The sequence below is a fragment of the Schistosoma haematobium genome, chromosome 2 (genome assembly GCF_000699445.3).
Source record: "Schistosoma haematobium chromosome 2, whole genome shotgun sequence".
Lineage (NCBI taxonomy): Eukaryota > Metazoa > Platyhelminthes > Trematoda > Strigeidida > Schistosomatidae > Schistosoma > Schistosoma haematobium.
Window position 1 is genome coordinate 3594394 of NC_067197.1, and position 72089 is coordinate 3666482.

General features: G+C 37.5%; 1 protein-coding gene across 1 annotated transcript; it reads left to right on the forward strand.

Annotated features, from left to right (window-relative positions):
• The first annotated feature begins 13911 nt into the window (after positions 1-13911).
• MS3_00006052 (uncharacterized protein) lies at positions 13912-52531 on the forward strand. The gene is made up of 11 exons (XM_051214151.1): positions 13912-14552; positions 16375-16841; positions 25234-25372; positions 28505-28650; positions 30524-30647; positions 32380-32495; positions 37182-37521; positions 40776-41008; positions 47585-47699; positions 50482-50775; positions 51511-52531. The coding sequence occupies exons 1-11, from the start codon at positions 14478-14480 to the stop codon at positions 51586-51588; spliced, it is 2127 nt and encodes a 708-aa protein (XP_051067286.1). The 5' UTR covers positions 13912-14477; the 3' UTR covers positions 51589-52531.
• Positions 52532-72089: the final 19558 nt, after the last annotated feature.

Here is a 72089-nt window from a genome sequence, read left to right on the forward strand (position 1 = left end):
GAAAATGCTAAATTGGCCAAACGACCCAACAAGCGTTAGTATGCCACAGATTTTCAGCGCTTGACAACGCTTTTATCTGCAACACATTGGTAATTGAACGATTTCAACCCAGTCAATTCAAAATTCAGGAATGAGTTAGTTCGCACTTAGATTTGGAAGCTCATCCTTATGTTGAGAAGCGTTTGATCCAAGCTGGTTTGTGGTTGCAAGGGGTGCGAAGCGAGAAGCACCCACTCACAATCTGATGCAGACGTGTGACTCGTAGCCTTGAGCTAGAGTGTGTCCAGGTAAAACCGTGAGATTATTACCAGCGTCAAGCCGTTGGAGCGCTACTTATCTTAGAGATCCATTCATCGCGTCCAGTTCACTGCTGAATTTCCAAGTTCGGCCTACTATAACCAACTCAAGTATTAAGTAAATCTATCAGACATTTAATACTGTGGCATTGGAAATACAAAGGCGATAAGAGTTCCTCTTACAGTACTAAACAAAGAGTCTCAATAAAGCTTTCAAGTCTTATCAATCTCCAGTTATCAAACATATTAAGAGCAGTTGGCGCAAAAATCTTTCGATCAAACTCACCCAAGACTGTATTCTCTTGTTATTTGATTTGAACTACTGTTATTACTAATGCTGCTTTTCATAGTATCCGCTCAAGCTTTTTATTAGTTTACTCGTTTTATTACTCCTATGCCTCCTCAGGTAGACAAATTTTCAAAATTCTATACTCATATTCTCATGGACCTATCACATATTTCATCATCAGTTTATGCAATAATTCGCATACATTTATTATCTCTCAACAATAAAAACAGCTTGAACGCTGCGGATAGAAGGTTGTGGATTTAAAACTCGATGGCAAATTACCGAAAATACATATTTCCTTATGTTATTTGTCGAATGAATCAAAATAAGAATATGAGATTCAAATCAAGGTATCCTGATGTTTCAAACTGCGAAGCAACATCGAAGGCTGTCTTCAGAGGCTTCAAACTTCACCGTTTCATGTTTCTAAGACACACAACGAAGAAATCATCTTCCACACTATTATTAATAATAAGACAACGTACCACTTACGTCGAGACGTTTTTCTTCGAATTTTATTAATTTTACTTGTGAATATATAGTCGTATAAAAATTGTTTTTACTTTCTCCAGAGGCTTTATGATTACTATATGGCTACATTTTGAAATAAGTGGTCACATACCTAATAATGAATTAACGAACGCGTTTACACCCAACTGTGACACGTGAAATCATCAGTCACCGAAAGACAAAGAAGACCTGAGACCACACACACAACGTTAATCGAGAACTTCACACCAAGAGAGAGAACATGGATGGAAGCCATCAGTCGTTCATTCGAAAATTAAAATTTGCGGGTTACGTACAGAAAGGGAGGCTAGTTTACAAAATGATCTTATGAGTCATCTTGTAGGTTCAGTGCACGTATGGCTTGCTCTTCTTCTTCCAAAGTATTTATTCTTGGTCGCCCTGCAATAGGAAGAAAACGGAATCTATTAACAACACCATAAATGATGATTTCAACCCCGTTACACAACCGTTTTCAAAACACGCACCAAAACAACGATATCTAACAAACATAACTAACGCAGTCTGCAATAATTGAACTCCAAACTCCATCCTCTTTTAAGCCTTACCCCACTAGCTCAGTGTTCCGATCATCAGAGTGCCTTGATTTCACATTTTTGTAGTTACCGGTCGCGCTGATCATTTCACATAAGCAATAACATAGAAATATGACTGAATTTGTGGAGCCTATTTTATTATATATAATTCGAGATCCCACAAGCGTTCAAACGGTTGTAGATGAAATTAAAGATGGGTTTTCTTGATGAGTTTATTATTAATTCACTCATAACTCTATGCAAGGACCCAGGTATGTAAAACAAAAAGGAATGGTTTAAATGGTTCAAATGGTTGTGGACGGAATAGAATAAGATTCCGCTTAACGGTCCTCCGTCTCTAGTAGCAGTGTATCACCAATACCTCATGGCAGGAATCTAAGTACATTAAAGATAATAGACGAAAAAAGAAATTGGTAAGGCATAATAAGATTTTATCTTTAGCCCTTAAGAATAGGTCGAGTTTCCTCTTAAAGGACTCCTGGGAAGTCGCTTACAGTAGTTCAGTAGGCAGCGAATTCCAGCATTTGAAAACTCTTAAGGAGTAGAGGTTGTGTCTACAATCCGTTCTGCTCTATTGTGTCTCCAGTTTCTGGGTGATACCCCTTCATAGCCTAATATAAAGTGAAGTTAACCCTGATCTTAAAATGTCGATTTTTCAGATATGAAATGAACCAATCAATTAGAAGAGGGCTGATACCCAATCGTTCTATCTTATTGATTAAACATATATGGTTGACCCTATCGAAAGTTTCTGAGAAATCAAGGTAAATGATATCAACCTTCCCCTTGCGATCGAGGATGCTTGTCCATCTGTACACCGCAGTCAGCAGGTTGGTTATACAAGAGTAGCCCTTCCTGAAATCATGCTGTCGGGGTGAGAAGAAACTTACGGACATCAAATAGCCATATCTAACATCGCATATCAGGGACTCCACGATTTTTAAAGGTATAGAGAGAATAGCCACCGGTCCATAACTTGAAGTTTCGCTGCGTCAACCTCCTTTGAAAATTAATGTCATGTGAGCCAGCTCCCGAATTTCCGGTAGTTTGCCTCCGCTTAGCTAGTTTGAGAACATCGCGCTAAGCGGTGTTGCCAGGAACGAAGATACTTCCCTCAGTATAGCAGAATGAACCATATCTGGACCAGGAGAAGTGTCTTTTCATAGGTGCTGTAGTTTCCGAAACACCAAGTTAGCACTCAGATTCACTTCGGAAAGTCCTGTGCAGTTGCATATGAAGCTGTCATCAGTATAGTTGATGTGTGTCGGTAAAATTTTCTGTATCAAGTTGTAGAATCGGTATTAATCTTGGTTGTTGCAAACTACTAAGCATTCAGCCATAATTCTGCATAATCTGCTCACCTTGATTTCTGTTTCATTCGATTCCTTCTTCTTCTTGTTCTTTACTACAAACCAATACTTATCAATCATTACTGTCAATTATTATTGTTCAGCCCAAAGGTTAGAGGCGTCGCTGTCGTTATTGTTTGGGCCATTAGGGCCTATCAGTTGGGAAACTCCAGTTTTGGCTTGACCACGAGAAGATGCATAACGGTACAAGCTTATCGGATTGGAGACACATTTATCCATAAGCTTTATCTGGTACTGAAGTCTATCTTCTCTTATAGCCTTCGTGCATACGTTCTTAATATGGTTGTATTGCCTGTATCTGACAGTTTCTCCAACGAATTGCCGACTTCACATTTTCGTATAATTACAAGTCCTCAGTGAGGTTGAAGGACCGAGCTTCACTTGAGTTTTCACCTCCAATATACGTATGTTCCGCGAAATTGACTCTAGGGAGGTTGAATCAAGATATGGGTGAATCCGAGACGCGTAGAGCGGAATAATCCTTCCAGCATATGACTATCATACTCGATATCAGCAGTAGGCTTCCTATAGATGACCCCGACTAGGCACATCAAAGTAGTAAACAATCTTGCTGAGCACCATACAGATTCATCAAGATTGTTAAACTCATGGTTGTGAACTTGGTATACCTCCAGGCAGGATCGTATGTATACGGCTAATCCACCTCTAATTCCTGTTTTTCTGTCGTTGCGAAACAAAGACATCCTAGGTATTTCTAGCTCCTGGTCCGTAAACTGAGAAAATATCCAAGTTTCAGCTCGGACGAAAAGAGAGACAGTGATTTGTGTATCGCAATACTGTTTTCAATACTATATTTTATAACTACACATAATCATATACTTTCAGCTTCTTTCTGAATCACTTTCATTTATATTGTTCTATATTTACTCATACCTTCTTTACAATTGTTTTCTTCAACATATTAGAATGCTCTTGCTTGATAGGTATCTTAATAAAAGAGGATCAGACTAAGTAGTCATACATTAACTACTCCTCCATGAACATTGTCTGCTGTGCTTCCCGTTCTTTCTTTTTCCTACACCCTTTTTCAGCCTCCTTGAGATATGCCACAGAAAACAGATATGGAACGAGTGAATTCGTCCTGCACTATCAATAATGCGTCGGATGTTACAGAAAGTATATGAGGTTGTGGATCCTAGAAACACCCAACTCCCCATGAACTTATTCTCGACCATCAGTTGCACATCGTAACGTAACCTCCATAAAGCGCGCCAACTGTTATATTGACAATACTGGTCTTACTAATATCATATACATTCTAATGTGAGAAGTGTCATCCCCCATAATTCTATGATCAATGTGCCTTAAAAAATGTCAACATAACCGAGCAACCCACTACATGAAGACCTTATCTTCCGTAACAAATTGACCTTGTCCGTAAAATGGTATGCCTCATGTGAGAGAGTTATCTGAGAATAAGTTATTAGTATTATTACCAACAGTAGCAATCTTCTGTGGGAGAGAACAAGTTAACTTCCATCTGAAGGGGAAAATGGGAAAAGATATTGAAAGTGCATAGGACATACATTACGGAAATCACCAAACCAAAACAATGGTTTTATTCTATTTACGTTTTCTGTGGTAAGGCAGACTACACAAAAGTATTCGTTGAAGATTCTGAAATGTTGCGCAGTTATTTATTATTCCTAAGTAAATTTGTCGACTTTTCTCTGCATTAGCATCTCTAGGCGCACATCATATTTTTCAGCATCCTTTCGTTCATGCTGTCTGTCTCGCCTGGTGAATGAAACTGTTGTGTTATAAAGGAACTACTTGATATATACTTATATACATCTGGATAGTTGAACTTTCTGACTCCTTGCATCAAAAGTAGTGACCTGCTTATCAGTTCTGTCCTTAATAATTTCTACTACTTCATGTAGTGACGGAACTCAGACCTAAAAGGTCATGAAGATGGCACAGGTATTCAGTGTTTGACAACGCTTCTACCAGTAACACCTTCTATTATAATTCGTTCCCACCCAGAGAAATCAAAAGACAGAATCGAGGAGATCGGAAGACTGTATTTGGCGATGACCAATATATCGGAATTCTCTGATCTAATCTGGCTGGTGATTGCGGTAGATGTTGAGCACGGCGTTACCACAAGTGATCTGGTACGGATGCCTGACCGAGCGCCTTCAGCTAGATGAGTCCACTAAAACATGTGGTCTGCATCCAATGTCAAAAACTTACAGAGCTATTTATTTTAGGGATTTATTTACCACTACAGATCACTCACTCCCTAGTGGGTTAGTGATGACCCTAAGACGTGGCCAGCCAGAAGTTTAAACCCAACGAGTTTGTCGTTGGTAAACACTCTTCTGATAGCTTGCTAGGATTAACAGCGTCTGGTCGTCTTTCCTTACTATATGGGACCGAGGTACAACATAGTAAAAAAAGAAATTGTACAAAGAAAATTTCAGCTCCTCATAAACGTCATCGTTCTTTTCCAGCCGTCCTGGAAAAGAAAAAAGAAAATGCAAGTGCATGTCGAAATACACTCGTATGTTCGTAAAAACACAATGTCGGAGAAAAAATTGGAATGTAAACTAATTTACATGTAATATCGTTAAAAAAAATTATAATGTTTTTTTGTTTTTTTTAAATGAAAATAAAAATGTATCAGCATATTAAAATTGTTTTTTTTAAAATATTATATATCGTAAAAAGAAAGATCGAGATAATATTAAATGTCTAGTAGTGTCTTACGTGCAATAGTCCTTTAAATGATCTGAAAATCTAACGCAGTATTCTAATAGTCCTCTGATTAATGCTCACAAGTATTATCATAAGGTTATACTGATTAGCTCTCATGACATACTAGCTCAAGCGATAATAATAGCTGGTCGCCTATATTAAGTAATTAGCTTTGATGATTCGTTAACAAGCTATAATAACATTTACATGCTTCGTCAACATAGTCTTGTTTAAACATCAAGCTCTAGCAAATATGACCTGTAAATAGTGTAAATATACATTGACTAACAAAGCAATCAAGGACTAAATACTTATCTGGATCTAATTCTCAGTGTTCCTTCACTTAACACCTCATCCTGTTCTAAACTATGCACTATCCTGTAATATCTTTTCTTCCGACCACTGCCTGCCTAATTTCATATTTTCCAGTTCCGCTGCCAAACAAGGATGACGCTACAAAAACATACGGTCAGTTTCAGCTATAAGTTTTCTGCAATCATGAGGTCATTTTTAGATGGGTCGTTCAATGGTGACCACACAATAATCTGGATTCATTCGATTGCTCTGATCCAAGCGAGTGGCAAAAACGTCAACAGCATCAAGCACCCTGGGATTAATTGCCATACTGCATGTTTTATTCTGGATGCTTTTGGATCATTACTACTCCTCACGAATGGCGTTATATATGTCGTCCACTGAATAATCTAATTTTCAAAAATAACACAGGCGAGTTCAACTATTTTACTTAATGATTTTTTTTACTTAACATGTATTTGTTTTCCAGTTGATTTTTCCTTATATTTGTAAGTGTCCCTAGGCTAAATGCAGTAACTTCTTATGGAATGTTTATAACGCGTCATATTCCTGCCTGAAGTTTCATAAGCAGTCTTAACTTTAAAATTATTTTTCTGGTCGTTATTTTTAAATTGTCAGCCTGCTTGTTAACCTGGCCCGTACATACGTTACACTATATCTTCATGTCTTCTAAATTTAGAAATCATCTGGATCGCCTTTAACATTTATCAATTAACCAATCATAGTCGTTGTTGCTAATCGTATTTGGGTTTATGGATTAGCCTAAAATGCGAACATAGTTTAGATAATAAGATTGAAAATTTAGGTACTATCAACCGCACTAGTAAAATAACTAAATCACTAGGTAGCTGTGGGCTAAACAAACGTTTAAAATCAAAACTCCACAGCCTACTAGAATTAACACTAAACGAATCTTTCTGAATTGAAATTTATAATTAAATTAGGCGTCTCGGATTCTTTAACGTTACAAATTTCTGATAATTTCGAATCACCTAAAGCAACAATACCTATTTTTCCACTGACTAATCCTCAATCAACACTATAACTAGTTAAACGTAATAGTTTCAGGATATCGTCATAAAGCATTGTCATGACTTGACAGTCACATAATATGATTGATAAAATTAATAAAACTATTAACAAAATCGGTCAGCAAATTGACTTATAATTATCACTAGTGTTGTTTTATCTTTTATCTTCATTCACTACAGATGATTACAGTATGTTTCTCTATCAGTTGCTCATTCAGTAAATATCTCAAAACCTTGTCAGTCTTATTGGTGGTTCAGCGACACAATCATGCAAGCAAATAATCAGTATAAGCAGTCGAGCAAATCTCCCGCAAACTGAAAATATCAATGTCGAATTTACCTCAACACTGACTAAGGTTCAGGCCATTACCATAGACATGAGTTGGGAGTGTACTCCCCTTGGTTACAACTTATGTTCTCCCTGATAATCACATGAGCATCACTCACGGTTAACCTTGTAAAAACTTATTTAGCCAAATACATCTTGCAGCATCATATCACTTAGTAATATGATACATAGGCTTGACTGATGTCAATAACTTATAACCACTATATCTCAATTAGATCGTATTCCGCCTTATAATAAACTGCATACTTGCAACTAACTTGTATGCCCAATCAGCCGGCAAGTATAAATATAAATAAATAGTCTGCCGCAGATCAGAACATTGAGTCTAGAGCATGTCTCTTACGAATACACTCATGTTTAACGATTTGTTCCTAGCTATCTGTCCAAAATTCGTACAATTATCACTAACGTATTTAAATTTTGTTTTGATAACCATTCATGTGTATTAGTAGTATTACTAAATTCTATCACGGTCAAGTAAAAATGAGGTTGAGAAAATCTCCCCGTAACAGAAGCTGCCGCCTTCTTTTTGATTTATCTTTCAGCTTATCATTACCCGGGGGATTCTTCCTAGTCTTGGTAACCTTCGGCGCACGACGATCCCATCCAATTCGGTATCGAACCAACATCACGTTGATTCTGGTGGGAGAGTAGTGTAGTGGCATTGGACAATAACCGCACAATCCACAAAGCTGAACACGAGACTACTCAGAAAATAGATATTCAATATTTAACGCGGAGAAATACCTAACAATGGAGAAGGCGCGAACAATGAATTGAATGGTCTGGAGTTGATCGAGTGGCATGGCTCGGCCATGCAGACGTGGTCTCTGCTGAATGTTACCTTATATCTTCTATTCATATTAAATATATTGTTCCTTCCCTAGCCAAACCTTGTTCTACATCATGTATTGGTAATTGATACGATATAGTGAGTTGTTGTAGTCGATGGTGTGACTTCCACGTAAGATCTTATAGATTAGGCAGTTATATCACGACAAATCTACAATTTTGGTATTAGGTCTATTAGTAGAGCAGTACTAATATCATAGTAGACCATATTTCTACAGATCCATGTTTATTGAAGAGGACGAGGGATCCACGAATTCTCCTGGAAGTCGAAGTATCGCTCCATAAACGAGTTGAGCCGCAGTGTATCCAATGTCATCTTTCACTGCATTGCGGATACCTACTAAGACGAGTGGAAGAGCGTCGGTCCACTGTGAAACGTTTGCAGCTGATAAGGAAGCTTTTAGTTGTCGGTGAAAACGTTCTACCAACCCGTTTGATTGTGGGTGGTAGGCGGTCGTTCGGAATCGAGTGCTTCCTAATAGTGTGGTCAGACGACGGAAAATTTCAGATTCAAACTGACGTCCGCAGTCTGTAGTGATGGTTGAAAGGCAGCCGAAGTTTGCTATCCATCGTTCGACGAAGGTGCGGGCCACTGTTTCAGCAGTGATGTCCTTGATAGGTACTGCTTCTGGCCATCGAGTGAAATGGTCTACGCAGGTTAAGAGGTAAGAGTATCCATTTGAATCTGGTAAAGGTCCTACCAAATCTAGATGAACATGGTCGAAACGAGCATCGGGAGTTTTAAATGAGCCTAAGGGACATTTATTGTGTCTGATAACCTTAGATTTTCGGCAGCTTTCACAGGAGCGTGCCCACTCCCTCACGTCTTTATTCATACCAGGCCAGCAAAACCGTTCTGCTATGAGATTGATGGTTGCACGAACACCTGGATGAGAAAGTTTGTGCAATGTGTTGAAGAAATTGCGTCGATAATGTTTCGGCACGATTGGGCGATCCCTACCAGTAGATGTGTCACACAGTGAGGTTTCCTTACCTGTTCCCATTTGTTTGATGCGTAGTTTAAGGGTTGTGGACGATAACTCGTGCTGAAGATCAGTGTCTTCTTTTTGAAGCTCGGCGAGTTTAAGAAGGTCGATTCCTTGGAAACTGTTCAAGGAAGTTATGCGAGATAAGGCGTCTGCAACTACATCGTTTGCTCCAGAGATGTGTTGAATATCTGAAGTAAACTGCGAAATGTAGTCCAGTTGTCGAGACTCACGGGGAGAGTTCTTGTCAGAAGGAGAGCTTAGAGAGAAGGTGAGAGGTTTATGTTCGGTAAAAAGGGTGAAGTCACGGCCTTCGATGTAGTGTTGAAAATGCCGTACAGCACAACACATAGCTAGGAGTTCCCTACCGAATGTGCTGTACCTTGATTCAGTGTCCAGCAACCGTCTAGAGAAAAATGCTAATGGTTGCCACGAGTTGTTAACCCATTGTTGTAAGACTCCTCCGATTGCTGAATCGGATGCGTCTACTGTAATGCAAATGGGTGCTTCAGTGTCCTGATGTGCAAGCATTGTTGCCTTAGCGATAGGTTCCTGAACTGTGGAGAATGCTTTTCGTGCGATGTCGTCCAAATTAATGGATTTCGTCTTTCCACAAAGTTAGTCGGTAAGATGTTTCATAAGTAATGCGCATTTCGGAATGGAGCGTCTATAGAAACTTACCAGGCCGTTAAATGTTCGTAATTGCTTGACGTTGGTCGGTTCTGGGTAATCCAGAATGGCCGCCACTTTGGACCTAAGGGGTCGAATGCCTTGAGTATCGATAGTGTGTCCTAGGAAATCTAATGAATCGGTCCCGATTTGGCATTTTTGAACGTTTACAAAAATGCCATGTTTTTGTAGTCGTTCGAAAACAAGATCCAGATGCTTGAGATGTGATTCTCTGTCCGGACCTGCGATTAGACAGTCATCGACATACGCATGTACGAAATTGAGACCTCAAAAAACGTCGTCTATGAATCTTTGGAAGGCTTGAGCAGCGTTTCTTAGACCGAAAGGCATTCGCGAAAATTCATAGAGTCCGAAAGGAGTAGTTATGGCGGTTTTCGGTATGTCGTCAGTGGCCATGGGAATTTGGTTATACGCTTTAAACAAGTCGATTTTCGAAAAACAGTTATACCCTTCAAGGTAGCTGTCAAATCGTGAATGTGAGGCAACGCGTAACGATCGGGAATGTTTTTCGTATTCAATCGCCGATAATCACCAGTTGGACGCCAATCGTTGCTGTCCTTTTTTTCAGCTTTATTCAGTATTATATTTTTGGTACAATATAGAATTCTCAGCGTAAAGCATTTCAACAAGTTTCCGTTTCTTTCTTCTTGGTCGGTCCTGGCTATAAATATTGAGTGATCGCCAGTTAGATGTTAGCAGTTCACTAAATGAACATCTGAATAATGTGCATTCTATTCGCTGTATATTGCAGGCAGCCACATTGTCTTTTATTGGGTTTTTTGTAACTTTGATAACGGAAGGTTGTTAACTTTTCAGAAAGGCAGCAGAATAGGTTATGCGATTAATAAACATAGTGGTATATTAAAACAAACAAAAATAGATAACTTGTTGAAATATCTAGATGACAGGAACAGGCAGCCCAGATAATCAAGCAGGCCGCGCTTGTCAAGATTTTTAGGGACCATGTGCAACGTAGATGCATATGGGCTGTTTGACGGCCGTATGATTCCTAAGTCTATCATGTTGTCGAACTCGTTTTTCGCTAACCTTAGCTTTTCAGGGGCTAGTCGTCGTGATTTAGAGAATACAGGTGGTCCTGTAGTCGTGATGTGATGTGTAACATTGCTGGTTACACACGGTAGTTTCGATTGCGTTTGTTGTATCCCAGGGTACTTATCGAGTAGTGGCTGATAAAGTGGGTCTATCATATGCTTAATTGTGACTGGGGATAATCTGCAACCAGAAAAGGAAATTACGCAAACGGATAAACTGGTGTTTCCGTCTACTAGCCTCCATTTGCGTGTGTCGATGATCAGATTATGGCGTTGTAGAAGGTCCATACCAATGATTGGCATAGATACATCTGCAACAACGAAGATCCAGCGAATGGGTTTGCGTAAACCCACGTTAAGGTAAACGTATCTTTTGCCATACGTAGCGATAGGTTTTCCGTTTGCCGCCTGTACGTTTAGAGCCGATTCGTTAAGCCGGTCGTTGGGATTTGCTAGGAGAACGCTAACTTCCGCACCAGTGTTAACTAGGTAGCGAACTCTCGTTGTCACATCTGTGACGTATAACAGACGGCTATGTTCGCCGGCTATGGTTGCCGTTAACGCGTGCCGGCTTGGAAGTTTCCCGAACTGTTTTTCGAGTCAGTCGTTTTCGTGTTGGGAAAATTGCGGCGTTTTCTGCAAATTCTGGAAAACTTCACATACTGGTTATGATACCAGCACCAGTCGGGGTTATCTGTCTCTCGTGGTCTAGAGACAGATCGCTTATTTAAAGTGCTTCTACGTGAAGGGTGTGATCGCTTACGGTCGTTACAAGAATTAAGATAACGTGTAGGTGTATGGAACAACTCGGTTATGTCATTCTGAGTCGTGTTAGGCTTTTCTTTGACTGAAAAAACCTCGGTAGTAGAAGATTTCGTAGTTTCTAAAATGCGGTCGTCAGATTCAGCCAGCTCGTCTAAAGCGTTGTTGTGGAACGAGACAAGCACAGCTTGCACCTGTTGGGGAAGTTTAGACAAGAAAAGTTGTTTGAATAGGCTCTCGTCGAAAGTTCTAGGGCCTATAACCCCTCTCATCCTTTGCAACATGTCTGTCGCTGAACCGTGTTGCAGGTCTATGTTATTAAAGAGTTGATCTAACCTTTGTCGATCGGTTGGGTCTCCTCGTTTAAAGATAGAACGTTTTAGGGTTACCTAAGGTTCAGAAACATCACTAGTAAACATACTAGGTGTTGCGTACCTGTTGAATTCCCGCGGAAGTGCCTTGACTACTGCGAGGAATTGTGCACGTGTGTCGTTCACGCCGTGCTCGTGGAATTCGGCTTCTGCGTAACAGAACCCGGCTTTGATATTGTCGGGTCAGAAAGGCATGAGGTGGGACGAGGTTGGGGACATGGTTTTAATCTAAAATACTTTTGGAGTCTGTTCGGTCATAGAGGAATATTAGGTACAAGAATACGAGGGACTAATATATAAATATCTTAAAACACGAGGAAAAAATATCACGATGTATAAAAAATTAAAAAATAAGGTGATAGTATATATAAATCCCAAAAAGGAACGGACTCACAGTAGCAATTAGGTGTACCAGATCACGTCGGTCTCACCAGCGAAGACGGCACAGGTATTCAGTGTTTGACAACGCTTCTACCAGTAACACCTTCTATTATAATTCGTTCCCACCCAGAGAAATCAAAAGACAGAATCGAGGAGATCGGAAGACTGTATTTGGCGATTACCAATATATCGGAATACTCTTATCTAATCTGGCTAGCGATTGCGATAGATGTTGAGCACGGCGTTCACACACGTGATCTGGTACGGATGCCTGACCGAGCGCCTTCAGCTAGATGAGTCCACTAAAACATGTGGTCTGCATCCAATGTCGAAAACTTACAGTGCTATTTATTTTATGGATTTATTTATCTCTACAGTCACATGTCAAGAAAAGTTCTCACGGTCTTGACTCACTGTTAGTCCTTGTAGTTTACGCTGGTCGTCCAGTGTGTACTGATGCACCATGAACATGAATAGAAACCTCATGTCCTTCATTAATTTACAGTTGACTTGAACATGGTGAGTATGGATTGCCTGAAAATGATAACAAAATTTTTCACTCTTTGGAACTCATTCAGAACACTGTCGAATTCAGTCCAGCTTCTGAAACTCTTGTTTAGTATTATACGTTGATGCGCTCTGCTTACATCGGCTGAAATATCTCTTGAACATGAAGCACTACAAACAGAACTGGACAACTTTAAAAAAAGTTATTCATTGCAATACTTTAATAACTGAAGAAAGTATTGCTAACATTTGAAACTGAGCCGTTATTTGACACTTCGTCTTAATTCTCGCGTAAAACAGAGATTCATGTAACCTTTTCGTATTCAGAACTCTTAAGTTATTCTTAATATGCTGTATTCATGACCCTATCTACTTTTAGACAAAGACGGTGAAGGTTAGCTGAACAATCGGTATACCAGATCAAGTGACGAAATAAAACTCGAGTAAACGTGTACACTACAAATGAGAGAAAGCCTAGTTAGTGTTTTTCGCAGTGATTTTGAATAGTTGAAACTCTACTCTATCCCATCGCGGATTAAGGGGAGATATAAGTTTGATGTACAGAATACTGGTAAATGATTTTCGACCTAACTTATTCTCTCTTTTTCTCTCCATTAGATCGAGACATCTCAGAGGACATAGCAGGCGGGTAGAAAGGCCAAGAACGAACAAAATACCCGTGGCGTACAGGTTTTCACACCAAGTCATCAATACTTGAAATCTGTTATCTAAAACATTGATGTCCGCACCTTCAATTGACACATTCAAATGAAGACTGGACATTCGTAACAGCATACTAAAAGGAAGAATAACATAGGCCGCAGGCCTTCTGTCCTTACTACACAAATTTGAATTCGAATTATTTGAATGGGCGTCTCATATTTTAGCGTTCAAGGTCGTTGGAACAAAACCGCGAGGGTTTTTAGTGAACTTGACAATACTGACATACTGATATAACGTACTTAGTATGCGTATCCTACAAAAATATTTTACCCAAAGAAGTCATATTAACTTATCTACTTCCTTCAAATAGATCTCAAAATTGTCTCAACTTGTGAATCGAATAAATAACATCATATCATTGAAGATTGGTCCCACATCATTCATCATCACGATGGCATCGCCTTCGTTACTTGGAGGATGGACTTTATCACACATGGTGCGCCTGAACTCAATCCAAATCTAGAAATGTCTTGATCTGACCGCTTCTGAATTGTCGATGTGACGCATCAATCATCTTGCGACAGTTTGACCTTCAAGTGCTCGCAACCTTCGTCAGCGAACGATATCCCTGAAGCGTTGCCTAGGAGCGTTGCCCCATTTTACTGTCCTCCAACTATGTCGAAACTATTCGATTTTCGTAGTTTAGTATCGGAACTGCGAGCCGCTGAAGGTCGTTAGTCGGGTCTTCGTCCACTGGCTTCGAGGGAAGTACAGGTGAATGCATCACACAACATACCTTGCTAGAAGTCAATTCCGGAATACGAGACTTCTCTTTCATGTCTATACCCAAAAGGTTAGTATTGCGGTGCTATGATTTATGGAGGAATCAGTGAAATGCACTGACTATGTTTACAGCAGGAAAAATGGCTTAGACCTACAAAAAACACTCAAATCACTCATGTCCTACTTCATGGAAGCCTTTATGAAGTAGGAACACTTGGGAGATTAATCTCCCGTTTGGGGGAATCCACAAACTCCAATGGCCTTTCCTTAAGTTTTGAGGGGAAATTGAGGGAAAACCCAAAATATTAGGGAAGTTCCCCAGAATGTTCTATAACGGCTTCCCCAAAACGGGTCGGGTTTTTCTAAAAATTGGGAAATTGTGAAATGTCCTCTATCTACGAATAATCGATAACACTGCTCGAGAAACTGTACTACCAGGTTCTGTCTATCTTAGGCGTAGTAGGATTAAACCGAAAATAGATTAACAGGTTGATTTTGTCACAAAAGCAAATCCCCGCACATTACTTATAGGGAGTTATGACTTCCAAATCTTGGGAGAAAATTTGTCTGTCTTAGGGAAATTTAGGTAAAGCCGTTATAGACAATTTTGGGGAAATGACACAAAACCCCTAAGAATTTTACCAAGTCGTGAGAAATTCCCCAAAAACTGAGGGAAAACCTCAAAATCAGCAGGTTGGGTACAGCAAAAATATCACTAAGATTAGATAACATTCAGTGAGAATTCGGATGGGTTAGGAAGTTAGATGCCTTTTTCTAGTCCTGAAGATGGGGACCCTGGTCCGATTTTATTTCGAATGCGTTGATAGATGATGCTTCCACCACATCATAAACTGATTTCTACCGGCTGATGGTTTGATGGTAAAGTTTGAACTCAAGTGACTAGTATTAAGTCCCGGGATCACTAATTTTTTAGATTATTGTAAATTTTGATCGACAAGAAACATGATGCCACGTCTGATATAGAATTATTGTTGATTAGTTTGAAGACCGTGATTACCACCTCTAACGGAATGAATAAGTTTAGTTTGTCCAGTCTCATCATAGACCATGTTCGAGGTTTCAGGAATCTGTTCAGCTACTGCTTCTTGAAACCTTCCCAGGAGCTCACTATCTCTTTCAGACAGGTTAACTTTTCGTCTTGAATGGCTGATAAATTATGTCCTAATTTTGCAATAAGACTCACTTGTTGTTTTGAAGTATTCATAAAGATACCAAATGGCAGTCCGTTTTAGGTTTCAATATTCCATAGTAGTTGGTTTTATATCGATAGCTTGATAGGTAATCCACTGGATCTTCAAATATTGGATCCGTGGTTTTAAATTTATCCGTACCTACTCATAAAGGTCGTCGAATAGTATTACCAGTTCTAACACAGAAATTGTGACTCAAAGCGGAGTATATGAATGTTTACTAGGTTTATTGGGCTCAATTGGTGTTTACATTCGGTTCCATACTGCACTAATTAATCAGAGGAAGCACGTCAATTGCATCAAACCATATTACTATTCTATGGGTTATGGTCCTGCGATCTAATTAACTGACATTTGTCCGGAAATATCGTTTTTTCTAATTGGGTCTGGACATCTTTGCAGTATCGTGATTTATTACATGACAAACCGTTGTCTCTTAATGGTGGACAGTTACTACAGCTTCGCTTTATATCTACTCGTGTTCCTGTTAGCTTTTTTATCACTTTGTTGTTCCGTATATTCATCTCACCTTGATACACAACGTGATAAATTAGACTGGGACACATTCATATAAACTTCTTTGTTATGTGTTTTATTCATTTTTTTTGCATCACGAAATAAATATTATTATGCATTTTTATGAAAGCAAATATTCTGTTAATATTCTATATGGTGTTTTAGAAGTTAGTGGAACAATGTTTTAACATAACGTATCTTGGTGCCTTTTCAAATACTGTTAATAAAGAAACTCATATGCTATTTAATACATGTTCCTTTTCCGAGAGATCATCGTGGTCAAAACATTGTCCACAGTTCGATAATATCCAATTGAAATGTCTACCGATCGACAATGGATCCAATAGTATACGATCTGTACCAAATGCTTGTTTCACACGTGTCAGTCCAACCAGAATAGACAATCCCCGCGTAGTTTTATTTTCTCTTGATGCACTTAGTTTGCTAAATATTCGTCATGAAGTTAACCATCTTGATGAACAAAACTGTATAGAGAAAACAGGAGAAACAAATCATCTAGTTGAGTACTTGTCAGGAAACAAATTATGGCCTGGTAGTGATCCCACAGCTCATTGTTATTGCGGGTATCAATTTGGTAGTTTTGCCGGTCAACTTGGAGATGGTGCAGCAATGTATGTAAGCCTTTTTCGAATTTTTATTTTGCTAAGCGTATTTAACTGTGTGTAATATTTAACGATAAAAAGTAACACTTTGGAATTTCTTATAATCACTCATTATGCTACTTCACTATACTAGTTGGTTAGGGTAAGCGACTCGGTTAATATAATTAAAAGCGTTAGATTATTAGAAACAATTTAAAGGACGTTCCAGTGTTCTCATCGTAAATAGATTCAGATCACTATTGACCTCTCAGTCATTCAGTTAGTTACAACGCAGGACCAGGCATATACATCAACACCCGAACTAATGATAGGGAGTGAAGTAGTGGAGCGTGTAAACCGCTTCACTTATCTTGGGAGTCTAATCAGATTGTGCGGTCTGATGTTTGACGAAATTTCAGCACGGATACAGGAGTCTTGTCTAGTTTTTGCCGGCTTGTGTCATTTATGGCGTAGGCGAGATATCCGCCTATCAACCAAAAGCACGGGTTTACTGTGCACCAGATCGTTCCGTCCCACTTTATGGCAATGAAACATGGCCGGTAAGAGTAGAGGACATTGGTAGGTTACTGGCATTCGATCATAGGAGTCTTCGAAGCGTTGCTTGTATACCCTGGGACCACCGAGTAAGTAATGCAGTTGTAAGAAACGGGTGCTAGGTAAGAATCGCAAATCGATTGATAAAGTAGTGAAACTTCATCAGTTGAGATGTCTGTGACATATGTTATGTATGCCCAACCACCTACTGCCCCGGCGTGCGATGTTTTATGGTGTAGGATTAGGTTGGGAGAAAGCTACGGGCGACTAGACCAAAACATGGCACAAATCCATGAAATCACTGACAAGTGGACTGAGCCATGTTGGTAGGTGTAGACTAACTGGTTGGGATCCGGGAGATGATAGCAGCCGACGGTTGGAGACCTTGAGTGGCATGGCTCAAAATCGTTTGTAATGGCGCAGGTGCATCCACTCTTTGTGTTCTCCCAAATTCTAATCTTCTGAATTGTTTATTTTCTTTTTTTCTCCTTCCAAATTTATTTCACTGGATTATACCCTTTGAATAACATCTTCAAACCCTAATGTTTCCGATTACTACTTATACTCCTACTACCTCTACCACTACGGGATTTGAATCGACAACTGCATCACTGTGCTAATGTAGTATGGCAACTTGAACTGATGTACGTACGTACAAATTCTCTGCCAGGGAAGTCCTACTCACTGCCTTCTCGTGGCGAGGGAGTTGTTCACGAAAATGAGAGGACGAAAAGCGAATGTCCGGCGCTTTAACCGGATCCCAAACCAATGGTGCACATGGGCTTCAGTATCCTACGGGAACAAATGGCGTATAAACCAATTTTTGGTCACCGGCTACCATGGGAATACATCTCCTCACCATGCTCCACTGCCTTGTGGATTAGACCTTTAGGTCGAAGGCTCGGGGGGTGGCCCCCTAAGAAGACCACCTGCTTCGGTCTGGGCACCCGGTTGGTATCACAGCCCGCACACACACAAATATGGTGTGGCGCATATATATTTGGTGAACTCTTTTACCAATATTTATGTGTTGAAATAAATACAATAAATTTCATACACATAGTTCCCTTTATTATCTTAAATAGAGCAAGAACAAAGATTGGTGCAGAATAATATGAATTCATTTTATTTCGTTAGGTTCTCATCAGCTGCTTACAACCTAAAATATTTCAAATTCAACATTATTACATATATTGACATGTAAATACATAAGAGTGTGATGAAAAATCAATACATGTGTATGATGATGTAGCAAGCAAAGATTCAGATAGAGTTAATGAGCTCATAAAATGTTTGATTCGAATAAATAAATAAAGTTAGAGAGGGAAAGTTCTGGAACATTGAAATAGTGATTAGAACTCATGAAAATAGATTAATGGTAATAAAGAAAATATGAATTGAAATCAATCAGTTATGTATGATGTAATTTATATTTCAGAAAGAGTTGCAATAATGACGCAATAAATAAATAAATAGGAGCAAATGAATAGAAAGAATGGGGGTTATTGTTACCAGGGTAAAGAAAGATTTATTACTGTCTCTTTTTGTATACATAGATCTGGTTTTAAACGTTTGATTGCTAACGCTTCAGCGAATTTCAAAAGGTTCGAGTTTGATTGTTTGTTAATCACCTTGAAGGACTTCAGTATATCAACTCCATGTCCTGTATCAAGGAGATGTCTTGCGATAGCATTGTTGAATGCGTTCAATCCATTTAACCTTAAACTTTTCGGAATATGTTCTTTGAATCGGACGTAGGCTCTCCTTTCTGTTCTACCAATGTAACTGCTTTGGCAGGTACATGTAAATTTGTATACACAGTTGGTGGTAATATGAAAGGGATACCTGTCGACCTTCAATTGTGTCAAAGAACATGTTGTTTTGGACAGGACAATCAATTTCGCTGCAGGATAAGTTCTCGTCAGTGCAGTTTTAAGTCTCATATTGATTGATCCTGTGATGTCGTCACCTTTGAATTGAAGTTGAATAAAAATAGGCTTTTTATTTGCTGTAATTTCTTTCGGTTTTTCATCTTCACATTTGCTACATCATCATACACATGTATTGATCCTTCATCACACTCTTATGTATTTACATGTCAATATATGTAATAATGTTGAATTTGAAATATTTTAGGTTGTAAGCAGCTGATGAGAACCTAACGAAATAAAATGAATTCATATTATTCTGCACCAATCTTTGTTCTTGCTCTATTTAAGATAATGAAGGGAACTATGTGTATGAAATAATAATAATATTGTTGTGTGAATATAATATGTAATAAGGGGGCTGTTATCAAGGTAATTACGGTCAACAAATTGGGAATGATGGATATGAAGATTAAGATATAGATAATGACAAATAATGATAATAAGGAAAATAAATAAAAATGAAGGAAGGAAGGGGTAAGAGGTTTATAATATTCAGTCTAGGTATTTGGTGATCCAGTCGTAGGCCAGGGTAAACATAGAGGCTGGATATATTTTCTGGATGCATAAATTAGGTCTTCTGGAGTGGATCCAGATGGCTTCGGCTGTGTAAAGCAGCCGTAATCTAGCTCCTTGAAGTAGATATTTTGGAACTTGATATAAAACAGAGGAAGCTTCCTCTATTTTAATATGATGTTCACTATCTACCAAGTGAGAAAGAATGGTGCCGTTAATCGATTTGGTGACTCCTTTTCCCAACTATGCTGGTACATGTTCACGAACACGCAAGGATGAAGCCCTCTGAGTACGGCCTATGTAACTAGCTCCACAGGAGCAGTTGAATTGGTATACACACATGGAGGAGCCCATCTTCGGTAACTTATCCTTGACTAGTTGTGTGAGTACTGGTTTAGTCGAGAAAGTTATGTGTAACTTGGCAGCATGAAACGTCCTCTCGACAGATCTTTTGAGTCGACGTGTTAGAATATCACCCGCTATGTCGCCTTTAAAGTCAAGTTTTAGATATAAGGTCTTTTTACTGACCGTGTCACAATGTCTTCTCTTTTAATACTTTGTACGAGGTATTTTTGACGAAATTATCCGGATAGCCATTATTACGTAATGTGCTCTTTAGTATAACTATTTCTTCCTCCACACTGTCTTCAGAGCATAATACCTTGATTCTGTGGTTGAGACACTTAACCAAATTTATTGAAATTAAGATAACTACCATTCCATGTGTCTTTCTTATAAACTGAACGTTGAACCCAACCATCTTTTCTATTTTTCATCGCGATATCAAGGAAATAGAACTTGTTTTCTTTTTCATGTTCCATACTGAAATGGATATTCGGATGTGCTTTGTTGAAAAACTCTAGCAGATTTATTGAATGTTGTTTATTATTACATACAATGAAGGTATCATCAACATACCTCGAATAATACGTCATTTCATCAATCGCTCGTTTGAGTTTGGTTCTTTCGAGGTTAGCCATGAAAATATCTGCTAGGACAGGACCTAACGGATTTCCCATCGCTACACCACCGGTTTGTTTGTATTTGATATCGTTGAACTGGAACTGAACATCTTTTATACAAATGAGTAATAGTCGTTTGAATTCTGGTACTGGTAGAGGTAGGATGTCAGAATGTTGACAAATTATGTCTATGGTTTCAAGAAGTGGTATTTTTGTAAACAATGAGGTTACATCAAAAGAAACCATAAACTTACCAGCAATATTAATGTGATTCATGCTGTCAGCAAATACAAATGAATCCTTTAGTGTATAGGTGGCTAATCGTTGACGCACTGGTTCTAACTTATATGCTAACCATCGTGCAACTTTGTAGTATGGTGAATTGATCATTGACAAAATAGGTCTAAGAGGATAACCTTGTTTATGTATTTTCGGTAATCCATACATGTGGGGCAAACGAGACCCACGAGGTCGTAGATTATTGTAAGTAGGGTTCAACGTTCAGTTTATAAGAAAGACACATGGAATGGTAGTTATCTTAATTTCAATAGCTTTTGTCCAATGAGTTACAAAAAGGCACTGGTCAAAACACTGTTTCACAGAACAGAAAGAATTTGTACTTCCGATACACTCGAAGAGGAAGTTATGAATGTTAAAAAATGTTTAAAAAATAACGGATACCCACTGAAATTTATTGAAAAATACGGCAAATGTGAAGATAAAAAACCGAAAGAAATTACAGCAAATAAAAAGCCTATTTTTATTCAACTTCAATTCAAAGGTGACGACATCACAGGATCAATCAATATGAGACTTAAAACTGCACTGACGAGAACTTATCCTGCAGCGAAATTGATTGTCCTGTCCAAAACAACACGTTTTTTGACACAATCAAAGGTCGACAGGTATCACTTTCATATTACCACCAACTGTGTATACAAATTTACATGTACCTGCCAAAGCAGTTACATTGGTAGAACAGAAAGGAGAGCCTATGTCCGATTCAAAGAACATATTCCGAAAAGTTTAAGGTTAAGTGGATTGAAAGCATTCAACAGTGCTATCGCAAGACACCTCATTGATACAGGACATGGAGTTGATATACTGAAGTCCTTCAAGGTGATTAACAAACAATCAAACTCCAACCTTTTGAAATTCGCTGAAGCGTTAGCAAACGTTTAAAACCAAGATCTATGTATACAAAAAAAGACAGTAATAAATCTTTCTTTACCCTGGTAACAATAACCCCCATTCTTTCTATTCATTTGCTCCTATTTATTTATTTATTGCGTCATTATTGCAACTCTTTCTGAAATATAAATTACATCATACATAACTGATTGATTTCAATTCATATTTTCTTTATTACCATTAATCTATTTTCATGAGTTCTAATCACTATTTCAATGTTCCAGAACTTTCCCTCTCTAACTTTATTTATTTATTCGAATCAAACATTTTATGAGCTCATTAACTCTATCTGAATCTTTGCTTGCTACATCATCATACACATGTATTGATCCTTCATCACACTCTTATGTATTTATATGTCAATATCTGTAATAATGTTGAATTTCAAATAATTTAGATTGTAAGCAGCTGATGAGAACCTAACGAAATAAAATGAATTCATATTATTCTGCACCAATCTTTGTTCTTGCTCTATTTAAAATAAAATAAGACTTATTGACAGGCACATATGTGTATCGGTCCAAATTTCCACACCTCATTAGCGCAAAAAGATGAACGTCAAGTCCGTAGAAGTAGTTACCTCAGTGGTAGTAATATATAAAATATTGTGTATAAGGATATAATACAGAATGAAAGAATTAGATCGTAGGAAGAAAGCTATAAAGTCATTTTAATCTCAGAGTTTAAGGTAAGATAAGGAGGGCATACAATAACGCCATTGTTATTGATTCTGAAACATATCACCCAGAATCCCCAACAATTGGTTACAACAGTCGCGCGCACTCCAACCAAGTAATATGTACGTAATATTACAAAACAAATTCACTTGTACGTTTCCAACTCATCTGACAGGCTATTCTGCATGTAACTGGTCTAATGTAAGATCGAGTTGTCTATGCATTACTTGAATGGCCTAGTGATGACTAATTTCGTTCCCCAGTCCGTTCTCAGCTCCATATGTGTATATGCTCACAGGATTGTTGACCTCTTCATTTAGGGTGGAAATAGATACCTAATTTAATGATTCAGCTGATGCGTTATACCGTTTAATGATGCGTACCTCAATAGCTTAGATGGCACTCAAAGTTTAAGTTATAACGTTTTTCCCAATGTTACATTTTCTTTACATTCCGAGTTATTTGGGAAAAATATACGCCAACATCTGTATAGTATTCCAAATTGCAATCAAAACAGCCGATACTTACCAAAGAATACTCAATATTCCCATATTTTTGTGATGCAGATAACAATGTTTACGGTCACATTGAAAGCAGTAGTCTATGCCGAAAGATTCTGTGAATAGCTAGATTATAGAAATATAGGTAACTTACTGTTAGCGGGACATAGATTAGATTAAAAAATGCTCAATGCACGATTGCGTTGGTGCACGCTGATTGGCTAATTCTGATCCAATCAGCGCTGGTCGATACTTGGAGAACACTAGAATCTTCTCGTGTAAAAAACTGAATATACTAACGTTTTTCCTACTGTGCTTCTTACTTCCATCTAACCTTGTTATTTGGAATATAATCTCTTTCCTATTCAATCGCATTCTGATTTGGGGATTGTCGAGTGAATTGGTGGTTAAGAATACTAAGCAATAGGAATAGCTGGGTTGTAATAAGCGAGCATTATAGCACTTACACTCTCATGCTTTCACATCCTTCAACTCAAGATTAAAATTATTGTTCACAATTTTGTTCTGTATAGCGTATTTGGGATGTTTCGGATTCTCCATTATGTATCTTACAGACTGAACTCTGGTAGTCAGTTGTTGAAGGCCTATCTGAATTGGCTTTACAACTGTTTCGTTCCAACATGCAACTCATCATCAACGTGCAACCATAACACCAACTGCGTTCAGACTCACGACGTTTATACCTCGTTACAAGCTTTCATATTACCAATTTACCGTCCAAAGACTCACATTTCCAACTTCAGTCAATTCATGATATTTTACAACGATTGTTTGGTTCCGCTGACCACACTATTTTTGGGCCTAAGATTCATTATTCTTTAAAATGTTGAACTCAAGACTCGTCATTTTATGCTGAACACGTATTATTATGAAGGTTGACAAATATTTAGTTTGAAATATTCCCATATTGTAAATTTAGAACAACATATATAAGCGAACAATATTGTTTTCGATTAGATCCTCATCAGGCTTTACTCTAATATACAGTAATATTTATATGCATATACGAAATTATTAAACCAATCAAGGTAGTTTATAAGTCAATGATAACAATGGAAAAGATTACATAATAAGTAAAATGTGAGAATTACAAATTGATGGTGTGACAACAGGTGCATTAGTTTTTGATAAGCAATAATAATAATGGTTCAAATCAATGTTACATAATCTGAAATAGGTCAATGATTAGGAGAAAATATAGAAACTGAGATAACAATTATAAAATTATAAGATGACGTAATAAGAAATGTTCAGATAATTGGACCATGAAACGTATAGTTGAGAGAAAATAAAATGGTAGGAGGGTGTGAAGAAAAATAATAAACGAAGAGAAAGTTAGAAAAGGAATAAATAAATAAATAAATTCATTTATTACTTAAGGCCAAGGGAGAGATAATGGAGTTACAAATTTCTTCTGGACACAAAGACTTGGCTTGTTGGCTCGGATTCCTATTCATGGTCCAATTATCTGAACATTTCTTATTACGTCATCTTATAATTTTATAATTGTTATCTCAGTTTCTATATTTTTCTAATCATTGACCTATTTCAGATTATGTAACATTGATTTGAACCATTATTATTATTGCTTATCAAAAACTAATGCACCTGTTGTCACACCATCAATTTGTAATTCTCACATTTTACTTATTATGTAATCTTTTCCATTGTTATCATTGACTTATAAACTACCTTGATTGGTTTAATAATTTCGTATATGCATATAAATATTACTGTATATTAGAGTAAAGCCTGATGAGGATCTAATCGAAAACAATATTGTTCGCTTATATATGTTGTTCTAAATATTTAGTTGTTAAAATGAAATCATAGTACGATCATTGTTCATTTGTTTGTAGTAAATATTTTCGTTTTACCAATAATTACAGAGATTTGTTTGTCTATGTTCTGAAAGTCGCCGCTGGTGAAATAAAGTCGTCTCACCTTTCAATTTAGTTGTGTTATTTATATATATATATATATATATATATATATATATATATATCAGAAATGAAAACTTTGATCTTGTTATTGTATATTACTCAGTCACTGGAGTTATTTGTTTCTTCTAGTTCACTTGGTGAAGTGATCAATAAACAAGGTGAACGTTGGGAATTACAATTGAAAGGCTCAGGTTTAACTCCATTTTCTCGGCAAGGTGATGGAAGAAAAGTATTACGTTCCAGTTTACGAGAGTTTCTATGCTCTGAGGTGAGGTTAGATTATAGAAATATCTATACAACAATTTATCAAAATATAGTATATTTTCATATGGGAAATGATACAATTTACATTGTAATATGAAAAAATGCTGAGATAATGATATCAATAACATTGGCTAAGTGAATAGAGGATATCGTTTAAAACGAGCAAATGAGATTGGGGGAGTAAAAAACATTCGACAACGTTAACACTAAATTTAAAAGATAATGAGAAAAGTAAATGGAACTGCACTACTGCAACCGATTTCGGGTGGCGTGTCACCCGACGTTTCTAGTGAGATTGTGTTTATTATGATGGTCCTCAACAAAGAACCGCATACCGTTTAATCGGTTTAGACCATTACCCAGTAACTTCATGGACTAATAAAATATCGTATTCTGATAGCCCTTGGCCCTTTTTAACCTACTCTTTTACTAGTCACCATTGGAGTAAGCGGTCTCTTGGCGTCCATAACATCTCAATTGAAGATGATTCACTGACACATCAATTATTTTTATCATGTTCACGTATTACTCAATACCTAACCTCAAGATTGCTCACTTGGTGATTCCATTGTATGTGGGCATTACTTTGAATTCTCCTCTAATTGGATACTAGCAACCTATCCATATCTCCGGTCTAAAAAACGACTGTTTTTCTACAAAGTCGAAGTAATAGCGGGCAAATCACTCAACACTTCATTTTTATCATGTGATAAATCTGACATAGATCTTTCCTCTATTTAACCGAACAATAGTAATGAAGTGAATCACTTAATTTTGAGTATGAAATAATCTTTGTACACAATCTTTTTTCAATTAATTCTATTTCAGTTAATATCACCACACCACTTGTTGCTGTTAAAATGTAATAACACTAGTCATTTGTAATTTTAAAATTATGGAGATATATAACCTAACAGAAGTAATTTTGTCTTAATTCATTTACAAAGTACTCAGCTTTGAAACCACACTTTTATTCAGAAATTAATAACACTACTTGATTGCTCGAACAGAAATAGACTGAGAAAAAAATTCGAATCTGCGACTTGGTTGAAGCTTTTTGTATGTGTTCCTTCGAACCAAATACTTTGATTGAAACAGAACAAGGCTAAAGTATACTGAAGAACAACCTTGAGATTTCGACCCGTTTCAGTCAATTAAAAGATTGAGAACTTAAATAGATTACTGAATCGCATTAACACTTCAGGGTAACTAGTTTGTTGTTTAGTGCAAAATTACAAGGTACTTTCGTAGAATATGAAAACCATACGTTAAATCCATCAGTTGCTTATCTTTGAATTGTCTCTTGCAAGCTTCATGGTTCCTTCATTCCTCTTGTTATCTTGATTGCTTTCAGTTTCCTTCTCTCTTCTCTTCATTTTAATCTTCTCAACCTTCTGCTCGCAGACATGCTACTTACGACTGGTGTTACATATCACTTATATCTGAGAACGTAAGTAGCATACACTACAAAAGTGTATTATACCAACAACCTTAAATGAATTAAAAAACAATGTTTAGTTATAAAGTAGTCTGTAGCAAAAACAAATTAAGATAGATCAGCAGCTTCAACGTGGTCGATGAATAAAAAGTGGCTAAGGCTGGGAATTAGGAGTCCGGGTACGGTCTGTTGTAACTAGGATTAAGGTTTTCATCACGGATCGATATCATATAAAATGCTTTATACAAATAAAAACGAATAGTAATAGATTTCGTCCAAAGATTTCAGAAGTGTTATCTGAAGTGTGATTGCTTCATCCATCTCAGCGAATGAATTTTAACTAAATCCAACGTTTCGCCTGGCAATCTGGTCCAAGCTTTTTCAAGGAAAATATAATCAAACAACACAAAATTACAAATATATTCTTCTTTTTAATGTCTCAAATTAACTCGGCACCCAAATATTGTGAAACTATTCGTTCAAATTTAGACGAAAGTTCTTATTTAGCTCTAATTTAGTTGTGGGCTATCCGATAAAAGTATAGCATCAAGATGAGCATACAACAACCAAAACAAAATTTTGCCTAGTTTTTAGACCAATCAGAAAATAGTTCTTGTATATGGATAATTTATGGGGAGAAGTAATAATATTACAAAGTGTGAACAGAATTTCCATCGTCATCAAACCTATTTATGTCTTCTACAGGTTAATCTGTTTGAAAATCGAGAAAATATCATTATAGAAATTTATACTTATATATGGATTCTTCATCTTCTCGAACCCTTAAAATGGTCTCTAATAGATTTTTACGAGTTTACACATTATTCCTAGTTGGAGTTTAAGTTTAAGGTTTTCATCATTAACTGACACCAGTATAACTCAACTAAATCTGTTTTTTTCATATTTTGAATAAAGCCAAAACCTAAATTGAGGCAGAGTAATACAGATTTATTCTATTTCATGGTTTCTCTTCGAATGTTTACAATTGTATTTTTATTAAAACGTAACGTTGATTGATGGTATAGTATGAAGTGATAAACGTTGGTGATGAAAAAGCTGCACTTCATCATCTCAAACTCTTTATAGCATTCTCGAAAATATGGACATATACTTTTCTCTGTTTTTCTTGTGTATGTGCTTTGGACCGTACATGTGAGTCAGTAAATAGAGTTGGAGGTAGTGTGAACAGAAAACTTTTCTATTTTTTTCTGTTATAAGAGGCAGTTCTTTTCACTTAAGGTGAACAGCCTTTATTCTGGATAAGCAATTTTCATTTCAGCACTTTGTCTGTAATTGTTTAGTTCAATAGTCGTCTTGTTTCAAACTAAGACACAGCAAGCACATTTTCTTTTCAATTTTATGATGCTGAACACATTCATTGATCTTAACATGTTCATCAGGAAATTTCTGTGGGGACGCATTTTCGCGTAGACAAACTTTAATGACTATAAACTCAATTTTTTGCAAGGTCATTCGTTAATATGCTTTGGCGTTATGTGACAATATTTTAGCATTCAATAGCACTGATTGTTTGAAAAGCTGACCAATTATCGTATTCCAATTTGAACCTGACCAAAGAATCCAGTAGCCTGTATCCGATCGTGCTAACATTATATGCTTTATTAGTAATAGCGTATTGTTGATTGTTATTTCCTTATAGTTTTCATATCATGCCTTACTTAATCTCATCGTTTTTAGGCAATGTATTATTTAGGCATTCCAACTACTCGAGCTGCATCAATTATCACATCTGACACTCTGGTTGAACGTGACATGTTTTATACAGGTGATAATATCACTGAAAAAGCCAGTATAACTAGCAGAGTAGCTAAGACATTCATCAGGTAATTATTATTTTTTGTATACGATTATCAATTACAAGAGTTTGTATTTCATAGCTTAAAAAACCCCAAGCAGCATTAAAAAATCTGATGTATTCGAGCAAACGGATTTTGTAAATAATTTCATTATCATTAGGCTATACAGTTATAAAGCCTTAATTGTTGCATTAGAATGACCGAAATGAGATATAAATAATGTCAAATCAGTGAACATCGTGTAATTCGCCTATTCATTTATGTCTTATTGTGGCGATTATAATACAATACGCAGGAAACATAATCGGTGCAAAATTAAGAAGAGACAAATACTGATAACAATCTGAAGCCAATTCATTACTGTATCGAAGTTTTTGTTCATAAACACTCAGTTTTAAAGAGTTACATGCAGCCGGAGATATCTTACGAAATCAATTGTCTAGATCCTTAAAGGAGAAATTCTACTCTAATGAGCTACGAATTGTATTTTCCAAGAGATGTCTAATATAAGGATTCGCCAAGGATAAACTACCGCTTAGGGTGACCTCAATATGTATCTATCATCTACTTGCTCTTGTGGAACTTTTTATTATTGGCCTCACAACGCGTGATCATTCCAAATACGCCTATCCGTGCACTACTCAGCATGGTTATTAAAAGGTGAAGGGAAATCAGTCAATAGCTCGATTGTTGAGCACCTGGTCAAATCTGGTCATCTATTTTCACCAGAATCTCCATTCAAAGTCGAAAGGGTTTACACATAGCGGAGGCCTGATCTTTAGCTTCAAAAGTGGTTTAATCCTATCTCTTGGTTTACTGTGGCATAAATCCCCCTTCTTACTTCGTTAGTCGTTTCTTGGCACATGCTTGTTTTCTCTTCTCTATCTTCCTTATGATCGTCAGTTAGAGAATCTTTCATATCTTATTTCTATATACTATTTATTTACATTATTAGTTAGTACCTAATAGATCGAAGTGAAATGGGTTAGAAGTGGAAGATATTTGACAACTTGAAGTATATTAATATGTTGTGACCATAGAGTAGTATTTCATTGTAAATTGTCTGGAAAATTGAATATAGAAGAGGAGTTATGTAATAACCTGACAGTTGATTAAAAATTGTTAAAATAAAGATCATCCATTCGATGAATATAAAAAATAGAATAGTTATTTGTTTTAATAATAGGTGATTAATGATTATGAAGAGATAATAAATAAGTAATAGCGACAGATTACTAAGCACAGTAAACACAGTGAGGGTTAAGACCAAAGCAAAATGAGGTATTGAACTTGATGTTTCTGCACATAGAGAATAGGCTGGAGTCCATGGATTTCTAAAACCTTTGCGGTACATAAGTTCCTGACTTGTACTCGGAATAAAACCCTTTTATTTGACACCACGGATGACTTTGAAGAAGGATTCTGATGGAGCAATCTGACCAGTATCAACGCGATGTTCAAGAATTGGACTGTTAACTGACCTTGGTAGTCGTTTTAATAACCAAGCAGTATAATGTTCAGAGAAACTTTTTGGAAGATCGTTACTCTGTTTTTTATCATAACGATTACTAAAATTGTTTAATAATCCAATGCTTGAACATATCTTAGACACTTCTTTCATCTTACATGTTTACTAACTATCAGTTCAACTCATCAGTTTGATAAAATTTCCGTAATTACATGGTCAAATGTGTTTTTTGCATTTTTTTTTATTCACTCTGCTGAATTTGATTGTGTAATTCACCTAATTCTGTTGTGACAAGTTATATATATATATATATATATATATATATATATATATATATATATATATATATATATATATATATATATATATATATATATATATATATATATATATATAGTTTTCACTATATTTTTGTTGTTGTTTCTTTCATAGGTTTGGATCTTTTGAAATATCTAAGTCCCCAGATCCAATTACTGGACGTTTCGGACCAAGCGTTGGTAATTTGACAATTGTATCACAACTTACTAATTATGTAATACAGCAATTTTATCCTCATGTAAGTAATTCTGTTCCCTAATATTAACTGTTTCAGAAATGAATCTTCCTAATGATATTTTAAAGTTATAATGGTATAGTTTATATGTAGTTGTTTTCTGTTCCATCAAAATGACTATAATAATGTAATGTTATTGTTATCGCTTCACCTCAAGTGGAACGGAAAAGGTAAACCTGCTTTTGAAAATAGAAGGGATGATAGACTGAGCAAGTCCAAACAGGTCACATATTTCTCCAAAGTCAAATGAACATATGATGTCGGGAGGATAAGTTTTAACCGAGAAATGTAAGCGTAGTCAGGTTTTCTGCGAGCTAGTCGATTTCGGGGCTAGTCATTAATGCATACACACAATTATTTTTCTGTTGGATGGTTTGTGAAACACTTTTGAGTTTAAAGTTAGTAGTCTTTATTAAGTCTTGAGAACTTACTAGGACACAACGGCTATCGAATATTTCATAATTTGCATCACAAACTGACATTAGTTACACAACAATCAAAGACCAGCAAAAACCTGATATGGGACTCCTCAGCATTACGGACAGCAGATCGGTTGATAAGGTAGTGAATCTTCATCAACCAAAGTGGTTGGGAAATGTATTGCGTGTACCCATGTACTACATACCTTGTGGCACGATCATGACTGGCATAGGAGTAGGTTGGAAGGAAGGAAGCTGAAAGTGACCAAACCAGAATGTGGCATCAAGCCACGAAGTCGTTGGCCATTGCACTGAACCTTGTTGGTAGATGCGGACTACCTGGTTGGGGTCCGCGTGACTATCGTAATCAGTGGTTAGAGAATTAGGGCCGAGGATCGTCCTCGATGGTGCAGGTGCATTCACTCTGTTTTCCTTTTGATCTCAAGTCTTAAAATTATCTTAAAAGCTTTTTTATCCGACGAATTCATATTTCTTTCTTGATTCGTACCTTTCATCCCTATTCTTCTTTATCACCACTCATACTGTTACCACCTCTATTAATCTGGGATCTGTCTCGAAAATTTCATTTCATTGTACTAATTTGTTTAGCAGTTTGAAGCGATAGACATATGGGCCATGTTCTACGCTACTTATGAATGACTTCCACAGTGCTCATCCATGACTTCACCAGGGACGGAATCGAGGACCCTCAGACTTTAAGGTGTGACATTAAGCTCTTAACCCCTAAGTCAGCATCCAACAGTTTGCATTCCTAGCTTTTGAACCTAGTCAATGTGCCCACTGGAAATTAATTTCGTGAGGTAATTTCCGGAGTGCTGATGAGAAACCAATATCAATGGAGTTCAAAACCATTAATTGCATGAGAGCTTGCCTACAAATGTCATTGTGGGATGGTTTCACAGTTGATTTGATTCATGTGGAATGACAACTCTGTTATATGAAGGTTTATTACTTGCTACAAGGCTTAATAGTTTGAGATTTGGTCCCGGATGTGGTTGTGGATATGCATTTTTAAGAAATCCTATACTAGGTCAAAGTTTCATAATTTTCAGTGATTGTCTAACTAAGTTCAATCCGTAATATATACTATAAGATCCATTAATTTCTATTCAACTCTCATACTGATATTTGCTATTTCCCAGTTTTCAGTGATTCTATGTCTCTAAATAGAACAAGAAACTATAAATTATCCGTTAGAATAACTTTTTTAATTGTTTCACCTTAAAGTGGATAAAGTCTTCATTTTATCCTTGTTTTTTTGCATTACCTTTTGTTTAAAACATTCGTCAATTAAGATTTGGTCAGAATATTCAAATGATATTATTAATTGTTATGTGGAATTCTTTAAAGAAGTAGTGAAACGTACAGCTAACCTAGTCGCTCTTTGGCAAACTGTTGGATTTTGTCATGGGTAAGATTAAAAAGTAAAAACACAATAATAATTTCTATTCTGAATAATTATACTACTTTTAAATTGATGATGTATTTTGACTAATGTTATATGATCCCAAAGAATGTTTGTAGCTGAAGATAAAGATGTGTATTCAATGCATATATACGAACGATGACTACTTCAAGTTACGGGTTAAACTTGCGGAAAATTCTCAGATAATTTACAAAATGTTAAGGATTGTTTACAATTACAATAAGATAAATGAAAGTAGCCTCTTTTTAGTTGAGTTTCGTTGAGGTCTATAAAAAGACTGTGAGAACGATTATACAAAGCTAAGTGGATGATTGACCTACTTTGTTGATAATAACACCTAACACATTGTGTTTTCTTGTGTTTTTAGAGGTTTTATGGAATTATTCATAAAAATCTTGGCGAACATTCATGTAGATAATTTGCAATCTAATTAAATTTGCTTAGAAACTAGTACACTTCACTGAATGTCTCAGTTTATGTTGTTTAAATTTATCTGTCTACTAGGTAGCTGTAATTGTCAAATTTCTAGACAATTCTGTCTACTCTGTTACAAGAATATTTCTAAGGGAATGTTATATATTACAGCCACTATAAATTTTTATTAATAACATTCATGAACTAATAGTATTGATAATTGCCAGTATGAAACTGTGGAAATTGTTGAATTTCATTGAAATCACGAACTGATCTAAGTTTGTACACCATGAAAACCTGAAAGTACTGGACGACCATTTTGTGAGACTCTGTAACCAGTGGAACTAAACCGTGTCTGACGTGAGGAGGAAACCGAAACCAATACAATGAAAGATAGTCACCCAATATCGTGGATTGATCTGTGTCGACAAAACGAAAAAGTTATTATCAGATAACACCAATTTCTTTAAATCAATCAATGAAAAGAACAAGACTGAAATGATAAGAAAGTAACTGATTGAAGTTCTTAAGAGGATGAAAGATGATCAGTCAATCAACGAAGATATCTATGAGTTCATAAAACGAACAGGATCAATAATACCATGACCATATAGTTTGCCTAAAATACGTAAATCTGGCCTACCACTCCGATCAATTCTCGATATGTCCGGATCTCCTTATTACTCTATAGCAAAGTGGCTGGCATATGTCGTAAAACCCGTAAGAAAACGTAATTATATACACTCCTTACACGATACTTTTGAATTCGTAGAATAAATGAAACAAGTGAATGTAAATGATAAACTTGTACTCTCTCTCTTTCGGTGTCGAATCACTATTCACTAACGTTCCATTCACAGAGACCACCACTTTTATCTGCGAGTACATAAATAATAATGAGATGAATATTGGAATATCGGAAGCTTATCTGAAGGAACTATTACGATACATTCGTAATGTACAACCGACATTCAACGACATTATTCATAGACAAAAGGATGATATTGCAATGATATCTCCTTTCTGTCTATTACTAGCAGATTGCTTCATGATCTTGAAAAAGTGGAATTGTTTGCAAAAGAAACTGATAAAACTTCTTCTACCATGATCTTAGTGCCGTGATTTTCTTGCTTCTTCATACTTTTCAACTTTAACAGTCGTCTGCTTCCCCTACCTGTCTTCATGATGAATATTCAACCCCTGAACAATGAAACTATTATTAGTTTGCCTGATAAAAATAATGTTTTAATACCTTTGTTTATTCAACCGTTTTTAGCAGAATTTTATTATCACTATCATCGTTATTAATGTAATTTTTATACTTATACTTATGCTTATACTCTTATTTCCTCTACCACTACGGGATTTGAATCGACAACTGCATCTCTGTGCTAATGTGGTGTGGCAACTCGAACTGATGTACGTACTTACGAAGTTCTACGTTGTTACTGACTGACTGACTGAATTTTTATCATCCTGGAAAATAAGTATTTATTTATTTATTTGAACATACAGATATTGATACAAGGGGGCACCAAATACATATGCACTACACAAATATCATTTGATTTGTGTGAGGGCTGTGATACTGCAGGTGGTTTTCTTAGGGGCCACACCCGAAGCCTTCGATCTAAAGGTCTGATCCACAAGACAGTGGAGCATCGTGAGGAGATGCAGTCCCGTGGTAGCCGGTGACCAACGATTGATTCATACGTCATTTGTTGACTCAGGATACTGGAGCCCATGTGCACCATTGGTTTGGAATCAGGGTTTTCTAACTCCCCTAGGTGAACTCTCCGTGCCCACCAACGCCATCTAAAGCGCCAGACATTCGCTTTCCATACTCCATGTTTCGTAAACAACACCGCCACCGCGAGGCGGTGAGTAAGACTTCCCTGGCAGGGTTTAATTCCAGGTTGCAAGGTCGTTGATGCATACTGCTGGGGAGTCCCTTAGTTGGAACGAAACTGTGCAGTTCTTTTTGGTTTTCAAAGGTTGTATAACCCAAGTAGGTTCGTTTCATGTTAGTGTTTTTATTAGCAAGATTGGTTTCTGCGGAATCGGACCTCTCAATCCATCAACAACTCTCCACATTTATTCGGGCTTGGGACCGGCAGTTACCCTAAAAGGGCTATTTCATTGGAACCAGATTGGCTCATGGTTCTAAAGAAATGTTGAAAGGGCTTTTTTTCTTTAATTGCATCAAAGGATTTAACGGTTTAATGATCTCTCTGAAGTACGTAAAACAGTTTCATCATTAGGTTCAAGAAAGTAACACGATAAACCTTAAAAAACTCACTTAATGCACGTAAAACCGTAATTTTTATCAGGATGAAGACTTCTAACTAAACCTTAATGTTCAGTAGTCATGAAGCTGTCATATAGAAGCTTATACGAGCATAAACTGTTGCTAACTAGAAAAGCTCTTAATTTTGACATGAAAAGATCACGATTGTCTCCTTTCTCAGAATGGGTTTTGTGGAGAGTTTTAGAAATTTCACAGGTTGAAATCATGAGTCAGTTGAAGCTAGACCACCATTGAAAACCTGAAAGCACTGGACTGCCGTTTCATCCTCGTATGGGACTCCTCAGCAGTGCGCATCCACGATCCCGCACCACGCGGGATGCCGGCTCAGTGGTCTAGCGGTTAAGTGCTCGCGCGCGAAGCCAGTAGGTCCTGGGTTCGAGCCCCGCGTGGTGCGGGATCGTGGATGTGCACTGCTGAGGAGTCCCATACGAGGACGAAACGGCCGTCCAGTGCTTCCAGGTTTTCAATGGTGGTCTAGCCTCAACTGACTCATGATTTTAACCCGTGAAATTTCTAAAACTCTCCACAAAACCCATTCTGATAATAATCAACTGCTCATTAGTGACTGACTTGAAGAAAAACTCCTGGAGTTCTAGTGAGAAGCCGTTACCAGTGGAGTTCAACCGGTCTGTTGTGAGATAACAACTCACTGAAGACAATGGTGTACGGTGGCGCAAGTTCGTGGATTGGTTGAAGTTAGACATTAACACCTTTGGATGCCGGCTCAGTGGTCTAGTGGTTAAGTGCTGGCGCGCGAAGCCAGTAGGTCCTGGGTCCGAGCCCCGCGTGGTGCGGGATCGTGGATGCGCACTGCTGAGGAGTCCCATACCAGGACGAAACGGCCGTCCAGTGCTTCCAGGTTTCCAATGGTGGTCTAGCTTCAACTGACTCATGATTTCAACCTGTCTCCTTTCTATTGAACTTGCTGTAAAATACCTTTGAAATGAAGTAGCGAGTGGTGTAAGGGATAAATTTTCACCAACGTGATTACACCAAAAGCTTGGTATTATCAAATTAACTAACGATCAACTATACTCAATAAAGCAGCTACATAAAGACAAAACACCTACCATTACATAAACATCTAAAGGAAATTCCACGACTACCATGTAAATGTCAGACTACAACAATAAAGTTCAGGAACACATTCAAATGAACTCTGTGTAAAAATGGAAGAAACAGTATCTATAGCCAAACTGGACAAATTCAATACTGAAATAATCTTTGTTACAATACAGGTGGAACCGATTCTCTTTGACACCAAAAAATTTCAACTTTTTGTTGACTTCATAATAAAAGTTCCAAACACTGGAAGTGATCAAAAATATTCTGAATAGCCATGACATGAGTGTGTACATTCTCACAAACAGTTTACTTGGTTGATCATTGGTAAAAGACAACGAAACAATGCTTTACAGTCAAAATAAATGTTCAGACCATGGCAGAGAAACTTTCGGCAACAACTAATCAAATCAGCTGTTGATCACTTCTAGAGAAATTTTCATGCCCCATTTCTTTTGAATTTTGTGCTGATATTTTCTGTAAAGACACTGAAGGATTCACAATAAAATATTCAACTGAAGAAAAGCAATTTTAGTTTCCATCACAGATTGATATCAACTTGAAAATCTTTGAAATCGGGAGATGTACTAGATAGTCATTCCGCCTCTAATTTTAACTCTTCATCAGTGCACCCCCCAGGATTATATACAGAACTTAATCTGGTATCATCAGGTCACGTTACATACAAACCATTGTGATGGGGATAAATAGTCCACAGTTCCGTATAGTGGTGTATATGCTCATACTGTTGACAAGTTTCTAACTAGAACTAAGTTACTGTCCATCAGTTGCTGATTTTCAATTGTTTTTTTTCAACTCATCACTCTTACTCTATTCATAGAAAATTACCTTTCAATTTATTTGTTTTTTTTCCATAAAATAACCAGTGTATTAAATACAGATAATATGAGTATTATTGGCTTAACAATTGATTATGGACCATTTGGTTTTATTGATCAGTTCACTTGGGATCATATATCGAATACATCGGATCCAAATGGACGTTATTCATATGCTCAACAACCAAGTGTTTGTGCATGGAATTTAGCCCGTCTAGCTGAATGTTTAATTCAAGCATTAATTGATCAACAGAAATGTTCATCTGATAAAGCAACGAATAAAGAATGCATATCTGTTGATAATCTTACAAAAAAATTCACTAATGTTTTGGATACTACATATATGTCTTGTTTTAAAAGTGTCTATTTGGAAAGAATGCGTAAAAAGGTCAGTTGATAAGCAGTTATATATATGTATATGCATGATTCGAGAAGAAAGAATAAGTTCGTAGAATAGAAGGTTTACAGTGATTTCAAAGCTCAGAATTTAAAGAAAGTTAGGTAGTGAATTGATTTGAGCTGAATGACCACATAATGGTTTAATAGTTGTACGTTTTTACTGTAAACTATAGTCTATATCCTGAATTTTATAAGAAATCGATTACAATTTCTGAATATTAAGAATTTAGAATCTCTTCGTGTACCAGATTCAGTTTGTCCTATCGATTCCGATATTCCTTCCGTGGACTAGCTTTCCTCATTTACTATTTGAAGCGATTACGAGTTCACCTAGACTGAACAAAGACTCCCTGACCAAAGACCAATAAGCTAGCTGTTCTGACGCGTTCCGCTAACTAGAGAGAGAAGTCCAAGCTGAAGTGGGGAAATATATTCCGCCAACAGACAGAAGCACGAGATAAAAACAACAGGCACAAATCCAACGTATATATACAGCACCAAATTGTCGTTGGGAAGCGTTACAAAATATCATACTAAAAGATACGACGAACCATTAGCGTTTAAGATTCTCCCAAGTGGGAAATACGACATGAAGGTGAAAATGAGCACCTTTCGCGCAAAAACAAGAAATTCAAATTCTTAAAACAAAATTACCAAGTTATTTACCAAATGAATAAGTGAGCCTATATATCCATATTTGTCGTTACCGATGAAACAAAATCTCAGGCTTTTAAAGTTCTTCCAGAATATTTTTGCAATCAATTTGTTTTAGGTTTTAAACCATCTAAAAACATTTATATAAGTTATGTAATCAAAGGCAATCAAAGTTCGAGAAAATAATGAATTAGCTACAAGTGGACCTGAAATTAGTGGACAAATCCAACATACATGAATTTGTAAAACCTGATGTAGTTTCGATGTTGTTAATGATATTTTATAGTATAGTCATCAAATCTCTGCACTTATGACATGCAATTCTAAAATCATAGATTCGAGTAAAGCATCCATCTAAGCTAAAAGTCTTTGTAATTTTAAAATACACTATAAACAGTACAATGTAGCTGGTAAATAAATTGAAAAGTAAATAGAACTTGACAACTCTTTGATATTTTTCATTAACATACAACCAGAACTCAACCAAGGATCAATCTATAGATCTCCATGGCTGATATATGGCCAAGCTAATTTTAGTTTACTAAAAACAATCAGAGATTACTTTCCATAGATTATTTAATGAACATAATTACACAAAAGTAAACTAACGTGAAAGTACTAATAAAATAAAGATACTTGTGAAAATTGTTATATCTGAGCGAAGATTAAATCACGAGTAACTTCTGAGACATATTAATTGACTAATGTTATCTATACATTCTTATAGTATTACTGTGGTGTGTGCTACTTACATTAACATAAGTAGTATATGATGTTAGTCGTGAACAGAAGGTCTGGCAGCAGAGAGACAAGAGGATCGAACAGTAAACAATGGAAACAGGATGCAATTTGTATGAAAATGCAAGAACAATGAAGTCTGAGTCATTTTGAGACAATTGGTGGATACTTTGCAAATTAAGCATTTACTTTATGATTGTTAGATTTTATGAACAAGTCCTGTAATTTTGTGTTGAATACATTCGATTGTCCCCACTGGTGTTCTGTTCACTACGTTACTATTCAATAATTGAATTGTGTATATTTATATTCCTCTTATTATAAGCTTTATTTTGACGTATATATTATTATTGTATGTTCAGTTTATTGACTACTGCCTCCCACGTTCACAGCCACTTTTTGGCTTTATTGTGTACAAATGTTATTTCCTATTTTGTGGTGCGTTGCGGCCTGTTTGATTGATATATAAACCCAGTATGTCTGAAATAAATTATTCGATTCGATTCTCATAGTGGGATCTGGTATTGGTGTTCCGGACTCAAGTGGACGGGCTAGACGGACGTAGGACCAATAAGGACGCTAGGCTGCTCATACCGGTCGAACGTCATTGGTTTGGCACGGTGATAAGATTGTATAAGTCGTATTTTGATTGGTGGATGAATCGCGTGATAAAAAGCCGGACATAAAGTCACAACAAAAATGGTAGAATATTTATTTCAATCAAAATATACAGGATCATTAGGCCTTTCCGTGTAGCCTAAATATTCCTTGGCTAAACAAAAAAGACCTAATAATTCTGTGATTTTAGATTGAAGTAAATATTCTACCTTGTTCCTATATTCTTTTTAAATCTGTGTTATTTTTAATCAGAGAGTAGTCTTGCAGATATTATAGTAGTTTAATAGTTGGATTCACGAGTCAATTGAACCTAGACTACCACCGAAAACCTGGAAGCACTAGATGACCTTTTCGTCCTAGTATGGGACTCCTCAGCAGTCAGTCAGTGACAACATAGAACTTCGTACGTACGTAAATCAGTCCGAGTTGCCATACCACATTAGCACAGAGATGCAGTTGTCGATTCGAATCACACAGTGGTAGAGGTAGTAATAGTATAATCAGTAATCGGAAACATTAGGGTTTAAAGATGTTCAAGGAGTATAATCCAGTGGAATAAATTTAGAAAGAGAAAAAAGAAAGGGACATGAAGAAATCAGAAGATTAGAATTTGGGAGGACATAAAGAGTGGATGCACCTGCGCCATTACAAACGTTTTTGAGCCATGTCACTGAAGTTCTCTAACTATCGGTTGCTATCAGCAGCGATCATCCACGATTCCGCCTAGCGAGATTCGGACCCAGGACCTGTCGGTCTCGCGCGCACACACGTAACTTCTAGATCACTGAGCCGGCTGTCCTCCAACGGTGTTAATGTCTAACTCCAACCAATCCTCGAAGTTGCGCCACCATTGTCTTCAGTGAGTTACTACCTCACACCAGACTTGGTTGAATTCCACTGGTCACGGCTGAGTAGTTCTATACTATGAAGAAACGGCCATCCAGTGCTCGCATGGTGGTCTAACTCAAATTGACTCATGAATTCAACTGTTAAATTAATTTAATTTGGTTCATTTACTTTGAAGGATTGACTCACACTAGGTCACGAAACCGTAGAAATTCAAATTATTCATTAACATTTTGCAAATTTATCATTAATTTTTATTATGAACCGTATATTCCATGTTCAATTTACTTGAAATTATCAAGTTAAACCTTGATATTAATAATTGCTAATGTAAAATTGAATGATTTGATCTATGAATGTGTTATCTTTATTATATTCATTCCCTAGTTAGGTTTACTTTATGCCAAGGATGAAATAGATACAGAACTTATTCAAAATTTATTTAATACAATGGAAATGACTGGTGCTGATTTCACAAATACATTTTTAGCTTTAGAAGATACTTTGTCACAAGTTGTATATCAAAATAATGCAGATTTATTAAAACCTGATCTGATTGTTCAAGAATGTTGTAGTTTAAGTCAATTACAAGAAACATTTGAACCGATTAATATGGAATTGTAAGTGTTTCACTTATTCGTTTCTCTATTTTTTTAAATTTTAAGTTAAACATCATGAATCTTAACTTTAATATACTTGGGTAAGTCCAGCTTTCTCCATATAATCTATTCCATATGAGTTATTTGTTGAAGACTGACTAACAATAAACAGAATTCCTAATTAATTGTTTAATTCTATGCATTGAAAAATCTGTTATGGTTATTATTTCCAAGTGACTAAATATTACCATAAAAAATATACAACACTAATATATATATTCTTGTATCACCTGACGTTTACGTTAATGTTTTCAATCTAAAAGTCAGTCAGTCAGTCAGTAACAACGTAGAACTTCGTACGTACGTACATCAGTTCGAGTTGCCACACCACATTAGCACAGAGATGCAGTGGTCGATTCAAATCCCGTAGTGGTAGAGGTAGCAAGAGTATAAGCAGTAATCGGGAAGATTAGGGTTTGGAGATGTTATTTAAAGAGTATAATCCAGTGAAATAAATTTGGAAAGAGGAAAAAAGGGACATGAAGAATTCAGAAGATTAGAGTTTGGGAGAACACAGAGAGTGGATGCACCTGCGCCATTGCAAACGGTTTTGAGCCATGTCATTCAGGGTCTCTAACCATCGGTTGCTGTCATCTCGCGGTCCCCAACCAGGTAGTCTACACCTATCAACATGACTCAGTTCACTTGTCAGTGACTTCATGGACTTGTGCCATGTTTTGGTTTGGCCGCCCCTAGCTTTCTTCCAACCTACTCCTATACCACTGAACATAGCACGTCGAGGCAGTCGGTCGTTGGGCATACGTAACACGTGTCCCAGCCATCTCAACTGATGAAGTTTCACTACTTCATCAATTGATTTGCCATCCTTACCTAGTACCCGTTTCCTAACAACTGTGTTACTTACTCGATGGTCCCATGATATATGAGCAATGTTTCGAAGACACCTATGATCAAATACTAGTAACCTACGGATATCCTCTACTCTTACCGGCCATGTTTCACTGCCATAAAGTAGGACGGAACGAACTGCTGCGCAGTAAACACGTCCTTTGGTTGATAGACGGATATCTCGCCTACGCCATAAATGACGCAAGTTGGCAAAAGCTAGTCGAGCCTTCTGTATCCGTGCTGAGATTTCGTCACACACCAAACCACAAGGGCTGATGAGACTTCCAAGATAAGTGAAGCGGTCGACACACTCAACTACTTCACTCCCTATCACTAGTTCGGGTGTCGATGTAACCCAATCCTGAAGCAACATTTTGCATTTCGAGGGAGAGAATCGCATCCCGAACATGCTTGCATTGTTGCTTAGAGTGGTCAGAAGACTCTGCATTTTGTCAGCGTCTTCACCAAATAAAACTATGTCATCAGCATATTCTAAGTCAACAAGTGAACCTCCTGGTAGAAGTTCAACCCCTGTAAATTTAGATGAGGAGAGTGTTATCTCTAAAAGTACGTCAATGACAAAGTTGAACAAGAATGGGGAGAGTGGACAGCCCTGACGAACACCACTTGAGGTGATCAATTCTGATGACAGTTCGCCATAAGCTCTCACTCGACCAGTTGTGTTCGAGTAGAGAGCCTTTATAAGGTTAATGTACTTCTTTGGTACTCCTTTCAGTGACAAACACTGCCATAGAACCTCACGATCAACGGAGTCGAATGCCGCCTTAAGGTCGAGAAATACTACCATTGTGGGGCGTCTGAATGTGTGTCTCTGTTCTAGAACCTGACGTAGTGTGAATATCTGATCTATACAACCACGTCCAGGTCGAAAACCAGCCTGGTTTTCTCTAGTCTGCTCTTCACGAGCTTTAGTTAGGCGTCGAAGTATTATTGAGGCTAATATTTTAGACACTATATTAGTCAAACTGATTCCTCTGTGATTGTCACAAGAGGACTTTTGTCCTTTCTTAAAAACTGGCACAATCAGTGATTGAGACCAGTCAGATGGGATTACGTCCAGTTCCCAAATTCTACCTAAGACCTCAGTTAATCTTGCTGCTAATACTGGACCACCATCCTTAAAAATCTCAGGAGTAAACCTGTCAGGGCCTGCTGCTCTCCCTCGTTTCAGATTTCCTATGGCTTTTTCAACTTCGTAAAGGGACGGAGGACTTACATTAACTTGCCATTCAGGTTGACTGGAGATCGTGGGAAACCGAAGTGTGGCTGAAGGCCAGTTGAACTGATCCCTAAAGTGTTCTGCCCATCGATCCAATCTCCTCGATTGAGAATGAATAATATGTCCATCTTTCTCTGAGATTGTTTCGCTAACGGTCGGGTTCCTAATTCCGGTTTCCTTAACGAGTCTAAACAATTGTCTGCTATTACCTATTGCCGCTGCCTTTTCCATCTCTCTTGCTTTCGCTACCCACCACTGTTCGCGATCATTGCGTAGACTTCTTGTCAGCTTGCGCTTAAGCTGACTCCGCTCTTCATTATGTTCAGAGCCAGGTGGAATGTGTTTTCGAGCATCTATCAATGCGATAGATGCTGCTGAGATCCAGTGTTGCTCCCTAACCTTCTGGTTTACCTTACTAGCAGATATCACTGCTGTTTCCACAGCTTTTCGGATATCATTCCATGCTGCATCGGGGTGGGCATCACGTACATGGCTGCCTAACTGTTTTCCTAGTTGTTCCTGAAATATACTCTTAGCTTGACTATCATTAAGTAGGGCCCTAAGAGGTTTCCTTGCAGGATCTTTCCTACGTCCAGTAAGACGCAAGCAAATACGCGCTCGCACTAGAGCATGATCTGAATCTAGGCATGTGCCCCAGAATGAGCGACAGTCTTCTATCGAGCCCCTCCATCGGTGGCTGATAGCGATGTGATCCAGTTGGGTCCAACGTTGGGACGAATTAGGGGTCGCCATGTTAAAAGATGTTTTTCCTTATGCTTAAAGTTAGTATTTGCAAGGAACAGGCGGTTATCTGAGCATAGCTGCAACAGACGGTCGCCATTATCTGTTCTTTGAGCCACGACACCATAGGATCCACCTAGGTGTCTTTCCTTATCGCTTAGTTTACCTACTTGAGCATTAAGGTCACCGGCCACTATTACTACATCCGAGCGCTTAGCTTTTCGGAGAAGGTCCGAAAGCTTTCTGTAAAACTCATCTTTTACATCATCTGAGCTGCAGTCAGTGGGAGAATAGGCAGAGACGACGAAGAGGCAACGACGAGTGTCCCTATCTTTCCGGATTCTTACTGTTCCGTTCAGTCGGACAGCGCACAAACGACTGTTTACTGGGATCCACTCTAAGAGAGCTAGTTCTGCCCTAGGACTCAATGCTATACCTACGCCGGCGAGGCCACGGGAAGCAGAATCAGGGCTTCCAGATACACGAAGCGTAAATCGAGTCGGTTCTTTATTTTGGCATGGTGAGGTCAAATGAATGACGCTACTCGGATCTTGTATGCGCGTTTCGGAGACGCAGCACACATCGATGGCGCGAGATTCTAAAGTCCTAGCTAAGGAAGCCTGCTGTCCTATTTGGTAAAGTGTTCGTACGTTAAAAGCTCCTACGTGTAGTTTAGAGCGTGGCTTCAGGAGACCAGGAATGGCGTTCCACGTACTCGAATCGTTTGCCCTAGCGGTGCGAGGTGATAAAGAGACGTGAGGAGGGTTAGTCGGGAGGATAAGAGAAGTATTAGGAGGTGTAGGAAGGATTTGAATGTGACCACCTTGGTCTCTTGTGCTGTTACGGGTATGAGGGCTGATGTCACTTCCCGGCTGCCCACACCGTGGAGGGGTATTTCTTGATGAACCTGAAAAGGAAATTGGATTAGGGTTGGTCTTGACGACCTGGGAGCGTGACCGCAGAGCCCAAGGGACAACTGCTTGAGGCCGGTCGCGCACGGCCTTTTTGTGGAAGGTTTTTGACGTGTTAGCTCCGTTCTTCAAGGGGCCTTACCGCCGGAGACGGAAATCCGTGAGGTAAGGTGAGGTGTGCATTTTTAGGGTCGACCTTTTCTAACCCCACCCCTCCTTGTGGGAAGGCAGCATCGCTGTCATGCTGGTTGTCCGAGGGAAACACCTTACTGCTGTCACACCTCTCTACAGTCAGCAGTACGACTTCGCCCTCAGACCTTGAGTTGCTGCTTTTAGTCTTACCGTTCGCCAATCGACCTGCCTGGCATGGTAGAACCTGCAGGAACATATGTTCCAGCCAATATAGCTCGGTTGGGTCATCACGATAGGCAAGCCCGACCACCGCGTCAAGGTAGCAGCTTCGATCGGGTTTCAATCTAAAAAGACTTTAATCAACGTCTGAACACCAAACATAGTAATATTTGAAGAATTTTTTTGTAGATATTACAGTAATTTCAATAGCTGAGATCATGAGTTAATTGAAGCTAGACCATCATGGAGAACCTGGACGCACTGGACGGTCGTTTCGTCCTATTGTGGGACTCCTCAGCAGTTCGCATCCACGATCCCGCCCCGGGAGATTTGAACCCAGGACCTATCGGTCTCGCGCGCAAGCGCCTAATCACTAGACCACTGAGCCGGCTGTCATCCAACGGTGTTAGTGTCTAACTTCAACTAATATATTTTCCACTCTCAGACACTGGCTATATATTTCGATTCATAATATATTTATACGGTTTCGATAAGTAAGTCTAAAAATCAGGTCTTAGTTTCATAAGCTCATGTACGAAGCTCATATCTAATGATTACTGTCATTTCGTATAGAAATATATCATTTTTTCATATAAGACAACTGATATTTCCATAGCACGTTGTTTTGATTAACTTCATATATATATATATATATATATATATATATATATATATATATATATCCCCAAATGCCCTGGTACGGTCGAGAGTGGGGAGAGTCCGCTCTCCCTCTCGAAATACTCTCACACGGCCACGCGTATACAGCCTCTGCCACGGAAGTCCTACTCATTGCCTTCTCGTGGCGGCGGTGTTGTTTACGAAAATGAGAGGACGAAAAGCGAATGTCCGGCGCTTTAACTGGATCCCAAACCAATAGTGCACATGGGCTCCAGTATCCTGCGGGAACAAATGGCGTGTGAACCAATCGTTGGTCACCGGCTACCATGGGACTGCATCTCCTTACGACGTTCCACTTGTTTTTCTTGTGTTTGCAGTTTACGAGTCTTTGTTAGGTTCTCGATAATCATTGACGCTAGTTATAGGATTGTTTTGACCTTTCCTTATATATTGGGATGATCAGTGATTGCGACCAGTCAGATGGGATTACATTCAGTTCCCAGGTTTTATCTAAAATACTAAACCTAATCGCTAAAAGTCGATTACCATACATAAAGACCTTTGGAGTTAATCCATCTTGACCAGCTTCTTTTCCTCGTTTCAGATTAGCTATAGCTTCCTGAACTTCATTAAGAATTTGGGCCTGTTTTAGTGTTCCATTCACGCTGTCTGGGAATGGTGGGTAGTTGTAGAGTAGCTAAAGGCCAGCTGAACTGCTCCTTGAAGTGTTCCGCTCACCGTTCTAAACGTCTGAACTGAGAGTAGATAAGAGTCATCTTTTTCCGATATAATCTCACTTACACTTGACTTCTTAGTTCCGGTTTCTTTTATCAGTCTGAAAAGCTTTCTTGTGTTACCTACAGCGGATGCTTTTTCCATCTTTTTTGCTTTCGTTGCCCACCACTGCTCACGATCGTTGCTTAGACTTTTGGTTAACCTAAATCTGATTTGTTTCCGCTCTTCATCGTGTTTAGAGTCTTATGGGATGAGTTTATGAGAAATTATCTGTGCAACACATGTCGCAGAAATCCACTCATCTCCCCCATTATTAATAATAAATATAAATGATCCCCTCTTCTTACTGATTCCCTTGATGCACTATTTAGATGATAAATACGTTTTTTAAATCACACGTTCATACTACTTTAGCAAAGTATTTGGCGCTGTGAATACTATATAAACTGAGAAATCTGACTTCTGAAGATTTTCATAGATATTTTAAACAGTGGGAACAGAGTTAGGACAAATGTGTTGCTACCCTAATTTCTATGATGTGAGTTCGTGTATTGATCGAAAAAAGGACGTACAAATCAAGTTGAAATGATTTGGATCTCCTTGTTGTTGATATTTTAACGATAATTTGGTCAGTCTTGGTTGGCATATGTACTTCCTGTGCAAGTACATCCGGCTAACGAGCTGCAGATAAAACGATGCGCGCGTCTTCTTTTCCATTGTTACCCACATTCCATTTCTTTCGTCGTACAAATCAACATTAATCAGTATCGTTTTCTACTGTTTATCTATTGATCTGAGCCCATAGGTCTAGATTACAATAGTACATATTTGATTTTTAATGGTTCCAAGTTCTAGTAACATCATGCAAATTGAACATAATGATTACTTATCTCACTGTTTAAATTCACCATACACCAAAAGTGAACAGCTTCATGGTGTACTTCTTTTGACTACAAACTCACATTGACCCCATTCTCAACAGTCAATGAAGTGTTTAAATGAAATATGTATACCAATTAGATTATATCTACTTGTATTCTGACCTATATCGAATATTTATTTCTAACTCTTTCTTCCTTACACTTATCTTAGACATCGTCAACTATCTGCAAAATTTACCGGCATTCGTGAAAATATCATAGATCAACTAGAAGAAACGAAAATTTTGAAAAGTAAAGAGAAAGAAAAACTATACAAAGAACTAGAGGTAAATAGAAGTACATTCTTTAGCTGATGGTGATGAAGCGGGGTATTTTATAACACATTTAACAAATACGATTTTATTTACTTAGCTTTCATTCAAATTGTGAGGTAGTCTACAGGAAACCCTAAACTTAGCTTTCATGCTACTTGCACTCATCAGCACCGTGTACCTGTAATCGTGAAGCAATTGGTCCTCCCTGATAGATTCGATCTTGTGTCACCCAGCTTAACGGTTAGAGACGTTACCTCTCAGCTTTCCTGGCTGCAACTGACCTGTAGGGCCTACATATTTACAACTGATTGGATCAAAATGTTTGTTTTTAGGACCAGTTCAAACCAAGCAAGATTGAATGTGATTTGCATACTAGTTAAAGTTTGAGAAATTCCTATGTTGTAATTTAGAACAATATTGTTTTCGATTAGATCTTCATCAGGATTTACTCTAACATACAGTAATGTATTTATATGCATATACGAAATGATTAAACCAATCAAGGTAGTTCATGATTCTGATGATAACAATGGAATAGATTACATAAATAAGTGGAAATTACAAATTGGTAGTGTGATGATAGGTGTCTTAGTTGTGATAAGAATAATAAAGGCTTGAATCAATGTTACATAATGGGAAATAGATTGATGGTTAGAAACAATTTAGACACTAAAATAATATTCATAAAAACCATAAGATTATGTAATGAGAAATGTTCAGATAATTAGACCGTGAATCGTATATTTGAGAGAAAATAAAATAAAATGGTAAGAGGGGGTGAAGAAAAAAACAATAATAAACGAAGAGAGAATATGAAAAATAATAATAAATAAAATGATTTATTAAGGCCAAGAGAGATAAGAGTGGTACAAGTTTCTTATGAACACAATGACTTGGATTGTTGGCTCAAATCCCTATAGCTTCTGCTATGTGTAAGTGACGAGATCGAACACCATAAGGAAAACTAGTAGGAATACGATAAATAACTTTAAATGACTTACTTCTGTCTTCTACATGTTCAGTATCGATCAAATGTGATAGAACTGAGCTGCATATTGACTTGATATTACCTTTTCTTAATCACTAAGGGAGGTGTTCACTAACTCTTTGGTTCAGTTGTCTGGTAGAACGCCCAACATAGCTTTCTCCACAGGAGCAGATGAATTCGTAAATACACATAGAAGTGGTATAACCAGGTAACTTAGATCGGGTCAAGTACGATAGACGTCTGTCGCACTGAACTCCCTATCCACAACTCATTATCTGAGTAATCTTGAATCCTTATGATGCTCTATCCTGGTCCTCACAAATTTAAGTCTCTGATGCTAGTCAACATACAAGTTATAAAAACTGAGTTTAAAACCAGCTTATCAAGGAAATTATTGTGTTCATTATAAAATTTACCTGGATTTTGTAAATTCTTCCTCGAACCTTTTGTACTGTAAAAACATACCTTCCATATTTAGGCAAAATTTTACATATTTGTGCAGCCTATTTTTGTGGTTCGTTCATTACAGGGGGAAATATATTGTATATACTAATTATTACAATTAATGTATATAAACAATACAACTGTCTAAGACTACTAAATAGATTTACAAACTGAGTTGTAAATCTTGTTGACGTCTTTATTATTGTTGGGGACGTTAGATCCCCAGAACTCACTTGGGAAACAACCTAATTTTGTAATTTTATTTAAAAAATTTGAGTTTCTTTGTTTTCGTGCCAAAGGCGCTCTTGTCACCTTCATGTCGTATTTCCCACTGGGAAATATCTTGAATGCTATTGGTCCGTTGTGTCATTTAGTATGCTATTTGGTAATTCTCCCCATGGACGGTTTTGCACTGTATATATAGGTTTGAATTGTGTTTGTTGTTATCGCTCGTCTCTGGGTTTTTTTCGCAGAATATACTTTCCATTCCAAGCTTGGACTTCTCCCTCTAATTAGTGGGGCTGGGACGCATCAATAGCTAGCTTACTGGTCTTTGGTCACCAAGTCTTGTTTCTCGTTCGCAGATTAAGTGAATTTGTGATAGCTTCAAACCTAACATTTATTGGCATAAAATATAGTTGCGAAATATAAAAGTAAATAATAAACTGTTGGACATTTAGTTAAAGCTTTTACACTCCTATGTAGTAGGTAAAGTATGAACGTGTGATTTAAAAAACTTATTTATCATCAGAACAATAGAAAGTGATAATAACTCATTCATAATTTTAAACAGATACAGTCATAACAAAAAACACATAGTGTACCTTCATTATTTATTTTCTTTTACAATCCGATGAGGCCAGTCAGTCAACTACAATGTAGGACCAGGCACATATATGCATCGGTCCATGTTGCCATACCTCATTAACACAACAAGATGAACACTGGATTCATAAAAGTAGTTAATTCATTTATGGTAATATATAAAAGAAAGATTACAGCAAGGATATAGTACAGGAAGAAAGAATTAGTTTGTAGAAAGAATGATATGAAGCGATTTTAATCTCTTAGTTTAAGGGAAGACAGAGAGTGTATACACCGACACCATTGTGGTATGGTCGCCGGCATCCGATGGGGTAAGTGCTACTTTGACAATATATCTACTTTTATACTTGTACAGTAGAATAACTATGTGTATTTATTTAACTATCGTCATCTGAGATGTGGTTGTTTCAATAAGACAGCACTTTACTTGTCCGCCGACTGTAATACACACCACTTAGTGTTGACGTGGACTGTACACAGTCATTTTGTAGTACATAGAATATTTTACGAAGTAGTATTTTTCTAACTTCTATTTAGCATATCACAGAACAAGAATACCAAGAGAGAAATAAACGTCTATGGTCTATTTGGTTACAAGCATACAAAGTACGTTTAGAAATTGATTTCGAAGGGAATCATGATAATACAAAAACACAGTTCTCTGAACGTTTAAATTTAATGCAGTCTGTAAATCCTCGAGTAGTTCTACGCAATTATCTTGCCGAAGAAGCTATTAAATCAGCTGATAAAGGAGATTATACAGTTGCACAACAATTATTCAACTCATTGACCACACCTTTTAAAAATCCTGATATGTCTTTGAATAACGAGGTAAGCAGTAAAAATGCCAATTTACATTTACTTGTTTTTAATCGAATTTTTCATCCATTCATCAAAATACCATTGATTTCAATTGATCACGGTAAAAACCGATGTCAATTTTTCCTGGCTCTTAGTGCGAATCAAGTCATTTTTAAACCAGTTCGCAATGTTGTCACTCGTTTAAATGACTCGATATCGAATGTTCTGTATTTTGACGTTGTATGTTTATCAGTAGTCAGTATGTAACTGTGCATCACGAAGAATATTAGGACAATAGTAGTTGTAGTGTCTGTAACAGTAAAAATACATTTGACATAAACAATGATTTATGAGAGGCAATAATGAATTCACTAGAAGGTCTGAAATTATTTCGAAACTCTGGATCTAAGAGAAGACAAAATAGTGAATGTATCTGCATTGTTGCTATTGGTTACTGGTTATATCACCTAACGCCTCAATTGGTCGATTTTCCACTTGTAGAATAATCTTTAATTGTTTAGTTCTATTTAAACTAGCCGTTGATTATCCTGAATGATAACCAAAATTCTGCAATTAAACTGCTACAACCTGGACTCCACCGCCTATAAAATTATGTTCGTGAAACATAATTCTCTGTCACCCCATAGCTAAGTAGATTTATTTACTAGCCATATCATTTAAAATTTTACAAATATTATCAAATCATGTACATTTATGTTACGCGGTATTATTTTACTTTCGGAAAATATCTTTCCTTTTTTGTAGTCTTTTCATCTTGTATCCCGGGTTAAATACCGTCCTCCTGATTGGTCTCGTAAACTACGTGTTTCTTGTTCATCTTAACAGATAATAACATGTAAGCTTTGAAAATAAATATCCATCCATAGTGTATTTTAATATCTTGCTTCAATATACGATACTCCCAGATGTTCAACAATTTGGTTTTAAATTTCATTAACAACTACATCAAAAACACTAAATATTATACCTTTGTTTTATACTATCACTCATTTGTGTCAAGTTACTGTGTTGTTTAGGAGCTGTATTTTGTTAGTTGGCTTCCGATTCTGTTGTGCTTCCAAAAAGAAAAGAATATGTTCTTGATTTGTGTTGGGGTTTGTGTGATCATGCCGTTACTACAAAATTAGTTGTACTATCTAGTTTGTTAGTTGATTAGTTTGTCCATATTTGTTTTAAGACCAGTGACCTTCTTCATCAAATTGCATAACAACTAATAAACAATAATCAGTAACTTAACACCTAGTGTCCTAATGGGAAAGTGAGGAGAAAAGGTAAATTCATTCTCTCTTCACACTCAAAAAGTATACTATAGTATACCTCGAAAACTCGATTTCACAGCATTACAAATAGAAAATTACCACTTATACACAACCCAGTCATAAGTGATACAAAAATAGAGTAATGAAGACATAATTGATTAGTTGTGTCTAATACCATAGGGTATATAGTACGAGTTTGTAGATTAGGCAAAAGCTAACGATTAGTAGAATATAAGAATCCCATAGTCCAAACTTCTATTAACTATACAATAAAAGTATAAGCAACTGTTTCTCGTTTAATAGTTTTCGAATCCAATCTTCCTGAAATCCTCTTCTAAATAACACGTTCATATTAAGGTCAGTAGTTACAGGAAGCTACACATATCAACAGATACAAAGCACACTCTTACACTTTATTACATAGGACTTCGATAGTCCACTTTTTTCTTAAAACTAAACACTTGAAATACGTGATTGTTTTGATTCTTGTCCACTACATATTTTTCTACTCTCTTCTAAATTTGACATGGCAGCATTCGTGTAACCTGCATATATTTGTACTACCGACACATTATTAAACACCGGTCAAGACGCATTCACATGAGCTCATTAGACCCTAAGGATATCATAACGCCTGTATCAGTAATGAGTCCTCCAGCTAATTGGATACTCTATTCGTTAATAGTAGTGACTATTGTAGGTAGCCTATAAATTACAATGATACAAAACCAGTTTCTTTTCGACTTGAAACAATCCAGTATCTTGATGTATATCTAGTTGCTCTCGACCAAGTGTGCTTCATCAAGTTTGCCTTGAATTTGCCCATGTTGAAAAAATAAGTCCCATTGACACCCAGAACAGTCATTATTAGTATCTTGTTCATATTGTTCAATATGTCGCGTGATGGCTACATCGAAACGGATACCATTTTATTGAATCAAGACCATTCCAAGGCTGTGTTGGCGATCTCGTGTTATCGACAGAATAACGAGATCGTGCCAGGATACAAGTGTGGTTACTGAGCGTAACCGAATTCATGAAAGGTCACAATCAACGGAAGAATGTATTTATTTTGGTACAGTTAAACAGTCTTTGGTACAATTTGTTATAATAATTGTTTCCATTACACCAATCGCGTTCTCTTGATAAAAGTAGGTCAACACAGCTGTTCAGGGAAATCTGATGAAAGTTATTTCTACCCAGTGTTTTATAATTAAACATTGGATTAAAAAGCTGAAATGTTGAGAGTGTGTTTAGTTTGTGCTTATTATAACTATTATTAACCGCAAAACTTACGCATAAGTGTTGTGAAAGAACGTCTTCGGGTTTCGTCATAAATGCATTTATACACGAGAATTTCAACAGTGTTTACATAATATCTACAATATCTTAACTAGTTCTGCAATCTTCAGATGTTTATTGACTTCATGTCATAATGTTTTAATAAATCTTTGTGAAAGTGAATCATAATAAGTAGTATTATATGTATTACACATAGACTTTAAAATACACCACCATTGTGCCAAGACTTGACAGTACAATAAGAGTTTAAGCAATAACAGTTTTGAATATGAAGATGAGAGTTTTAATTAATAATAAAAGATCATCAGATATTGATCCATAGAGGTCTTATATATGTGGCAAAGGTAAAACGAATCTAAGAAGTCGATTTATTTAAGTAAGTGTAATACGAGGTTTCATCTTTCGCCAATTAAGAATTCTGGAAGATTAAAATATCTTCGGTGTGTCAATCATAATGATAACAAATAAGGGCATAAGCGGACTTGGGATATTTTTATGAAAAGTTCGAAGGTTCCGCTTCGCTTCACAGTCAATTAAATAGAAACGGTACCTGCATAAATCATTGGTAATATTTCAAAAGAGTGTTTAGCAAATTACGAAGAAATTTTATTTAGGTCCTCAGGGTCGATATAATATTTTCCTAAGTGTTCAGGATGTGGAATGATATCATCGGGTACGAAGGGAGTGAATGCCGAAGAGTAGGAAATTCGATTTACAAGTCGGTAAAGAACGATCAAGTTAACTTTAATTCGCCTAATCCAGAGAGGTTAAAAGCTTTAGCTTACCACAGCTTCCGTGATGATCTGTATTAGCGGAACACTCCGAAGACGTTCCTCTGAATCCTCTTTAAACACCTTCAATTTTCAATAAATCGTTATACCTTGAATTACTGCAGACTAGAATAACATATTCAGCGATGGGTTTGATACATTTCCATGTGATAATCTAGATTCATTGTTAAATAAATTCATCATATGAGCTTTCTTGATTTTAATATTTGGGTTGCTATGTGCTCAGAAAAGCCGTTATACCATGCACACAAATCACGTACAACGTTGGAGAATTTCAGCACGTCTTTGTGTAGAACCATATCAAGTTAAGGGCTGCGGCCAATTTAGACGACTACACTTTTGTCAACATTCACTGACAGGCTCCACAATAGACCATTCTCACAATTTGTTTATGGCTCCACAGATTACCGCCGAAACATAGCTATCTTTGGTGGAAGTCGAGGATAAATTAGCCACATCAACAAACAGAAAATGTTTGTCGTACTAAGAGAGTTAGCACACGTCATTATCAAAAAAGGAAGAGTAACGGGGCAACCATATTTCCTTTCATAGGCTTAGAGTACCGAGATTCAAAGCGCACGATTTGCCTACGTTCTGTTACAGAGGTTTGGACCAACATAAAAAGGAAATCTCACACACCAAATGGGGAAATTTCTAGAGGGTTGTGTGAGACTATCGAGATCTTACCAAAATCAAAGTATAGAACCATCACCGACGTATCTTTGTTGTCCATTTGATCAAAACGTTCTAAGTGGGAACTGGAATAGTAGCGTTCTGTCATAGATCCATGTTTGGAAAGGCTAATAAAGCCTTCAATAGGCAAAACTGGTAACAGCCGTTTGTGTATGAACGACTTTTGATCACACAGCGGTCACGTTAATGGGCCCATAATTTGCAATGACGCTACTTGATCCCGTTTTGAATCCGGGAGCATAAAGAAGTGCTTTCTTCACAGACTGATAAAATCCATAGTCGAAACATCAGTTTGTCAGTCCGAAGCATAATAATGCGGATTCTCTACTGCCATAAATCAAGAACCATCTCGGAATACTGTCAGGTTTGCTATGGTAGGACAGTTTCGGGGTAGTTATAGCCTGAGTGATGTTGGCGAATGTAATTAACTAGGGACAGATGTCAAAACTGGAAATATGTTAGTAGAGGTTTCTGTCTCTGTATTATGACACTGTGAGATACGATAGTTGGAATGTTCACAATACCATGATGGTCGTCCACAATATTAGTGTTAGTTTAAAGAGTATGATTGTACCGAAGAAATTCAATTTCAGGGCGATATTTAAAAAGCCAGCGTGTGGGAATATCTGGGGTTTCCCTACCCAAGACCGAACTGTTTATAATCAAGAGTTACTTGCATCGAAATGATTCATTTTTGAAACATCTACAAGTCGTGATGCTTTCGGTAGCGGTACGTTAGTCTTCTCAAATTTACCTTGGAGGTAAATGACACGTTCGACATCAGTAATAATGCATTCATTTAATTGAAAAACAAGCTTATGTACCATGAAGTTGAAACTTCAACCAACTCATTATAATTGTAGCGATACATAAAATGTGTAGTGACCTGCTTTTATCAAGAGAACGCGATTGGTTTAATGGAAACAATTATTATTATAACCAATTGTACCGATGATTGTTTACCTGTGCTAAAGACAGCCATACTATTACCACTCGATTAATCGTGACCCTGCACAGGTTCGGTAACCACGCCTGCACTCCTTTGGCACGATCTAGATATTCTTTCGATGCCACGAGATCGCCAACAAATACATCTCGACTACAGTCATCAACTGCCTTCTGATATTTGGCTTACGGGGGATTTTGTCGGTTAACTGGCACAAGCTCTCAGTGAGTTCAAATCTAAATACAGTATTGATGACCACATGGAAATTGTTGTTTGTATTCGTGCAGCAAACACTTCTATTGAATTCGCTCGTTTGTGTAGGCAGTATGTTTTAAATGATTCACGTTCTGATCACAGTCCGAATGTTATTTATAAGAGTCACTTTCAATATATCTGTGTGTAAAATGCAGATACTTGCTGATCTTATCGAGTAAAAATCACGTATAGACATCCTATTCAAGTATTTTGGAGACAAAGAGAGCATACATGAGTCATATGCTTAGTTACTGACGAGATGAAATTTAAAATATCCCGATTCGTATTGTGACCGTAATAATAAAATATTTTTCACATGGAAAGTGAAAAGAACACCATGCATAATATCACTCTGCAGCAGTAAATAAACTCCGAAGTAAATAGTTCTGTAAGTCTTCGACATTTGACACTGACCGCATTGGTTTTACTAGAATCGTGAAGCGCTCGGTTACGCATCCGCATCATATCACGAATGGGTAAGCCGTGCTGCGCATCTCCTACAACTGTCAGCCAACTTAGATCAAATTCTTCCCGAGATATTGATAGCCTACAAAATACATCTTCAATTGTTTCGTGATCATTGTTTAGTTTTCAGCCGTCCCAGTGTAGAGTGAAGAATGTTTACATGGTCAGTAAACCAACAATTTACACGGAAGCAGAGGTCCTTAGGATGTGCTAAAACTTCTCTCATTGCAAACACTATAGAGTATGATGACAGTCGTCAGATTGAAAATAATGCTCTGCACACTATTTCAATGATCGTCGTTTGAATTGAGCAGGCTCTTTACAAAGATAAAAATCACATATACTTCATCACTATAGAGCACTGTGCATTTCAGACATTTCCAATCTACGCTATACATTACCTGATCAGAGGGTTAAACTCCATGCTGAAAAAAAGCCGAGTTACTTATTACTCTATGGCATTTCAGTAGTTAAGAACCGATGGGCATGTAGTGGCATTGTGCCCTAACCACACATTCCTCAAAGCTGAAAACCAGAAAATCGGTGAAACAGATATTCAACATTTACCGCGGACTAAAACCCAACGATGGAGAAGGCGAGAATAGTGAATTGAGTTCGAATTGATCAGATGGCATGGCTCGGCTATGCAGGCGTCGTCCCTGTTGAATGTTATATCTTTTATTCATATCAAATATATTGTTCTTTCTCTAGCCTAAGCTTGTTCTCCATCATGTATTGGTGATTGTTACGATGCGATGAGTTGGTTTAGACGATGATGTGAGGTCTCACAGATTAGGCAGTTATATCACGATAAGTCTACAATTTCGGAATTAGGTCTATCATTAGAGCAGTGCTAATAACGAAATAGACCACAAATCCACATTGGTAAGCCCGACTAAATAAACTCAACCTATTACTACTAATCCTCATTGTCACTTTAACTTTCGCGATCGATTTTCACTTATGTTAAACCTGTATTCTATTAGTCCCTTGATTACTGCTCACGTGTGTTAGTGTAATGTCACACTGATTAATATTCATAACATACTAACCCAATCGATACCAATAAACATCAGGCTCGAGCGAATATGACCTGATAATAACCTGAATATACATTGACTAGCGACGTAAGCAAGGAGTAAATAGTCATCTGGATCTAATTCTTCATACGCTTCCTTCACTTAACGCCTCATTCTGTCTTCAACTGTGCACTATCCTGTCATATCTTTTCTTCTGACCACTGCCTGCCTAACTTCCAATTTTCGAGTTCCACTGCCAAATTACACGGATAACATCGCAGAAACTTACAGTGAGTCTAATCTGTAAACTTTCTGCAAACATTAGATCTTTTTAGATGGTTCATACACTAACAGCCACTTAGTTATCTGAACCCATTCAACTGTTGTGACTTGAGTGAGTGACGAAAAGGTTAACAGCACTAAGCACCCTGGAATTGATTGCCATACTGCATGTTTTATTCTGGATGCATTTAGATCATTGCTACTCTTCACGAATGGCCTTACATATGTCGTTCATTAAACTTAATTTTCCAAAATAATCCATGCGAGTTCAACTATTTTACGGGATGGCATATTGTACTAACATTTATATAATTCCCAGTTGCTTTAGCCACAAATTTGTCAATGTCACTAGGCTAAATGCAGAAACTTTTTATGGAAAGTTTATAGCGCGTCATATTCCTGCATGACGTTTTAAAAGCATGTAGAGACATACTTTTTTCAAGAGACCGCGATTGATTTAATGGAAACAATTATTATTATAACCAATTGTACCAGTGGCTCTTTTAGTGTACTTCTTTGTTTAACTGTACTAAAACCCTACCTTTTCCGTGTACTGTGACCTTGCACGCATTCGCATACGCTACGTGGTGCCGCTTGTACTCTTGGGCACGATCTCGGTATTATTTTGATACCATGAGATTGCCAACAAATATATTGTAATACGACCGTCACTTTCCATTTGGTCTACGAAGGGATCAAACCTAATATCTGGCACGTAATCTTCCTGTAGTGGTGATCATAGCCAGTCGCGACTCGACATCTACTACAAGCAGTCTCAACTTTGAAATTAATTTTTGGACATGTTTACTGTTTTTAAAGTGTCATACACCTCAACAACTTGCATGTTTACCTGGCCCGTAAATGAATTGCACTATATCTCTGTCTTTGAAATTTAAAAATAATCTGAATGGCCCTTGACATTTCCAATCAACCAATCATAGTCAATATCGCCAGATGGTAAGCAGCTACTTGGATCCCCGAGCATAGTGATGTAATTCTTAGAGACCACAAGTTTATTGGAATATTGAATGTTTGTTGTTGATCGCTTGTGATGAAAATACATGGATTCTTGCTGTGTATTTATTTGACTGTGAAAACAACCACGTCTTTCTGATCGAGAGTGTTACAGGAGAACCGGAAACATTTGGCTGATTAAGAACTTTTACATTGAATAGTAATAATTTTACCGTGTTTTTGGATGTATTCGTTTTACTCAACTTATGAACTTGTTCGTTCATATCTTTATCGCTGGAAGTTTTGCTATCCCTTTGTCTTTGTTTTAGAATTTCTGGGTTTTTGATACAGGAACCTGAAAGATTGAAGGTTTATTTTGTAATCGTTATAATTATTTTTAGAATGACAATTGAGTCGGTAAGGATGCCATTGGTTGCCGAATGGGAAGGGCGTTCCTCCTCTAATCGCCCTTGAACACTCAAAAGCTCTCTCGGAATTTCGCCATTACCCGTGTAGCATCAACACGTTCCTGCGAGATACGATAACACTGTAAAGGGCGGCCTGCTTGAGCTTTTGGGCTACCTGTTCCTGCCATCTAGATATTTCAACAAGTTATCTATTTTCGTTTGTTTTATTATATCATTATGTTTAATAATCGCATGACCTATTCTGCTGCGTTTCTGAAAAAAGTACAACCTTTCGTTGTCAAAGCTACAAAAAGAATGCACATTATTCAGATGTTCATTTACTGAACTGATAACATCTAACTGGCGATCACCTAATATTTATCGCCAGGACCGACCAAGAAGAAAGAAACGGAAATATGTTGAAATACTTTGCGCTGAGAATTCTATATTGTACCAAAAATATAATATTGAATAAAGCTGATAATAATAATAATAATTTAATTCGTAATTGTATTCTTTGATGGCAGTGTTGTGGGATGTTTCCTCGAACTATTTAAAAGCCGGCCAACGACACACAACAATCCATCTATCATCAATGGATTAAGATTCGTGAAGATGAATTAGCTACCTTCACATTGCCAATAGTGAAATCTTAGCAAGCTGAATTTCGTCCTTCAACTTTGAGCGTATCCACCTGTAGAGATGGACAAGTTCAGAATTAACAAGTTGATCAACCATGGATTCTTTAACCATTACATATGTGAACATTGCTTTCTTTAATTCAATAAGTGAAGGTCAGAACCTTGTACAACATCAGCAGCCGGTCATTGCTACCCTGGTTTCTTTAAGAAATATGGATCTGCAGAAAATGTAAACACAATTCGGCACCAGCGGTATAACAGCGGATGTACGCTACCGGACGATATCCACTTTCCGTGGCATCACTGAATGCATGATTTTTCAGGAGCGAGTTCTGGTTGTGGAAACCAACCGTCTGAAAGTCACTTAAAAATTCCAACCAACGATTTCTTTCGCCTTTGAAAGTCTCATCGTTTCAGCCTAGTCCCAATTCCCACAAAAATTGAAGTAACTGCCTCACGGGAGGCATGAACAGTGCTAACAATCTCAAGGGATCATAAAGTGAAAATGCACTCGATAATATACCTCGCCTAGTGAGGAAAATTTTGGGAGGCGAACCTTAAATTGAGACGAATCAACCGTATGTTCCAGCATGTTCCTTACATGCGTTTCGTATGAAGCCTTTCAAAGTCAATCTTTCCAACGGCGTCTACTTTTTCTTCTCGATAAATTGATCTGGGGACTTGCAGACAGATACTTGTTCACTTGGTGAGTCAAAATACATCCATTTTGAGCAGTAAACCAAGAGTTTTCGCCTGCTTAATTACATCCTGCACATCATCAATGGAGGCTAAATAGTCATCGACATAGAGACTTCTATCTGAGACTTCCTAGTCTCTTTTCTTACCGAATGTATCTACTGTCTTCCTAAGAGGGAAATTAGCAAAAGAAAGGCTGGAGATGGCTCCAAATGGATGAACTGTCAAGTAATATTCTTTAGCTCCTTGTTTTATATCACCTTCTTCCCACCATAACAGATAAAAATCTCCTCTATCTTGTCTCGGGATCATTACTTGGAGGAACATTTTTTCGAAATCAGAGGCCAACGCAATGTCACATAATCTAAATCGTAGAAATACATCACTTAAACTATTAACTGTACTTGGTCCTTTCAAGAGCTGATTATTGGGAGAATAACCTTGGTGGACAACCTCGCAATCAAAAACAATTCTCAACTTTTCGGCATTCTTACGGTTGATAACAAGATTATGAGGAATATATCAGTAGACTACATCACTAGCTTCAACGATATGACTCTTAGTTAGATGCTTATCCATCACAATTCCATATTTTCCCATGAGACTACTATCTTTTGTGAGCTTTTCTTTAAACACTCTTATCTGCGTTTGGATAGTTTCAGATTATTCAGCAACCCTGGCCTTTATAATTACAGAGAAAACCAGCTTGAAAACGATCGCTCACCAATCTACATGAATCACTAACTATTTCTAAGGCTCCTTTGTCTTCAACAAAATGTCCTTTACGAAACATATCAGTATCCTGGAACTCATGATTACATGGACCTATATGCTCCCTTAGGACATATAATCATGACACCGAGATGCGTACGCACACCAAACGGATGTTTGCTGTCTTGCAGACGCTGTTCCACAACCGGATGTGCGTCAAGATTATCACACTCAATCAATATTCTCACCAGATTACTTTGCAACGTCGGGATGGTTATGTCCTCCAAATGTTTTAATCTTCCCAGCTTGCGTTCAGTCAAAGGTTCTGCATAATCAATCGGAAACCTCTTTGTCGTGTAAGCACTATTGACTGTTACAGAATCCTGTCCATCCAAACAATATATCTCTAAGTTTACTTATAGATATTCACAGGTAGTAAGTACTTTCACAGTCGTTGCTTTTATCAAACCCTCCTTACATTTGAGACCCAACTGACTAGTTAACTCTTCGGATACGATGGAAGTATCTAAACCACCACGTAAAAGGGCGTCTGTTTCCAAACATCCTTTGATATTGTACAGTCTAACCGGAATGATAGCCAAACAAACCTGCGATGAGTTCCAATCATTAGACATGTTCACTATAGGGTTATCAATATCATCAATATGTAACAATAAATTATGCTGAACCTTGCGATTCTCAGCGTCACTCCTAAAGCCCGAGTTGAATGACTTCGCCATGTGGCCCTTCCTCAAACACAGATAACATAGGCCACTTCTTCTCACCTCCTGTCTCCTATCTTCTACATTCATTCTTGAAAACTTTGTACAATCTGTCTTCTTGTGATCACCTAGGCAAAACTCGCACCGTACAACCTTGACTGCGTTGTTTGGGTCTCGTTTAACTTAATTAACTCGTCGTCTTTTAACAACTTGACTTTCATAATTTCTCTTACCGAACTTTAAATTACACTCTACCAATCTACTTTAACCAGTCCGAGCAATCCTGGCCTTTTCTTCCACGAAGATCATGAGTATTTATCGGTGATTTCCAGCCACTTATTCTGTAATTCTAGTGGTAGGTATGACATCAGTATTTCCGAATTAGCCGTGGAATTCACGTCCTACATAAATCCCATTTCCTTCAATTTTATGCATACATTACGTCGCTTAACCGTGAATTCAGTTAAGCTAACGGCTGATCCTTCAGCAGACAATATTTGCCCTTAATGGACAGTTTAATTTCTATAATGCTGGTAAACTGACTAACAGAACAGTGATTTTGACCCGGTCGATCAACAAAATACTTAATATCAATCTTAAGAAAAAACTGTATTATTAGCCATGGTGTGTGACGTGTCTTTCAGGTCATCAACTCAATCGCTACTTGGAGTGTTAAATATCTCCCATGATTTATTATTACAACAAGTATCACGATCCAAATACTTTCCCATCTTAGCATTTAGCTCAACTCTGTCTGCGGACAGCTGGATAGCGTGAACAATACAGAACCGATAATTGAATAACTTTTATGCTACTTCCACGTTTTTGTGCTCTTCAGTAATTATAGCACAGTATGTCAATCAAATTGAAACTTATGGACCCGAATTAACAATAACATGAAACTCCGATTCAGGCACCAAGTTTTATTCGTAAATTACAAACGGTTGACTCAAATGTCGTTCTAATAATAATTATAACGATTACAAAATAAACCTTCAATCTTTCAGGTTCCTGTATCAAAAACCCAGAAATTCTAAAACAAAGACAAAGGGATAGCAAAACTTCCAGCGATAAAGATATGAACGAACAAGTTCATAAGTTGAGTAAAACGAATACATCCAAAAACACGGTAAAATTATTACTATTCAATATAAAAGTTCTTAATCAGCCAAATGTTTCCAGTTCTCCTGTAACAGTGATGGTGACATTGTTTACTAAACGGTTAAATGAATATTGACTAGTCTCCGAGAATAGAATGTGGGATGCTGAATTAGTATATAATCTGGGGCTCAGTGATAATTCATTGTCAAGGCAACTTCACTGAAGTCCTTCCTTGAGAAACTTGATACACTCTAAAATACATTGAACAGCGATTCACACTAAGCAACATCCTTGCTTGTTTTACTTAGCTCATCTGAGCGACATATAACTACAAAGAGGATATACTGGCACTTCAAGAGGATTTGACTCGACTTCGAAGTTGGGCAGACGACAACGGGCTTACCTTCAACACTCCAAAGTGTAAAGTAGTCCATCTGCGACATGTTGTAGATATCAGTTACAGCTTAAGAAACTCCTCTCTAGAAGTATCCCAAGGAATCTTCTTACCCTACGATTTAAAGTCCTACGCTAACTGTGACAAAAATGCCTTTTGAGCAAATCATGCACTGGTAACATTGAAGCTGACTTTTGGCCAGTTGGACAGAAGAACGTTCTACATAGTCTCCAACAGTTTTGTTCGTCCCCGCTTACAGTACGGAAACATAGTATTTCCTCCCTCACTCCTAAAGGATAAGGACACTCTGGAGTGTATCCAACAGCGAGCCAGGAAATCAGTCCGGGGACTCGAATTCAAACCTTATGAAGAGCGCATCCAATCTCTTAACCTTTGCTCATTAGAGTATAGGCGTCTTAGAGGTGACTTTCTAATGGCTTACAGTATCCCCTTAAACATCTACCTAAGCTCGGTGTTAATACCAACATAAGGGGTAACAAAACACAGCAGAACGGACTGTAGACACAACATCTACTCCTTAAGAGTTGTCAAATGCTGGAGTTTACTGCCGACTGAACTAGTCCAAGCAACTTCCCAGGAGTTCTTTAAGAGGAAACTCGACCTATTCTTAAGAACTAAGGATAACATCTTATTATGATTTGCCAATTTCTTTTTTTCGTCTAGTATCGTTGACATACCTAGATTACTAATTGGATGTTTTGGTGATACACTGCTACTAGACAGGGAAACCCGTTAAGCGAAAGCATTTTCTATTCCGTCAATAAGCATTTGAACCATTTTTGGTGCCTGTTTTAAAAAAAATCAGGTGTGAACGCGTTCTTCGAATAATGATCAGGTATGACAACAATGACTTGAAAGCAAAGCCATATAGCAGTACTGAAGCCTCTGCAGAAAGTAAAAACGAATTTTATACGACTATGTATGCACAAGTAGAAGAGATAAAATCAAACATAAGAAAAGTTGAAGAAAAAGTTGTCGAAATTAGTGGCACGTTGTCTTATTACTACTAATAATGGAGAAGATGATCTCTTTAGCATGTTTGTTAGAAACATTGAACGGTCAAGTCCGGAGCTTTTGGAGACAGCCATTGATGCTGCTTCACAGTTTGAAATTGTGAGGAAAATATCAGTTTCAGTTTCAGTTTGGGAAGGACAGGAGGCTTGATGGCCTATGTTAGTCCTGGCAATGGTGGTCTCTCAGTTGATCCAACTTTCTTTTGAAAAAGTCGACGGATGGAGCTTCAACTACGTGCTGAGGTAGTGAATTCCACTCGTTGATGATTCAATGGGAAAGTCGATAGTCAGATGACAAGTAATTTGTTCTCGGCTTATGAACTTTTTTGGAGTGTCCTCGTAAATTCTCTGTTTTGGAAGACAAGAAAAATGAGGGCATATTAGGTGCAAATTTATCACTAAGCAATTTGTAAACTGTAATCAAGTCGCCTCTAGTTCTGTGATATGACAACGGGAAAAGGTTCAGCTTGGCCAGTCGAGATTCATACGGAAGCTTCTCTATTCCGGGAACCAGCTTAGTCGCCGTTCTCTGTACCTTTTCCAGAAGTTCACTGTCTTTTTTTAAACAGGGGCTAGCCGCTTGTATGCAGTACTCAAGTTTAGGACGAACGAACACTGTATACAAAGTCAAAAACGTTTTAGTGTCGACATGACTAAAAGCTCTACGTATTGACCATAACGTTCTAAAACCTTTGGCGGCTATTGCACGGCAGTGCGCAGTAGTCTTTAAGTCTTGACTAACGATAACTCCTAAGTCATTATATGTCTGGACGTCAGGTAGCTCAGTGTTATTCATCGTGTATGTATCTGCGCCTTGATGACCGATATGCATCACAACACACTTGGAAGTATTAATCGGCAACTGCCATGTTTGAGACCATTCAGATAACTTCTTCGGGTCATTTTGAAGTTCTAAGCTATCACTCCTACATTGTCTCGTTCTCCATATCTTGACATCGTCAGCATATAGCAAGACCGATGATGATAGGAGACAAGGGAGGTCATTTACATACAAGAGGAATAGCACTGGCCCCAATACTGTACCCTGTGGCACTCCACTAAGCACAGTTTCCCAGCTAGATAACTTTGAGTTCACCCGCACTCTTTGTTGACGCCCAACTAAGAAGTCTTTTATCCACATCAATAAATTACCTCCAATCCCCACATTTCTTAACCTATATAACAGCCGGCTGTGCGGATCTTTCTCAAAAGCTTAGCTGAAATCAATGAAAGCGACGTCTACAGGTAGCTTTTGGTCCTTAAGAGCGCACCAGCTTTCACGAGCCACTAATAAGTTAGTGAGACAAGAATAACCTATTCTGAAGCCATGCTGCTTCTCCGAGAGGATCCGGTTTTTATCGAGATACTTAAACAGCTCCTTCCGAATAATCTTTTCTAAGATTTTAACAACCACACTAGTTAAGCTAACGGGGCGGTAGTTCTCAGGTTTGTGTTTCGTACCTGTTTTGAAGACAGGACTTACTATGGCGTTTTTCCAATCTTTCGGTAAGCGACCCTGCGTAACGGATAGGTTAAAGCATGTACTTAAAGGGTTCGCAACGAAGTTAGATAATTCCTTCAGTAGCCTAGGATGTAATTCATCGGGCCCCGTGGATTTACCTATGTCAAGCTTATTTAGCAGACCAAAGACATCGAGTTATTTAATGGTCACGCTATCCAGTGTATATATGGGGGGATCTGTATGCGCTGACGTGAAGGGTGCTTCTATGGTATATACGTTGCTAAAGTAGTTCGAGAACACTTGAGCCTTACCGAAGTCGTCCTCCACAAGTGACGCGGCAGTACTGTCTCCCCATAGAGCAGGAATATTTCCAATTCTATTTGTCCTTTGGTTCATATAAGAATACAAGCGTTTAGGACATTCTATGGATTCCTTAACAAGTTTTCCTTCGTACAATTTTCTAGACTTACGGAGGGTCGAGGCACAGGTATTCCGAGCCTTTCGATACTGAGATTGTGACTCATCAGTCCCCAGTAACCTAAATCTATCCTATATTTCCCTTTTCTTACGGAGAGGGATACGGACCTCCCTACAGAAACATGGTGGTGAGTTTTCCGGCACCTTTGGTATAGTCCAAGGGATGTGAGGTGTATACAGCCTCTGCCAGGGAAGTCCTACTCATTGCCTTCTCGTGGCGGGGGTGTTGTTTACGAAAATGAGAGGACGAGAAGCGAATGTCCGGCGCTTTAACCGGATTCCAAATCTATGGTGCACATGGGCACCAGTATCCTCCGGAAACAAATGGCGTATGAACCAATTTTCGGTCACCAGCCACCATGGGACTGCATCTCCTTACGATGCTCCACTGCCTTGTGGGTTAGACCTTTAGATGAAAGGCTCGGGGTGTGGCCCCCTAAGATAACCACCTGCTTCGGTCTAGGCACCAGGGCAGTATCGCAGCCCATACGCAATTAATGAACTGAAATTGTGTGGCGTATATATACATTTGGCGCACTCCTGTACCAATATATATGTGTTCAAATAAATAATGTGAGGTGTGGTAACTTTTAAGTATGAATTTTGAAATGCGTTCCAGGCCGTTTCAATTGAGGACTCTGGGTGTATTGTCCAATCTATTAACGATGCTGAGTGCATGATGTCTGGTATATTTGCTTTCCAGACGTTAGGTCTGGACTGGACTGACACGTGCTCGTGACTGGCAGTTATATGGAAGTCCAAAGTTAAAACTGCGTGATCAGTTTTACCTAGGGGTGGCATATGATGAGGTTCGCAACATCATCCTCATAGTGAGTCAGTATAAGATCTAATAAGGATGATCCAGTGTCCGGGTCGTACCTTGTCGCTTCTTTCACACGTTGCACTAGGGCACATGTGATAACCGCATCAACTAGTTCCTGCTCGAAGGAATTTTCTGACGATTCAGTTCGCAGATTTTCCCAGTCTACCATAGGTGCATTAAAGTCCCCTAGAATTAGACATCGACCACTTTGGGACCAAGTATTGAGACTGCTTAACAGGATCTCATTTGCTTTACAGCTTGGACTGCGATAGACCAAACCAATGAGCAGCTCGTGCCCCTTGCATTTCAAGCGTTCCACTCTCATGGGATACACCATCGATAATGACAAATGGGATAGCATTCCTAATGAATAGAGCTACTCCCCCTCCTTTGCGCTTTTGTGTTCTGTCGGCCCTCACCAACGTAAAACCCTCGAAACCAAGTTCCAACGCGTTCCGACTATGCTTGCTAAAACACTTCTTTGCAGCATCAACCAGTGAGATGGCCTCAGTTAACAAGCTGTTTGCATCCGAGCAGCACTGTTGACAAAGCCATACAAAACCCTTCTTACTGAACCGTTTGAAAGCAGCAGGCGTTTAGTTCGTGCAAACTTCGTGGTACCAGCCTTCGCACTCGTCGCACTGCATGCCGCTTTCAACAGGACAACGACAATGAGCATCACAAAGTTATCTGTGAAAATAAATGGTAAAGCGATTGGTGTTAGTCAGTGTTTAGAGAAGCGTTTAGTATGAATGATCGACGCCTCTTAACTTTATTTACCGTGTAGTGTGGATGAAATCAATTGTTTTGTTCGTACCCTATAAAATTGTGTTTGACCACTTTGCATTTGCTGAGTTGATGTATTTTGAATACAATATTCGAGAAATTTTAGTATTTTTACTACATAGCAAGGTCATTTTCAGCGTTTTCGGTTTAAGTAAATTATAAGTGACCTGAATTTGACTCTCAAATCCTTATGGTGATTGATTCGATAAATAGCATAAAGAAATATATTTTTTTTTCGGTAATTTACCAACAAGTTTTATAACTACAACCATCTGTGCACAACGTTTAACCCATTGTTCTTGTTGTTGACAGATTGAACATACATGTAGGCAAGTTATTGCGTAAAGTGATGATGAAATGTGTGATAGATTCATAAAAATATGTGCACGGAATTTTGAAAATTTGTCGATCTGGTGGGGCGCAATGTAATGAAACGAGTAAACTATTAAAAGTTTGAGCGGATAATATGAAAAGCAAAGTTAGTAATAACTGTAATGCAAATTAAATAGCAAGAGAATACAGTTTTAGGTGAGTTTGATCAAAGGATTTTTATGCCTACTGCTCTTGAGATACTTGATAACTAGATATGGATAAGACTTGAAAGCTTCATTAAAACTCTTTGTTTAGCACTGCATATTTCATATGCGACAGTGATAAATTTCCGCTAGGCTTATCTAATCTTTAACTTGGTTATAGTAAACCGCACTTGGAAAATAAACAGTGAATTTGTAGAGGAAAATGAATCCACCATCTCAAGATAAATAGCGCTGTAAGCGTTTGAAACTGATAACGACCTCACCGGTTTGACTGGATGCACTTTGGCTCAAGGCATTCAGTCAAACATGTGCACCGGATTACCAGTGGATGTTCCTTGCTACGCAACCCTTGCAATCACAAACCAGCATAGAATAACCTTTTCCTAACATAAGGACAAACTGGAAAATCATACTGCAAACACATTCATCCCCGACTTCTGAGTTTACTGGGTTGAAATCCTTCAATTACCAAGGTTTTGCAGATAAAAGCGTAAACAAGCGCCGAACTTCTGTGGTATATCAAAGCTTTTTGGGTCGTTTGGCCAATTTAGCATTTTCGGAGTGAGTAATTAATTCGAAAAATGAATATGGAGATAGTCGAACTTGAATCCTTACTTGTATTTGCAGTACGCACCATGCGTTTATATGGCGTCAATTTAAATATCGATTTACTTGTAACTCTTCTTATTTTAGCTATTTAATAATTATTTCTTTTAAAACAGCAGTCAAATGTAGCCTTTACCTAATTAAAAGTTTGGAATGATTTCCAAATATGATTTTAATTGTAAAACCACATACGTTGTTTGGGATAACCATCTTTTATAATTTGTTCTGTATTCCTTTTATTGTCACTGTATGACTAACATTGCCTCTTATTTTTCTGTTGGTAGGAAATCAACTGATGAACTAAAGTGATAGTTTTGTCTTTTACAAGTAACTTTGATTCTTAAATGAGAGATATCAAACACTTTTGGTAGAAAATTGATAATAACTTCTTTCACACTCAAAATGCATGCGTTAATGTGTTTACAATATAAAGACAGCTTATCAATAAAATTAGGCGACAACTAATTTTCTAATCCTGCCAGAAATTATTTTAACGGGAATCCTGTTGAAACTGAAAACTGGTGATGAATTTTATTGTTCACTTGGTACCCTGTTTTTGCTGACTAGTATGTTAGGTTAACGTCTGTGAATGGTTCACAAATGTAGCCGATAGTATATATGAAAAGAACACTAGTGATCAAAAATCAATAGCTTAACTGTTAGTGATATATTTGGCCGACGAATCCCAAGTGAGACGAGAGTTTTAGGTTTCACTGCTAGACATATTCCACTTATTCTATTTGAAAAAGTAACAGATGTTATATTCACAGTCAGGTCTAAATAAGTGTACTTACGAATACTAGGCAACATTATTCAACAATAACCAAGACGGCTTTCATGAAGTGTGCTTCCCGTAGTTGTACATATTACGTTCCAGATCACTAGATCAGTTGACTTGAATTAATTTCTGTAAACATTTCTCTAATAACAACATACAATACGAAAACTGATGTAATTTACGGGTAATAGCAGTATCTTAGCAACTCATAACTGTGGCTGTGAACCGGCGTGTGGAAATCTTTACATTTAGTGTGACAGATGACTTTGAGAAGTTTAAAAGTTGTCATATGATAATTTCTAATAAGCTCTTGAAATTTCCAGCTCTCAGTTATGAATACTTTGCGTTGTTGTTAAACTACCAACTACAACTACGGTATTGGTGGCTTCAAATCCATGAAGTCAATTTTGAAACCAACGAAGTCCCCACTTATTTAAATATACACATGAGTGACCTTCTATGAATTTGAGAGACCAATACAAAAGTGATAGACCAGTAGGAAAGTTTCTTAAGTGCCGTGACCGATTATTTTTCAGTAACTATACATGGGATTTCAATGAAATAATTTATAGCTGTCAGTCATATGCTTATGTATCTTAATCTTAGTATTCACTGTTTGAGAACTGAGTTAAACGGTGCTGTCAAATCATAGATTTATGCAAGTCAAGAAATACTTATTTTAACAATGCCCATATATTCTGGTATTTCGCCCTGTTCGTTAGATAATCTAATTACTGAACATCCTTGAATGTCATGTCGTGCTAGATAATCTCTGACTTGGTAGTTTTGAGGATAAATGTTCGCGTGAGAAACTTAAGGCTCTTGTTTCTAATCCCACGAGTGGGATCTTGGGTGCGTACTGCTGAGGAGTCCCACAATAGGACGAAACGACAATCCAGTTCTTCAAAGTTTTTAATGGTGGTCTAACATCATTCGGTTCATGATCTCTATTATCATTGTAAAACGCGCGTCCTGGATTCCACTGCTAGCCACTATCCATCTTTGCTTATAATGCTTGTAAATTAAAGCAATATCGAGGCAATACGCACAGTATGCACATATGCCAATACGAGACTGATCAATTTCAGTCCTAAACATCAATGGTAAGATTCAAGTTAAACAATACCAAGTAAATTAATATTTATAAGATAATTACATGGATTTGTAGCTTATGATAATGTGATGTATGCTACTGATGTCAACATATATCAGTAGTATGTATCATCCATCAAAAGTGAAATGTCTGGCAGTAGAAGGTCAAGAAGATCAAAGGAAAGAAGACGAGAACAAAAAAAGATTGGTGTGGAAACGAAGGAACAATCAAGTCGGAGACGATTGACTGACACTTCGCAAATAAAGTATTTAATGTATGCTTCTCAGATTTTATTTTGATGCTTTGTAATTTTTTGCTCAAATACATTCGGTTGTGCCCTTTATCGTTCTCGTTCACTACAATGGGGATTATAGTGCACTTTTTGACTTAAGTGGCTTAACTTTAAATTTCGCACCATCATTTTATACAATATCCTTATCAGTTTATACCTTTTAAAATAATGGGCTTTCAGAATTCCTCCACTATTAACAAAAATCTTATTGTGCCCATATTACATTGAATAGACTGTTTTCATTCCACATGATGTCACTATTTGCGCAGTCATTTTGATTGTCCGGAATCAGGTTAAAGGCAAACACGATTGTGAATAAATAATCGCTGTCAATATGGAAGCATGTTCAGCGTTTTTCTTCAAACATATAAATCAAATATTTCTAAGTATTCCACCTCTCTAGCCTCGTCTACACAAAAGGTCAAAGATTACCCAAATAGAAATGAATGGAATGAATTGGAGCCTAATTACAGTGTAATAGCATTACAATTTTTAATTGGTAGAAATCAGTATACATTTATGGAGACAGCTGAATTTTTTTTGTGATCATGAACCGATCGATGTTTGAGTGAAACCGAAGGTTCTGAATTCAAATCTCGTGTGCGATTTGGTGGATGTGCATTACTGAGGTGATCCATACTAGGAAGAAACGGTCACCCAATGCTTCCACGCTACCAATAGTGGTATAATATCGGTCGATTCATGATCTCAAAAAAAATTCCAAGAATCCTGAACAGATTGATCGTTAATGAAAACATTAAAAATTCAGTGCCGAGTTTTAAAGAAGGAAGGTATAAC

Coding starts and splice junctions, on each gene's coding strand:
- MS3_00006052 (XM_051214151.1), top strand. CDS start 14,478: ATGCATCACACAACATACCTTGCTAGAAGTCAATTCCGGAATACGAGA. Junction 32,496..37,181: donor ACTGTTGGATTTTGTCATGG/GTAAGATTAAAA, acceptor TAAAATAACCAG/TGTATTAAATACAGATAATA. Junction 47,700..50,481: donor AACTATACAAAGAACTAGAG/GTAAATAGAAGT, acceptor ACTTCTATTTAG/CATATCACAGAACAAGAATA.